This window comes from Triturus cristatus, chromosome 4_2 (genome assembly GCF_964204655.1).
Source record: "Triturus cristatus chromosome 4_2, aTriCri1.1, whole genome shotgun sequence".
NCBI classification, from domain to species: Eukaryota; Metazoa; Chordata; class Amphibia; order Caudata; family Salamandridae; genus Triturus; species Triturus cristatus.
Window position 1 is genome coordinate 161,323,930 of NC_140586.1, and position 72,089 is coordinate 161,396,018.

Sequence of the window (72,089 nt, forward strand, 5' to 3'; positions counted from 1 at the left end):
CGAGAGTGTAAAGATGGTAACACTGTCGGGAAAGGAAACTAACAATAAAAATAACAATAAAAAAAGATCTGATTGTGGCAGTGCCGGATTTGTTATAGCTGCTGCCGTCAACGACCCGAAACCGGAGAAGTCCGGACGTGAGTCACGTGAGGGCGCCATAATGGTCAAGGCATATATAAGGAAGTATAGGTGCACTACTCTGCGGTTGTCGTACCAAACACCACCTGTAGTGTTAGTAGTTATATCGGAAGTCTTCCGATATCTAGAAAAGACTGCCAATAAAAATAAAATTAAATATAAAAGTAGAGAAGAAGGGGACAGGTTGTCCCACAAATTGGGGGCAGGCGGGGAGTGAAAAAATAGTGCCTTCAAAAGAAATGTTTTGTCCTCGATATATAAATCATATCCATATTCAAATATTCACTGCTCAGTGCTCCAGTTACACTCATGGAGGGGGGAGCCATGTAGTTTGTGCCATATTTGTATACATATCTTATTGTCTGTATACCCATATCGATACAAATGTTCATGGTGGTATGGCCCATCGATGGCTGTGTCGAATCTGGGTCTGAATGGACAGTACATTTATTACCTAAATAGGGACACATGGTGTGGTCTGTGAATAAGGCAGTATTGAGGGGGTCCATCGGAGTGTGTGAACTCGTATCAACACCATCCGAACCATAGGTCAACCATCCATACAACATAGATAGCAGTCGGAATGGAGTAGTATCTTTCTAGTGTCACAGGTTCATTTCTGATTCATAGGTGGAACTGACTCCATGGGATCTCATCATTAAGTCCCTGGATGTGTGTTCCCAGACGGAACACCCACCGTTGTTCTTTTTCAAAAAGACCATTTCCTCCTTCCAGTCCCTCGATTACTGTCCACTGCAGGTCTTCCACTCCATGTGTTGTGGTTAAGTAAAGGTTGGACATCTTCGTTGTGCTCCTCCCACATCTGATATTACTTCTGTGTTCCCCAATACGTAGTTTCACTGGTCTCGTAGTCATACCTACATATTCCAAACCACAGGGGCAAGTGATTAGATACACAACATTCTTGCTGTTACAGTTGGTAAGGCTTCTCTAGTCCCATTCACTGCCATTTCTGAACTTGATATGGGTACTTCTACTTGTAAGATGACAAGTACTACAACTACCGCATGGGTAATGTCCCTGAACAGGGGGTAGTATACCTTCTGGTATACTTCTTGGTATCTTCCTTGGTCTTGTGCGGACGAGCATGTCTTTCAAATTTCTACCCCTTCTGTGCGCGAACATTGGTTTCGCGATGTTGAGGTTGCAACTGTTTAAGAGGCGCCAGTGTTTGTTCACAATTTTCGTGATTTGATTTGAATGTGTGTTGTATGTAGTAACACATATGGGCCTCTCTTCAATTTGTGTGTCCACTCTATCCTCCAATAGGGCTTCCCTGTTGTTATTTCTTGCCCTCTTCAAGGCTTTGTCAATTATCTTCTCTGGGTAGTTTCGTTTAACTAGTTTGGTACGTAAATCAGTAGCTTGTTTCTTGAAATCTCGCAGTTCGGTACAGTTCCTCCGGAGGCGGAGGAACTGTCCGTAAGGTAGGTTCTCTCTCAAATGGCGTGGATGAAAACTATTAAATAGGAGGAGGCAGTTTTTTGCAGTTGCCTTGAAATGTGTTGTGGTCTTCAGTGTACCTGCCTCCGGAAAGATATTGAGATCCAAAAAAAACAAATTCTCACGTGATGTTGTATGTGTAAATTTGAGAAATGCATTCTGTTGGTTAAGCCATGACATGAAGGATTCGGTTGAATCAGTATCACCTTCCCATACTACCAGGACATCGTCGATGTACCTTTTGCAGACCTTGATATGCTGAAGGTAAGGGTTCATGTCATTCAGAATGTTGTTTTCTTCCACATGGTGGACATAGAGGCCCGCCAGACTAGGAGCGAAGGTACTTCCCATGCTGGTCCCGTGTCTTTGTTCATAAAATTTATCGGCGTACATGAAGAAGTTCTTAGTAAGTGCCAATGAGATGCATTCCATCACTACACTGCGAGGTGTTTAATACCCCCAACTCATAGTGAACAATACTTCTTCAATAATAGCCATGGTTTCATCATGGGGAAGGCTGGTGTACAGACTCTCCACATCGAGTCCCATAAGGAGGTTCTTTGTGGGGTCAAAATCGATATCCTTCAGTAGTTGCAAAACTGCCTTGGTGTCTCGTAAATAGGTACTCGTAGCCTGCACCAACGGACGGAGGAATGCGTCCGCGAATTTGGATAGAGGTTCCAGGATAGAGTTTATCCCAGAAACTATTGGTCGTCCAGGGGGATGGTCAAGGTTTTTATGGATCTTTGGTATGGTATAAAAATTGGGGACCCTCGGACATTTATTAATAAGGAATTCGGCCTCTTTTTTAGAGACCCAATCGTGGGCTACTGCCTCTTCCACCATTGAGGTGATCCTCACCTTATGACAGCATAAAGCATGGTAGAGTGGCTGAGCCCACTTCATAGCCGTCTGAAGTACTGTGGTTTTCTTAATTACATGTGGACATCCTCCAAATGAGTGCACTTCAGTGCCAGGGTGGTTGGATTTGTAATGTAGTATTCTATTTAACATTATATGTTCAATTTTGTTGCAAATCAGCCGCTCACATTTTTAATGTAAGAATGCTCTTACTTCTTCTAAGCAACTTGTTTTCTCTTTTTTACGTTTAATATTTTATTTGATGTTGCATTTGCTTGTTGAATGTATGTGTGTTTTTTTAAGGATGAATAAGTGGGTTAATACAAAAATGAGTCAATAGGAGGATGAATGGCTACAGCAATGCAAGGTTTAGTGATAGAGTGCATGTGTGATGCTCGCGGAATACCCGCACTTTCATGTATAAGTCAGACCTATTGACATTGCCAATACTTGTTTAGATGTCTGCCCTTTTTTTTGCAGACAGTGTTTGTTTGCACGTAAAAACCTGGGAACCTTGGCTGGGGCAGATATATTGGATTTGTGAATGCTTTCTTAAATCTCTAGTTGTTGCATGTTATGCACAAATGGTCAGCAGACTTTCTGCCGCCAACCTTCATCATTGTGCTCTGCAGGGATTTACATTTACAGCTAGTTTTACAAATGGCTCTTTAGTGCCACCTTTTGGTACAGTCTGTATTTAACAGCAATTGCCATATATGTGTAATTCAAAGTTTACAGCAAAAAAACAGGAATGGTAATCGGACAGCATTTAAAAACACAGATCACGCTCATGGAGCAAGGTGTACAAACATTAGGAATACTGATTTCCTAATTGTGGTTTTCTCCAAATTGTAATTAGGAAATCTGTATTCTTGAATTCATTAGCGATTCCTGGTGGGTTGCAAATAGACCCACCTCATGCATATTAATGAGGTAGGTCGCAATTTGCGACCCATTAGGAGTTACAGCCATCACAGGGATTGTGGCCTGCTGAGGTCAGCAGACCACCATGTCTGTGATTGCTTTTAATAAGGCAATCTTTTTTTTAATTGCAGACCATTTTCCTTAAAGGAAAACTGGATGTGTTTAAGAAGTAAAAAATGAAACTTTGTTTCATTTTTTAAGAGCAGCAGTGGTCCGTGGGACTACTGCCTGCTCTTATAAATATTTGTTTTCCATTCTCAATGGGGACAGGACCTCTTCCCATTTTCGAATTGGTTACCACATCCTTCAAGGAGTCGGTAAAATAGGAATGTATTTGATACAGACATCTAGCTGCAGATTCCTTACCTTTGAACTTTCAGGCGTCAGACTGGATCCAGAAGATTTTTCTTAGCAGTACCCCTGTGCCCCGGTAGATGGCATTGGTTGACTCCGCGTGACATCGTCATTATGTTCTTTGTCATCATGACATCCACATCGCCAATAAAATCGCCACTCTAGCGTGCTGATGTCAGTTCCTTTCGTTCCACGCCAGCCAGCGCAGATCTGTGGAAGAGAGCTTACCCCTTGTAATTTTTGACAGACTTTTTTTGACTTTTTGTCTACTCCTTTTGTTGTGCTAGGGATGTATAGCAAGAAGACCTCGGAGTTCAAGCCGTGCGGCGCCTGTCCATGCCATGTCAGTCATGGACCTCCCTCTGGCATGTCTCTGGTGCCTGGAGCGTAACCACAACACAAAGTCGTGCTCTGATTGGCGGGCAATGGCGCCGAAAGCTTTGCGGGAGCAGTCCCTAAAGCTAATCATGACCCGGTGCCTCAGAGATCACTCGTTGATCTCGGTCCCGGTTTTGGTCGAGAGGAAGGTCCAAGCACCGCTCCGGAGGATCAAATTCTTCTTCCTCCAAGTCGTTGCAGTCAGTTAAGAAGCATTACAAACAGCACAAGAAGCTGAAGCATGCTTCGACTTCGCCCCATCCGTTGTGCGACGAGAAGGTAGAACCTCAACGTTTGAGGCCCTGCTCCGCGGAGCGGGTGCCTGGGTCGGCTCCGAGTTTCCCTCCCTTTCCGGGGCCAGGATTGACCCCTGCCCAACTTAAAGAGTTCTATGACACCATGTGCGTGACCCTACCGATGCGCCCTCAGGCCCCGCAGGCTCAGATGAAGGAGTCCCTGTGGGTCCCACGCCTTTGGCTCTGGCCCCTGTGCACGGCCTGCTACTGGACCTGCTTTCCGGGTCCAGACCAGTGCTGGTCGCACCTCTACAGTGCCCTTCCCCAGCACTGTGTCCGAAACCGAGGTCCTCGGCGTCGCCAGCATCCACTGGCGGCACCTCCCCAATCGTCATTCTGGATAACACAGATCTGGTCGGGAGTCCACCTACGCTGAGACTGGCACCGACGGAGCCATACGACTCCATGCAGTTTAACCCTTTACTATTCTGAAGGATTAGGGATGGATGAGGAGGATGGGGAGGGGGAGCAGGATCCCTTAGACATGGACGCAAGACATTGACTGGTATGAGGAATTGGGTAATACCAGTGACCTGGACACCTCCGCGATTCTGACATGCTGTCTCCCCCTAACCTGGCTATGGAGGAGGGGGCTTCATTTGCGATGGCGGTGCATAGGGCTGCGATGGTCTTGGACCTGCAGCTTCCTATGATGGCAGTCTGGACTAACGTCTTGACAGAGGTTCTGCAGCCTGGTGTCTCCACCTTGGAACCCTTGCTACCTTTCAGTGAGGCCTTGACGGACGTTCTTTTGGGCACCTGGTCCAAGCCCATGTTCTTCTGGGCACCTGGTCCAAGCCCAGCACAAGCCTCCTGTGAACAGAATGATTACCTGCCACAGTCGCCCTGTACCAGGGGACATAGCTTTCCTCACCACCCACCCCACAAAGCTTGGTGGTTCAATATTCCACTTTCCGTGGCGCGTTCCCTTTTACATCCCTGGACAGGGTATCAAAAAGACTGTAAAGCTTTGGGAAGAAAATGTTCTCTTCTGCCAGTCTAGTATTGCGGTTGGTGAACATTGCATGCCTGTTGGGCCGTTATACCCATTGGATATGGGACACGGTTGCGCAGGTGCTGCCCAGAGTTTCGGAGGAGGACTGAGATCTGCTCTCCCAAGCTATTTCAGATGGGAGAGATGCAGCGAAGTTTACCATCCGCTGTGGCTTGGACACGACAGACTCGCTAGGCAGAGTGATTTCTACGATAGTGGACGGTCGTCGCCATGCCTGGCTGAGGACGTCCGTTTGTTTCAGGGGATGTCCAGGCTAATCTTATTGACATGCCCTTTGATGGCTCCCATCTCTTCGGAGACAAAGCAGATGCAGCGCTTGAGCGTTTTAAGGACTGGCAGGCTACGGCCAGGTCCTTGGGCCTCACCACAACATCCCGACCTCGGACAGGTGGGTGGCTATTCCCTCCCTTTCGAGACTACCCCTCCATTCATGCCTCCAGTTTACGATCGGCTGACGGATGATCACCTTGCCCTACTTCATGAGAAAGTCAAAACTCTCTTGGCCAAGGGAGCTATACAGAGGGTTACTGGACCAGAAATAGGATGTGGTTGTTATTCCCACTATTTTCTGGTTCTAAGGAATGACATAGGCCTTTGTCCTATCCTCGACCTCAGAGCCCTCAACTACTTCCTCAAAAAGGAGAAGTTCAGTATGTGCACTCAGGTTCTGTCTGCCCTGGACCTGGGAGACTGGATGATAGCACTGGACTTACAGGTCGCTTATTTTCATATGCCCGTCCTGCATACCTATCATCCCTTCCTGCGGTTTACAGTGGGCCACAAGCACTTTCAGTTTGCCGTGCTCCCCTTCGGCCTCACCAGTGCCCCTCGGTTGTTCATCAAGGTGATGGCGGTAGTCACAGCCCATCTGCGGAGATCAGGGTTACCCTATCTCGATGACTGGTTGTTGAAGGCGGGCTCATCCCTAGCAGTCATCTCCCACCTCCAGAACATGGTGAACCTACTGCACTTGTTGGGTTTCACTATCAATATGCGAAGTTTCACCTGATCCTCTCAGCCGCTCCCTTTCATAGGAGCGGTTCTGGACACAGTACAATTTCAGGCCCATATTCCCAAACAGCGAGTCCAGGATATTCAGGCTATGATACCGATATTTCAGCTTGTATCCTGGATTTCGGTGAGAATGATTCTGAGGCTGTTGGGCCTCCTGCATTCTGCTAGTGGACCATGCCAGATGGCACAAGTGTGCTCTGCAGTGGGACCTGAAGTTCCAATGAGCACAGCATCAGGGATATCTCACCAACCTGGTTAAGATATCAGAGGGCACTGTAAAAGGCCTGCAGTGGTGGATAACAAACTACGAATGGGTCAGAGGCAGACCCCTCTCCCTTCCCCACCCAGATCTCACAGTAGTGACGGATGCATCTCTTCTGGGATGGGGTGGCATTCTGAGGGAGGTGGGGATCAGGGGACTCTGGTCTCCGGTGGAAGCCAGGCTCCATATCAACCTGTTGGAGTTTCGGGTGACCCGATTGGCACTGAAAGCCTTTTTACCATCCATCAAGTGAAGGCTAGTTTAGGTGTTCACGGACAACATTACCACCATGTGGTACTGCATCAAACAGGTTGGTGTGGGATCGTGGACCCTCTGTTAAGAGGTCCTGTGTCGCTGGACTTGGCTGGAACAACAGGGCATTTCCTTGGTGGTTTAACATCGGTCATACCATGAGCATTGACTCAGGCTGTTTTGCGCCAGGAATTCAACTATTGGATTGGAAACTTTTCGATATCTATCGGTGATACATACATCTGCCATCTCAAGTTATTACCGCGACTCGATTGACTGGATTCCCATTTTGGAACCCTTGATTCTAAATCATCCCGGCGCCCTCCATCGTCTCCCCTTGACCCTTTCGGCATATTCAAACCCGGGGCACAAGCACCTATTTGGTTCCCCCATGACAACAACGGATCGTCGTTTGTTGCCCTTCCATCGCTCTTCAAGCACATTTTTTCACTGTTTATACACTGGCGATATTATCTAACCTTAAGCCCAATGTAAGCAGGCATGTATAAATATAACGTCCTGAAGATGGTCCCAATAATTTTTGCGAGGGATCGAAACACCGTCGACAGTCTTTACATCATATGCAATTAATATATTGTAAAGCTGAATGTGCAATGGTGTTTTCACGTTACATGAGTCTGCTATAATTTATACTACGAAGACACGTTCTGTTTTGCCTGAACCTTTTCTTCATTTTATTTTTGTCTCTTTGTTTCCTTGTATTAGTAGGACGTTGGATATGTCCCACTTGAACCTTTTGTATATATCTTTTGTCATGTATTTATCTTGAGATTAAAACCTTGTCTGGCTGGACAGAGAATATAGCTTCTATTTAGACTATATTTATTCTTCATATAATCCTAAATTGTCCAGGGACCCCTGTTCTCAAAAATATACTTACCCAAGGTCCCTGACCTATTGCTAATTGGGTTCCCTTGTCCTTTAAAACGGTTCTCTAAATGCCAGAGCGGACAAACTCAGCCGACGGTACCTTGCAGATCACGAGTGGTGTCCCCATCCATAGGTGGTGCTAGGACTCTTTTAGCCATGGGGAGAGCCATGGTTGGATCTGTTCGCCTCCGGAGAAAAAGCGCAATGTCACCTGTTTTGCCCATTGGAATTTCCAAGGCGGCTCTCACTCAGCAACGCTTTTCATCTTGAGTGGCGCTCAGGCCTCCTATATGCCTTTCCGCCCATACCACTCCTGCCCAGAGTGCTCAAGAAGATCAGGAGCGACAGAACACAACTCATACTTGTGGCTCCGGACTGGGCACGGAGAGTCTGGTATCCCGAGCTTCTGGAAATGAGCATCAATCCTCCGATCAGACTGCCCCTTCAGGAAGATCTTCTGTCTCAGCAGCAGGGGAGAGTCCTCCACCCGAATCTGTCCACTCTCCACATCCTTGCATGGAGATTGAGCGATGATAGTTGACAGCTTTTGACCTTCCTCCAGAAGTGTGCGAAGTTATTCTCGCAGCCAGGCGTCCCTCCACAAAATTGGTATACACCTGCCAAAGCAACACATTTTATAAATATTGTACTGAAAGGTTTATTGACCCCTTATCTGCCCCTCTTTCAGATGTTCTCCTGTTTATATTTTCTTTGACCCAGCCGGGCTCTGCTCTAGGCACCTTGAAGGGCTACCTTTCGGCCAACTCAGCTCTTCTTCGGCTGCCAGATCAGCCATCACTTTTTAAATCCCCTATTGTGCAGAGATTTTTAAAGGGGTTAACCCACTCGTTTCCCCCTTTTCCTTTTATTATGCCATAGTGGGACCTTAATTTGGACCTTACCTTCTTGATGTGTGCACCGTTTGAGCTGCTGCACAACTGCCCTCTACTGTTGAATACTATCAAAACATCCTTTTTGGTAAGAATCACCTTTGCCAACCAAAAGGGTGAGTGAACTGAAGCACTGTCATCACAGCCTCCTTAACTGATAGTCTTTCCGGACAAAATGGTACTGCGGACTAGATCATCTTTTCTGCCTACGGTGGTAACACCCTTCTATCTGGGACAGTCTGTTACTCTGCCCACTTTCTATGCACCTCCGCACCCATCTAAAGAAGAGGAGTGTCTCTACAGTCTGGACCCCAAAAAGAGCATTATCGTTATACCTTGATTCCACCGAAGAGTTCCGGGTGGATGACCAACTCTTTATAGGATACGTGGGGGCAAAAAAGGGGCGTACTGTTCAAAAGAGGACCATTTCATGCTGAGTTATCCGCTGTATCAAAATATGTTATGCCTTGGCAAAGAAACAGCCTCCTGAAGGCCTAAGGGCCCATTCGACTAGGGCGAAGGCAGCCACCACGGCATTCCAGCGTGGTGTCCCTATTGCTGATATCTGCCAGGTGGCCACGTGAGCATCTCTACAACGTTTGCCAGACACTATTGCCTGGATTCTCAAGTTCGCAGGGAGGGCCTGTTTGGCCCCTCTTTCTTGTAGGATTTCTCAGTTTGAGACCTTTCCGCAAACCCACCTCGGGAGAAGGTATTGCTTGGGTATCTGTTCAACGGTACACAATCTGTGGCTAGATGTCTATATCAGATGGACAAGTTACTTACCTTTGCTAACGCCTTATCTGGTAGAGACATGATCTATCTGCAGATTCACTACCGACCCACCCATCCTCCCTGCACACCTGAATTGTTTTTAACATCAGGGATGTTCCCTTTTAGGGCCCTAGTTATCTTTTTAACATACCATGGTCAATCACTTCATGGCTCCGCGCTTCTGGTGTGGAAAGTCGTGAAAAGTACTGACGTCAGCATGCCAGAGTCGCAATTATATTGACAACACTGACATCTCGACGACGATGAACACAACGCTGACTACGTCATGCGGAGTCGACTGACGCCATCTACTGGCGCGCAGGGGTACAGCTAAGAAAAATCTTTTGGATCCAGTCTGACTCGTGGAAGTTCAAAGGTAAGGAATTTGTGGCTAGATCATGTCTTTACAAGATAAGGCGTTACTGTAATACGGTTGCATAACATTCATACATTCCATTCAGATTCAGTATTTGGAAGGGACGCCCTAGACACGCCCTTTCCAAATACCAAATCGCAAACACAAATTGCGATTCAGTACCATGTTACCAAACCACAATTTGTGTTTTGTACATATGCAAAAGCATTTTTGTGGTTTAAAACGGCCCGATCAGACGTTTTAAACCACTGCAAAAATGCTCAGTACATGTGGCCCATAGTTCCTTTCGTGGAGAAGCCAGGAGTAGACTTCATGGCCACAGCCCCTCCACTTCTGCAGGCCTACAGATGTGGACACCCCAACCAAATAGGTCATCAGAACACAATAGCTCCAGTCAAGGCATACCCCAGCACCATCAGGCGTGTAACGCCCACTGGGCTCACAGGGCTTCAGCCCCCCGTTGTGTGTGGAAGCCCGGGCTGAGACAGCTTCCCGGGCACACACACAGCCGCACCCGAGTACTTCACAGGTCTTAACCCCTTCGCTGCCGTGGACATTCCGCTGCAGCGCTGGGGGGGGCAGGAGGGCAGCGCGGTGGGCCTGTGCTCATGACGGAGCCGCTCCGTCATGAGCCACAGTTGAGCTGTGCTCATGACGGAACGGTTCCGTCATGACTCCGCCCAATTGCGTTGTCGCCCCGCACAGGCGGGGAAACAGCGCCGCGCAGGCGGAGCGGCCGCCAACAGGATTGTCATGACGGAACGGTTCCGTCATGAGCGGGGAAGGGGTTAAAAAGACCATTTATTTGTTAATGAGGCTTTGTTGTTCTTTCACCCCTTCTTAGAGCCCCTGCATCTCCACTCTGCCTATTGCTGGAACAATTACCCCCCCCCCCGCACAATGACGAGCAGAGGCGCCATCTGGCTTTCCTCTCTCGTCATGGTGCGCGCACAACGCACACCACTCACCAGACGTAACGCTGCAGCTGCTGCGTTCACTTTCCACTTGCGTGCTTTTTAAATTTCATTTTAGCGCGCTCGTGCGCGCGCACACAACTCCCGGGCTTCTTTTAAATGGCTTTGCTCCCGACGTTGCTTCTGTCCATTTTCTGGACAATTAGTACAAGATCTCACTTCTCCCTGTAAACTCTAAATCAACGTCTTAAGTGTATTTCGATATAAGCTACTTAAATATATAATACTAAAAAAGGCTACATGAAACCCACATAAAAAACATGTTTAGTTTGTTGTCTATCTTGGGAATGAAGCGTCATCTAGAGCCAACAGCGCTGTCAGCTGGCAACTGCAGTTTTACTCCATTTCATTGCTAATTACCAGGCACGCGCATTCCGAGCTGAAGCCCTCGTCCTGAGCGTGAGGCTCATTCAGCAGAAGAACTCACCCGGCCTTCCACACAGCAGCGCATTTCCTGTTGACCTTTTCCACCGGGGTTAAAGTTGAATAGCAGGCCTTCCAGCTTATGTTTCTGCCCAGAGCTGCAGGGATTGGTGGGCTTTTAGTTAGCGGTAACAGATTTGTCCTTCCACACGCATCTTGAAAAATATCTGTCATATATTTCTTTGAGGTGACAGCAAATCATGTAGAACCGATTATGGGTAGTCTGCGTTCAGAAAAAAACAAATTTTTCTTACTATTGTTGCATGAGCTGACAGCATTCTGCTACATTTTACCAAGATGTCACATTACAGTGAGATGTCAGTCCAGATGTCATTTGATGTATGTTAGAACTTTGCTTTTCTTGTGTGGAAGCTTACCTGATCTAATCAGAGAGTACTATGCTTGTTTTCTGTCTTTGGAAATATAACCTATAATGTTCCTTTGTTAGGCCATTCACAAGATCACATTGACTGCAAGGATGGGAAGAACCAGGTGGTCCTGAAGTGAAGCACCATTAACTGCCATTTTCCAGGGTTTCCACCAATCTGAGAGCGCCTGTCACATTAGCATCACTCAGCGCCACCACAGCATCAATCTGCACACCACAACATCGCTCAGCGCCACCACAGCATCACTCAGCACCACCACATCACTCAGCGCCACCACAGCATCACTCAGCAACACCACAGCATCACTCAGCACCACCACAGCCTCACTCAGCACCACCACAGAATCACTCAGGGGCACCACAACATCACTCAGCGGCACCACAACATCACTAAGCGCAACTACAGCAACACTCAGCACCACCACAGCGTCACTCAAGCCCACAACAATATCGCTCAGGGCCACAATAGCAACACTCAGCGCCACCACAGCATCGCTCTACGCCACGGCAGCATCACTCAGCACCACCACAGCATCACTCAGGTCCACCACAGCATCACTCAGCGACACCACATCATCACACAGGGCCAACACTGCATCACTCAGGGCCACCACAGCAACACTCAGCGCCACCACAGCATCGCTCTACGCCACCACAGCATCACTCAGCACCACCACAGCATCACTCAGCACCACCACAGCATCACTCAGGTCCACCACAGCATCACTCAGCGACACCACATCATCACTCAGGGCCAACACTGCATCACTCAGGGCCACCACAGCATCACTCAGGGCCACCACAGCATCACTCAGGAACACCACAGCATCACTCAGTACTACCACAGCATCACTATGCGCTACCACAGCATCACTCAGCACCACCACTCAGGAACACCACCACATCACTCAGTACCACCACAGCATCACTACACGCTACCACAGCATCACTCAGCGCCACCACAGCATTACTCAGCACCACCACAGCCTCCCTCAGCACCACCACAGCATCACTCAGGGGCACCACATCACTCAGCACCACCACGACATCACTCAGCGCAACTACAGCACCACCACAGTGCCACTCAAGCCCACGACAATATCGCTCAGGGCCACAACAGCATCACTCAGCGCCACCACAGCATCACTCTCCGCCCCCACAACAACACTCAGCACCACCACAGCATCACCCAGCACCACCACAGCATAACTCAGCGACACCACATCATCACTCAGGAACAACACTGCACTCAACAACACCACAGGATCACTCGGCACCACCACAGCATCACTCAGCACCACCACAGCATCACTCGGGGACACAACAATATCACTCAGCGCCGCGACAGCATCAGTCAACCCCACCACAGCGTCACTCAGCACCACCACAGCATCACTCAGGACCAGCACAGCATCGCTCAGCACCACCACAGCATCGCTCAGCACCACCACATCACCACTTTGCGTTACCACTGCATCACTCTGTAGCGCCACAGCAACAATCAGCATCATCACAGCATCAGTCTGCACCACCACAACATCACTCAGGGCCAGCACAGCATCACTCAACGCCAATACTGCATAACTCAGGGCCAGCACAGCATCACACAACGACACCACAGCATCACACAACGACACCACAGCATCACTCAGTGCTTCTTACACTTTTTACAACTTCTCAGCATGCTGCACAGCAGCCACACTTCTCTACAGCACAGCTTAGAAACATTGACAAAGTCAATAGCTCTACCTAAACACTTATTAGGCCCCACAATGCATAGCCAATAGGTCTCACCTTTGGGACATTATAAGTGTTTACTTATCCAGCACAAAATCCTTCATTTAACAACATCAAGTGTTGCATGGCTAATCACTTATAATGTCCCAAAAGCGAGACCTATTGGCTATGCCAATGCTTGTTTTCTTAGCTACCCCCTCTGAAAATTGGCTCTAGTTGCGCCTTGGAGCACCATAATGAGTGCTCACATTCTGAAACAAGCATTGGCACTGCCTGTAGGCCTCGCAAATGCAAAAGCCTATTGGCTTTGCAATGTCTTTCACCCATGTCACGCTACTGTAAAACATGGCTAAAAGACATTGTCACAGCCAATAACTTTCGCACCTATTGGCTTTACCAATGCCTGTTTAAAATTACTCTGGAGTGGAGTAGATTCGCTGTGGGAGTGGAGAGTCCACGTGGAGTGTGCACCAGCCGTGCCCTGTGCGTTCCCTGCTCAGAACCTTTAGTCCCAGGGCAACGCCTACATTTCACACGCTGTACCCAGCCGCTTGGCGGGAGCGCGTGTCGCAGCTCTCCTGCACCGAGGATACTTGAATGCACGTGCCACTTTGTGTTCTTAGCAGCTGTCAGACGCCAAAAACAGGAACTAGGGGTGAACAAACAGAACGCTAACCAAACATCGTTTTCAATCTGTGCGTTTTCTTGTTAACACTGCTTTACTGTAAATAGTTTTGATTTCATAGAGTTAAAAAGTTACGTACGCCTCCTGGAAACAGTATACGATAACTGTGTGGCTGACTAGACTAAGCAAAACGAACTGATTGTGAAACGTTTTCGATTGACATGCTATGCCATTAAACTGCAATGCTTCGTGATTAAACTGTGTAAAACAAGGAGAGAGTAAGAAGAACGCCGGTTTTTACAGGTCTTGCAGCTTGAACAGTTCGTTATTGTGCGTTTGCAAGAGAGAGAAAAAACAGGAATAAACAGAGAGTGGAAGATAGAGCAATCGTGGTCTGATTGGAATAGCGAGGTGGAATTAGGAATGAGAAAAAGGCGGGCATGAATGAAGTAGAGGTGCATCGTGCAGGTGAAGGAGGAGCGCGAGGTGAGCGGTAATTATGAAGACCGGTGATTTAAGAGAGGGGTAAAAACTGTTTCAGAGGGGGTGTCTGAGGTCTCAAAAGTTCCCGATTCTTGTGTGTGTAGCTTATCCAGGCCCTTCTCTGCATTATTTATGGCTCATGTTATAATCCTAAATTGAAACAAGACTACAAGTACAGGAATGCCAAGCGAAGATGCAGTGTGTTTTTTTTTTTTTTTTTTTTTTTCTTTTTTATTCCTCATATACCAAGAAATAAGGGCGATCTTGATGGGCGGCCATAACCTCTCCTCCATGGTCAACCTATCCCGACCCTGGTGTTTAAGGCCGATATGGAGAAAAAGGAAAGGCTCAATCCCTCAAGCCATCACTACTTCTACAGTCCACTTCTCTTCGCGACGTGATATAAACCAACATCGAATTGAAGGGACCAGCCATGTAGTGCCCAGGTGAAATCATTGGAATATTCCCTATCTGTTCCGCCATGCAACCAAGGGTGCCCAAACATTACCATAACTATTACAGTCACATGCCATATCAGATTCACAAGTATAAATTATATGTTTCAAACAATCTGAAAAAGTAGGGGCATTTATGTTTTTCCATGCTCTACATATCTCACGTCTTGCCAGAATAATAACATAAAAAATAAGTTTAGATCCCGGATCGTTAAGATGGTAATCAATATGTAATCCGAACATAATCAAACCTGTGGTAATTTCGATCTGTTTATCAAGTACCTCAGCTAGAAAGGTTTGTACCTTTGCCCAAAAAGCTACTATTTCAGGGCAACTCATGAACATATGATAGTCATCTGCCGATGGTAATTTACATCTTGGACACTGATAATGTAGACCTGTAATCTTAGTTAACTTTTTTGGGGATAAATATACTCTATAAGTAGTGTATAAATGGTTTCTTTTAAGAAGAGCCGATTTTACCACAGCATGTAACATAACGTGAGAATCTCCCCATAATTTCATCAAGTTGTTTAAATCAATACTAATAACATTACCCCAGAGAGTATGAAGTTCCGATTCTGATATCGCTTCTGGCTCAAGAATAGCCGAATACCAGAAAGACACCTCCTGATTCAATACACCTCTTCTGGATACAAAATCAAACTTAGAATTCAGTGCCTCAAAGTCCCAAGATTTAGTTGCCCACCACCCTGCCAGCTGATAGTACTTATATCTAGATAGGGTACCGTTTGTCAGGCCAGAAAGCTTCTCCCAATTCAACAATTGGGAATCTTTCTCTAAATCCTGCCAATAGAACAAGCCAGCCATTTTAAGAGGGCGAGACAATTGATCATTAAGGCATTCTGGGGTGAAGATGCAGTGTGTGTGAGAATTGCAGAATCTTTCGAGGAAGTAAGGGTGCTGCTATACTCAGCGTCCCCATGCATTTTTATGGCCCATCCAGGTTGAGAATCCTGGAGTCGGGCATGCCCAAGATTGGCCCTATTTCAGAAAAAAAACAGGTAAAGTTGTTAAAATAGGCCAGCTTGCACCAGCCTGTGGTTTATTCTGGGATATCTGTGTTAATATAGGCTTATTACGCCCGAATATCGGTGATTTAAAATTGACAAATGGCTCCAATCAGAGTGAAGTCACTGAAACAAATAACGGACTACAACACCATTGTGGCGTAAGCCCAATAACCATGACAACCATCCTTTAGGGGGCTGCTTCGCCGGACGTGTTTTCTTTGCGTTTGTCGCGTAGGGTGTTCTGGAGTGTTCCATCGTTCGGTCTTCCCTCCCCAGTCTTGCGCGTCCGGCTCGTTCTCCGGACCCCTTGGCATGTCCTCCTGGAGGCTCGCCTGTATACACCCGGCCTCTCAGTGGTGAAGCACCATTCAGATATGTCGGCTGAGTTACTTAGTGCTTCACGCCCCTCCTCCTTTAGCCCTCTTTTCCGGCGAGCTGAAGCAGTGGCCGGATGTGGATGGGATTCCAAGATGGCGAATACCCCGTATGTTACTGATGAAAACGGTGAGTTAGTTTCCCATCCCTTTTTAGAGCCTGCTCTATTAACCCTTGAGTCTGACTTTTCCTGTCCAGTGCCCGACCCAGCTTGCAGCTCACATCTGGATCCCATCTATTCACCTCCTAGTACCAACCTTATATATTGAGTTTCTCTCTCCCTCAATACAGCTCCTGGTATGAATGTCCACCCTTTCCTCATGCCTTGGTATCTGTCCGTTCTATTTCCTGCCCATTGTTGAGGTTTCCGCATTATTCCCTGCTATCTGGCAGAGGTTCAGTTTTACTTTGAGCACATTTATGTTAATCAGCATTAGCTCAATGGAGTTGAGGCAAGTGCTACGCCTTGAAGAACTTGATGGCAAATAAGTTAGTATGAGCAGGCCTATTGGATTTTTCTGGACTTATGTTTTACGTCCTTTCTAGTCAATTTATGTTACATTTAACAATTGTCCCTGTGTTCAGTTAGGGTTGACCGAACACACAGAGACGTACATTTCACGTGTACCTGTGCAGTATTTAATGTGTTCCTGTGACTTTTCATGTGTTCCTGTGCAGTATTAAGCAATTTAGTTAATCTGGCGTGATGCTGTGTGTCAACATTGCATGTAATTCCCCTTCGTGCCTCATTGTCTGTTTTCTATGTTGGTGAGCAGTGTCAAATAAGTCATTCTGCGCCCCTTGCCCGATGCACAATTATAATCCTACTACTATGTATGTGGAATGACCCTGATTTTTGCTTTCAAACACTATTCAACCGAAATAAACGCTAAGGACTTGACCTCGGCGTTCCTGCTCACACGGAGTCCTCTTTGTGCTGATCAGCAATTAACACCTATGTGTCTTCTGTGTGACTTATAACACCTGTATTGAAAGCTTGCCCACTCTTTTAATGACTGCAGATACGTCTACATGCCTACTTTTCACTCAATCCCTCACCCACAACTGTTACTAACACTCCACTACGCCCGGCATTGACCTTTTCTCCTACATCAAATATGATTCCAGGTGAAATCGTAACCTTTGAGAAATTGGTACTCCAGGATCTATCATCACTCCAGAATACCAAACGTTTCATTCCTTATATTCTCTCATTTGAGGAGAAAAAAGCCATTGAAACACTGAAGACCAATGACTCCCTGGTCATTAAATCTGCAGATAAGGGCGGAGGGATAGTAGTACAAGAAAGGGAATTATACAAACTGGATCATTACTGTAGGCTACCTACCAATCCGACTAAGGAACTCCAGCAATTGATTCTACAAATCACTACTGATGCCAAATCCCAAGGGTATCTTAGCCAGAAAGAATTTTTGTTTCTAAATGTGAAATCACCACGTACCCGGTGATGTACACTCTTCCCAAAATCCACAAAAATCCAACTGCACCGCCAGGACGTCCCATTGTGTCAGGATGTGGTTGCATTCTAGAGCCATTGGGCCAGTATGTGGACTACTTTATAAAAGATTTTGTCCCTAAAACAGAATACTATGTACGGGACAGCATGGCGATGATTAACTTAGTCGAACATCACTCCTTTAACATTGACTCTGATATGTTGTGTACAATGGATGTTGAATCCCTGTACAACAACATACCATAAGTCCAGGCACTATTGGTTATCGAACGCATACTCAACCTAAGACCTCGCCCCCATGCTGTACCTACCATTTTCATACTTCAATTACTGGAACTTTGCCTCACAAGGAACTTTTTCACATTTGATAATGAATTCTTTCAGCAAGTGAAGGGCACTTCTATGGGTGCAGTTTTCGCACCAAGCCTGGCCATACTATTTATGGACCACCTTGAAATGTCCATAATCCTCACCCCAGACAACCCGTTCCACTCCGTAATAACCTTATGGAAGAGATACATTGACGATATCTTCATCATTTGGCATGCTCATGAAGATTATCTCCATCAGTTCCTACACTGGCTAAACAACAACTGCCAAGGCCTTTCATTTACCCTCACACACAGTAGAACTTCTATTCCTTTTCTAGACTTCCTTATCCACCATTCTAATGGAGAATTATTTACCAGCCTATATAGAAAGCCAACGGAACAAAACACTCTGCTAAAATACGACAGCATTCACCCACAGGCGTTACGTGATTGCCTCCCGTACTCCCAATTTTTGAGAATCAGACGCAACTGTTACCGCAAGGAAGATTATTTCCATGAAGCCTCAGTTCTGTCCACACAGCTTGAAGATATCCTCGGAGACTGGTACGTACCGCACTAAAGAGAACGTGGTACTGTCCCATAGACGTACTTCTATCCCCAAAACCGACAAAAAACGCATTGTATGCGTCACAACATTCTCGCCAGTTTCACATGCCATTCGTAAATGTATCTTGAAACATTGGACTGTACTCAATGCAGGCAACCTAGAAATAGAACGTCCCCTTTTCGCATTCCGTAAAAGTCAGAACATAAAAGATCATCTTGTTAGAGCAGCCCTTCCAAACACCAGACCTGCGCCCACACTGACCGAACTATGGGGACCGATTGGACATGCAAAATGTGGGAACTGTAGTGTCTGCGAGTTCACCATTGAAGGTAAGGATTTCACATTCAACAATGTTGAGATTAGATCCAAATGGATCACCAATTGCAACACATGTAATGTAATTTATGTAATTGTATGCCTATGTCAAAAAAATCTACATTGGACAGAACTCAGAAAGCACGACTCCGGATCTGCCAGCGTCGCAGCAGGATCAAATGTAAGACACCGAATGCCCCTCTCGTTGAACATTTTCCCAATTTGTGCCATAATGAAGACGATTTTAAATGGACAATAATCAGTGTGGTTAAACCTGCTGAACAAGGAAGAACTAAAATGGATTCTATGTACAGAAAGTATTAAAAATGGACTCAACAGGAATGAGGACTGGACGACCCTAATTTGACTGTTTCCAGACCTGTAAAGTTCTACTCTGCACTTATGTACATATATATCTAAACAATAGTTTGTGTCACGCATAGTTCGCTTTTTTAATCACGAGAGTCTCCTGTACAAACAATGCATTCCTCTGTGAAAAATCTTCCTGTCTCTTAAACACATCTATCACACTGTTTTTCCTGCCATCTGCAGTCACATGTTAAAATATATTCCGTGTCACGCCTTTCTAATCACGGAGTTGCCTTGTAAAGCCAATCTTGCTTCTCTGCCTACTGTTTATGGTCGCCAAGGTTTCCACGCAGAGAACACAACGCACGTACACCTACTCTACCTATACACTACTTAGCAATATCCAGCCCTCCTCACCCAAGATGGCCACCGCAACTGGCGCGCGTAGTCCAGGTATTTAACTGCTACCCGAATGCGCACCCCGTACTCAAGCCACTGCGCTTTGCTCAGACGGTCATTGAGCCGTCTTGGATCCCCAGCTTCGAGCACCGCGTAGTATTCACTGCTTATAGGTAAGCACTGCGGCCATTCATGGAGCGTTTTTACAGTGATTACTTCACTCCAAAATAATTAATCCCACCCCCTTGTTGTTTCCCAGACGGACTAGCTGCATGATGGCACGCATTGCCTAAAGTTCACCCCCCGAACTTGCTGAAACGTACTCCTTGCTAATTAGCACCGTCCATATTATTTACATCAAGGTAAGCCCTCGCGCGCTCGCTGCCGCTTGGCTTTCAAAGCTTTACCCACTAAGGTGGCCCTAATTACCTCTCTTCACCCCCCCAGAGCAACATGCCCATCCCTGTGGATCCCTAACTCTCTTGGACCCCTTGCTCCTGAGCACCGCCCTACCATTGCCTATATAAGGTAAGCTCCTGCTGCCATAGCGTGAGCGCGACCCACCATGAGCGAAACTGTTTCCTTAGAAAAACGCCACCTAAATTACACTATTTATTTGCCTCAGAAACCCAAACTGAACCTGTCTTATAGCACTGCACGCCCGAGAAGCTCCCTTAACTCTCCTTTGAGGTAAGCCTTCACGCGTTGGCCACCCCATTCACCAATTATTCCCACACCGGTCCACACCCCCTTATTTTTTTAACTCCCGCGCCGCTCAGCCCCAATAATCCCGGAACCAATTCTTCGCGCATTGTCAGGTTAATGACTTCCCTGGTAAAGTTTCTCACGTGATTATCAAGCTCCCGCACAGCCTGTTTTAAAACGGAGTGCCGCATGCATGAGCTTTATTACCATGAGCTCTATTACCAGACGGTCCCTTCAAGTCCCCCGTACAGCTAAAAAGCGCATCTGACTCCCCTACACTTATAGCTTCCTCTATAAACTTGTGCTGGTCACACACTCTGCATAACATGGTTTCCCCTTCCTTTTAACCTATTTTCATGTCTGTATTTCCTTTTTTCCCCTTTTTATTTCAAATTTGGATGTGACTTTGTAGATGTATATCTTTCAGACATTTATCTAATGTTGTCCTGATGATGATCCCATAATTTGTGTAGAAGGGATCGAAACATTGTCGACTTTTTAAAACCGTTCACACACACTTATTCAAATGTAATGTGTAGCGGTTGTTGTTAATTACCACGCTTGTTTAACCCTTAATATTCACAAACAAGCTCTTTGTTTTGCCTGATTGTTTGTCCCTTTTTGTTAACTGTTCTCATCTTATGTGTTGGATATAGGACTGTGTCCCACTTTATTCATGTGTCGTTTGCAATCTTTAGAATTGTTTGCTGATTAAATCTTACTATCCGGCTGGATAGTGGTTATATAGAATTGATTTAATTCTATATTTATTATCGCCATTAATACTGAGCCTCATCAAGGACAATTGTTTTTATAAAATCCCAGTTAAGGCCAGGCTTCACCCATCCCTTTATCTAAACCACCGGTACAAATCTCCCCTTCTTAGTGCTTGACTTTTCTCTTCTTAGTAGCTCACTTTCCTCAGATATACCTATGTCAGTTATCACTGTCCTGGATATGTCCTGCCCCCTTTTTAGGTCGGGCCTGAGCAGCAATGCACTGCTCTGCAAGGCATGCTGTATTAGAGTATGGACTTTTTAACGTCCGCCCACATTTTTCATTGGTTGGTGTCATTGTCCTTTATTAATGCTGGCTCCTGATTCGTTAATAGGCTTGTTAGTTCCTCCTTAGTACCGCCTTGTCTTAATGTGTAACCTCCCATGAGGACTGGCCCTTTTACTTTTGTTATACGGAATGTCTTATTTTAGTCTGTAAGCACTATTTTCTTTAATGAGTTTCTCCTACTGCAGGCATGACATGCTTTCCTGCAACACTCGGCGTGCCATGCATGCTTTCACTTTCCAAGCAGCTCGGGACAATGGCGGCCGCTTGTTTGAAATGCAAAGGTCTCGCATTTACAAGAGTTTGAGCTATTGGCATTGTAAATGACAATGCCTTTTATTTATGTGTTAATTATCAAAACAGATAAATAAAAGACACTGTCATTTACAATGCCAGTAGCTTAAACTCTCCCAAATGCGAGACCTATTGCATTGCAAATGCTTGTTGTTTCTCTGCTCCTCATCACTTATTTTGGGCCTTTCTGCGGTCAAAGAGCATAGTATTTCTGGTTCTTTAATAGTGACTGAGTCTGGAACAGAGGTTCTCTTGTAGTGTACTCTTCCAATAATTACAGTATACATGAGTTTAAAAAATGTTTTAAATATATCCTATCTGCTTGTTTGCACTGACTGACACAAACCAAGGATTCGGCCTGGAGCCCTCTGGCATGTAATATCAAGTTATAACATGGCAATATTCCACCAAAGCAACATAATACACATCCTCCTTTATACAAACCAAATGAGGAAAAGTTCAATTATACCTATTTTCAAAATGAGAGAATGCCAACTAAAAATGACAATGTAGGAAGGAGGGAGAAGGGACCAACATGGTAATAAACAAGGAAGTTGAGGAAAATAATGAATGGTAAATAATTTGAAAGTAAGTCAAATGTACATGCAAAGGAGGTTGATCCACATCTGTAATTGCATTTATATAGCGCTTACTACCCTTGGTCAGTGTGAAAGCTCTTTTTAGGCAAGTAGCACGCTACTCCGGTACCCAAAAAGGATTAGTGGTGAATTAGTATAGGAGATATGAAATTATTTAGAGAGGTAGACGTGAGTTTATTTGGATTGAAAAAGGATAGTGGAGGGATAGAAAAGGGAAGGGTCTAGAAAGTGTTTTTTTTTTTTTTTAATGCTTATAGGTGGAGGTTTGGGTTGAGTAAAGTTGGAGATCTGGGGGGGGGGGGGGGGGGGGGGGGGTTGGAGTCAGAGGGAAGGGTTCCGAAAGGCTTGTTTGGGAAAACTGAATAATAAAAGAGGTATGAGATGATGCCAGGAGGGGTAGAGGAGGAAAGAGTCTAGGAAGGGTAATTTGGGGGATCATAGTAGTAGAATGGGGTTTGGGATGAGTGCGAGAGTGGAGGTATGGGATACATTGAGTGAGGTATAGTGTGAGATACACAGTAGTGCACAAGAGATGCTGAATAAGAAGTAAAGTAATAAATATAAAGATACATGAGTACATGGAAGGTATATATTTATAAAAATGTTATGTATGTAGATTTACATTGTATTTAATAAACTCCCTTTCAATAATTGCTGTACTTTAAATTATTTGTTTTGTAATTAAATAGTGACGCAATTGTGGATAAATAGTTATGATAAAAGATTTACTTAATTATGCAATCCCCTATGTACAAGTTAAACATAGAATAATATAACCATTAGTAAGATGTCCATTTGTTAAGCAGGACTAACTAATATCTATATTTATAAATATAATTACTATACACGTTTATGCAAAGCAATACACATATGTAAGTACACATCTGTAGTCCAAATAAATGATTATATACAGTTAGATATTCTGTGTATTTATGTTTGAGTCTTGTGGTTATGTGGGGAAGAGCCAACTCTTGAGTAGTCTTCTGAAGATACAGTAGTTAGCCGTGGATCTTATGTTTGCGGGCCAAGAGTTCCATGGTTTGGCTGCTTGAACAGAGAAAGATGTGCCACCAATGAGTTTTTTCATGTATGGTGCGATTTTGAGGTGAGGTGCCAATCTAGAGAGGAGGTTCCTTTGTTGAATGTATGCGCTGATTTTATACCTGATGAAGAAAGGTCCTGTTCCATGTATCGCTTTGCGTGTGTGATACAAAGTAGCTTGAATGTAGATCTTCTGGCAACCAGTAACCAATGTAGGGCCTTCAAGGCAGAGGAGATTTGGGCTTGTGGCTTTATCTATGAGTAGTCTGGAAGCAGAGTTCTGAATCCGTTGTAGTCTTTTTATAGTTGTTAAAGAAGACCAGTGGTAGAGGCTATTAGCGTAATCGAGTTTAGACAGACGAAGAGAGATAGCAGCCTGGACCTTGTGTGGAAATCCCAGGTGGGGGAAGATGTGTCACAGAGTTTTTATAGTAACAAAGCTTGATCTTGCTAGTTTTTCCACTTGGGCATTCATTGATAGCTTGGAGTCCATGGTAATTCCGAGGTTTCTTAATTCCTTTCATATTTTGGGCGCTGTTCCTAAATTGTCAGGCCAGGCAGCGAGTGGATCGTAATTTTTCTAATCTCCACATGTGAGTATTTCTGTTTTGGAAGCCTTCAGTTTGAGATGGCTCCATTCCATCCACTGATCCACGGCTCTGAGGCATCCGAACATTTGTGAGTTTCCAATGTCTTTGGGGCTTTCCAGTTTGAGGAGTATTTGTATGCCATCTGCATAGTTGTTGCATGTGAGGTGAAATTGATTGATCAGTGCTGGTAATGACTTCATGTAGATGTTCAAGCGCATGGGTGAGATGATAGAGCTTTGAGGGACCCTTGCTTTTGTGAAGGGGGGTATGGGTGACATTAATTCTCTTTTGAGGGTAGGATGTGATCAAGTCGAGAGCAGTCCCTTCTATGCTGGTTTCGTAGAGTCTTTGTATTAGCATGTCATGGTCCACCGTGTTAAAGGCAGCTAAGAGGTCCAAGAGAAGTAGTGCAGCAACCCTGTTCTGGTCAACTGTGTTCTTCAGGTCATCCCAGATGTCAATAAGGACAGATTCTTTGTATAATATCTGAACGTTGGAAAACATAAAAGATAGTCCTCCTTCCAATTGCGAGGATTCCTCCTTTTAGGACTACCATTTGGGTCCACAAAATCTCCAGACTCCAATCCTGTGGGACTTCCGTCTTTAACACAAACGCATACTTATCCTCTGATCCATGTCCCAAGTCTCTCAGTTTTCTTACGTTTCTCATTCCCCCTTCATGCTTTGAATCCTCCCCACAACCTTGAGTTGTTCCACTTAAATCCATGGGACCCCCAGAATGTTTCACCTGACACCCAGCCTTCGCAATCTCATCCCTAGAATAAAGTTGTCCATGTGTGGTAAGTCAAAAGGCAAATGAGAATCATCGTCAAAATGCAACTTCCTGCCATGCAGATTCCAAACTATGGAATTATTAATAACTTTGGGCAATAAAACTAACTTTCCCTCTTAGAAACCTTTTCAGATTTTTTTTGCTTACCCACTGATCAACTTTTACTGGTACAGTATTGTGTTTCTAATCATAGTAATGTTTAGGTTTTCTATGAGTCTGCCTAAAGCTGTTCCTGAAAACCTCCACTGGCCATTGCTTAAACTCTGCGTTTCGCACCCTTCCTGGATTCCATTTTGTATTTGGAGTGCGTCCCTTCGTAATATCAAAAAGAGAGGAAATTCATTTTATTTTTGTTATCTCTGTACATTCACACAGTTTTAGCTAAATGGACCTCGTAAAATATATTACTCTGGATCGCTATTTGAATGGGATTTTCCAAGACCCGGTTACCATTTGGATTGTACAACAAAGTTGTCCTACATACTATGCCTAACCTCTCCAAATAACTTCTTGCGTTATTGGACAAAAACTGTCACGGAATAACACCACAGGTAATATTTCATACATAAATAACTCATCCAGTACACCAGGAAGAACTCGGCATCTGCTTTCTTCACTACTTGAGCCACTGGCTAACATGAACATTGCCTTTCCTGACTTTGACGTAGCTTTTGAGACACACCCATGTGGCAGCAATTCACATGGATTTTTGTGAATCACTTTCTCATACGTGAAATGGCCTCTGCGATCTCAAAACTTTATCAAGTGACATTGCTTACATTCCCTTCCTTACCACTCTCTTAATTCCAATATCCACTCTATCATGTACAAGTTGTATTTTTTCAGCATATCTAGGTACTGCTATACCTAAAAATGACCATACGTCATTCTATGATTCTGGGATGGTAGCATTCTTGATTTCCTCAATCAAGTGTGGTTTGGGTCATACCTCTTCCTCACTGATGACTCCTTTCCCCATGCTGCTTCCCTCTCCCCACTATACCCCCCTGTCTTCGTTGCTTGTCCGTAATCCCTTCCCTAGTCTTTGCTTGCTGGTCTTGCCTGGCTGAAAATGAAAAGTGCTATGACACGGCACCAGCGCTTTATTCGTCACTTCACTTTTAGCGATGCTGTTGTTAAAAATGGCTAAAAGACATTGGCAAAGCCAATAGCTTTCACATTGGTGATACCTATTGGCTTTGCCAATGCTTGTTCTATTCTGCAGCCATAGTTACGCGCATCAAAAGTTAAAAAGTAGTTTGAAAAATATTCCGCTCTGGCGCCATTTCATCCTCAGTGGACCAAAATGCTGCTGTGGGGCTTATTGTGAAATTGCCTTTGCCCGTGTTCGCAGACATCTCTGGAATTGTCCGGTTCCCAGAGTTCACCCGGGACCCTGGAGTAGTCCAATGTCCATGCTTCACTACTGGTGAATGCACAGCTGAATTCAAGAGCAGAAGGAAAAAAAAGCAGTTGCCAAAGTGAAGTCGTGTGGAGGGTTTTGCCTGGCAAGGAATAGTGCAGTATTGGAATTTTAAATGTAATCGCTCGAGAAGTAAAAAGATAATGGTGTTATATGCCCACCTCAGTTAAATACAGATTTTTGGAACCTGTAAAGTCCACCATCAATGTAGAGAACCTGCAGAAGTGGTGTGCCTCTCTTAGAAAACCAAAGTGAGCCGCTGTTTTCTACTGGTCGGAATAAAACTCGTTATCAGCCCTTCCCTGCTTCTTATTACGGGCATTGTGTAAATTCTCATTGCCACCTCAAAAGAACTTTGAAAACGCCCTACACATCCAGTTGTGCTCTTCTGTCGGAGATTATCACTGCCTTGTACTTTCACTGCGTTGCAAGCCACAAGATGGTGACAAACCTAATAATGTTATAGGACCACTCTTGTGGGCACACCTTGCATTACTAAATGATGCGTGCCTCCTGTCAGCGCTTTGCAATCCTTGAGCCGCACCATTGATAAAGTGGAGGGATAAGAAGGGGTCACATGCCACAGACTGCGTGTACTAGGTAGGTTCTCAGCTCCCAAAATAGGTAGAATATTAATTCAGTTACCTTTTAAAATGTACCCACCTTGGTCCTCATAGCGACTTAGAAGCTTGTTATGAACCTGCTACTGCATTACTTCATGGCAGGCAGAAGGACTGTCCTTGGCACAAACACAATTACTGCACATGCGGTTCTAAACCAGCTTATGATTACCTGTTGTCTAATTTGCTGTGTATCCTTCCAGTAATAAGAGTACACAGGAACTTTTAAAGGACATTTTTTGTTTGTGGTTTTATATAGTGCAAACTCGACCCAAAGCTTTGGGGCGCTTTACAAGAGCACCAGTTACATTACACAAGGACACATTCATTTTTGGTTGGCATGGGGAGATTAAGTGGTTTGCCCAGAATCACAGGATGTTGAGCCGAGGCTTGAACCTGGTTCCCCAGCTCCAAAGTCGGCAGTAATGGCCGTTGGGCAACCTCCATCCACAGTGGTGGCTCCTCTGGTAAGTCGGAGGAGCATCACACCACTGCTCAAAATAAAATGATAATAAAGGAACGTTATTTTATCTTTCCTATTGCGGTCAGTGGTGGGGCTGGCCAGAGCAAGGGGAGGAGTGGTTTGCCTCCCCTAAGTGCTCATGGCTGTATAGCCAGGCCAGTCATGCACACTTTGCGTGTTGCCCACCAGGCTGCATTACCCAGCCTAGTGAGGAACATGCACAGGTTCCCTGTTCCTGTCTGAGTGCCCAACCACGGCGCTCAGACCAATCACAACACTGCATTTTTAGGTCTCGGGACCATCCGGTCGGCAGACCGGAAGTCCGGAGATTTAATGACTTGGGAGAAGAGGGGCTTGAACCCGCCCCTCTTCTGCCCTGTTCTCCATTGGCTGGCCTCGTAAATGCTGGCCAGCCATTGGAGAAGAGGTCCCGTCACTCCAATCATGCCCCGTCCTTTTCGGATCGGGGGGCGTGTTTTTTGCGAAAAGTCTCAAGGAGGAGACAACAGCAAAACACGCCCCCGAATCCGAAAAGGAGGCTGCCTTTCTCCGAGGCATCTGCTCTGCCTCGGAGAATGGCGGTGGTGTCCAGCATCGTGCAGCTCGCAGCTTCCTCCTTGTTTATAGCTTATTCATAGCTGTCAGGTCCATGTGCTTTCGGAATCCACCGGAAAGCCGGGCAGAGCTGCCCATGGCGCTGTGGCTCACGAAATATTTTATCTGTTACTGGCAATAAACGGAAACATCTGGGTTCACTAAAGAGCGACTTTAAAATGCGGAGAATGAATTGGCTTGCCTTGGAATGAGGGCTACTTTAGAATTGTGGAATTAAAAAGTTGATAGATATAATGCTTAAAATTAACACTTGGGAAATGTTTCTCATAAATTGTACAAGCTGCCAACAAGTGCTATTAATGCCTGTCATTTAAAACTCTTACAATATATGTGCGCTGTACAGCGCTGAATACAAATTATTTTTTCTGTAGTTGTAAAGAGAGAGGTTGTAGCTAACATGAATGACATAGCAGTATTTTGCACGGTAATCTGTGCGTAGCCCAGTTCGCGAGCCAGGCAGCTGAGCACTGAGTCCCAGGCCCCTTTCGACCCCCTCCTTCCCTCACTTCCACTTTGCAGTAGTGGGAGTTTCCAGCCTGCGGCAGGAGGGGACCTTCCCGACTTGGCTGGTGAGAGAAGAGCCCTTACCTCAGCCAGCGCCGCGCGGGTATCAGCCGCTCTGAACCCCCTCCCGCAGAGCGGCGTCCCCTCCTACTGCAGCCCGCTGCTTCCCACGCCTGCCCGGGCCTCACGCCCTCCCTGCTCCAGCCAGCGGCAGAAGGGATCCCGGCGGGAGAATGGGTTCTCACACCGAAGCCATGGAGCTGAACGGCAGACACGGGGGCCGAGAGGACTTGGACACGCCGGAGGAGGAAGAGGTACGGGGATGGAGGGAGCGGGAGCCGGGGGGTGGTGGTGGACGGGATCCAGTGCATGGTGGGACAGGAGCCAGGGCGTGGGAAGAAGCATGCATTTATACGGCTAATCTCTTTAAAGACACCTGATCGCATTCCCAAAGTAGCTTCGTTGTTTACAAAATCTGCCCCTTTGCCAGTGAGAGGCGAGCTCCGGCGCGAGACACACTTGTGGGTGGATATTGGCACACCGGCTGCGAGAAAGAAAAGCTGGCTTGAAGCTATGATGACATTCGCAGGTGAAGCGCCCCCTCGCAGACACATTCCGGGTGGAGGATGATGGTCTGTGTGATGATGAGCGCGCTAGACAGTCTGTACACACAGCCGGAGCTCCGTGCACTTGTCACCGCGCTGCCAGTAAACTGCACCCTCTCCGGGACGCCTGCCTGCACGAGCGCCGGCACACAAGTGGCAGCGGGTCCTCTGCCCGCAGGACCATCTCTGTCTCGCTTTACAATGACTGTTATTTTCTCAGCCTCGCGGTGTTTTATTTTCCGCGGCTGTGCATGGCAGAAGTCTGCACCTGACGACACCGGTGTTTTGCCACAGGATGTCTGGTGTCCGCACAGCGTGCTCTGCCTGCCGGGCATGCATTTTCTTATTTTCTCATAAGTTAGAGCATGAGGCGCCCACCATGGCACGTTCCCGGCGTTGGATTTGCGCACGCACCTATCTTCCCTCACCTTCACCCCACTCCTTTAAACTTGTTTGGTTTCTCCGCTGCGGCCGTGAGTGCATACAATAAGAGAATCCTGCCTGCTCAGCTGCTATTATTCATCCGGATCCGGGATTCAGTCCGGTCACAGGGAAATGTGCAAACGTGGTCCCGGTGTAACTGGAAGACACTGGAACAGATTCAGCAGCGACCGCACAAAGTATGGGCACACCAGCAACCCACAGTGGATGAGAGAGGTTTCTTATTTCATTTTGAACTGGTTGCAACGCAAATGTCTCACTTACATGGCCACCTGTACTCCTCTTGGTCCTTTAGGCTAGGAGCTAGCTGGTGCCTTGTGTCTTGATGCCAGTGTCTAGGAGGAAAGCACAGACACTCAACCTGCTGTCTCTTCACAAGGGCTTAAGAGACAAACTATGATTGAGTGAGAGTCCGGGTTTTAACTTTTCCAACCCTCCGTGTACATGTAAGAGGTATACCTGCACTGTAAGACAACGAGGGTCACGGTGTAGGAGTCTCGTCTCATGCATGTTAGGAGGCAATGCGTAGGAGAAACACAAAGTTAGGATTTAGAACGTCTGTGGGTTCGACAGACTATAGAGATTGCGAGTGCCTATACTAAAATCTATATTAATACTCAGAGCCGCCCTTTTTTGCCATTCGGAGTAATGAAAGATTTCGAAAAAAGTACAGTTCTTGCTTGCAGTTTCCTTTTAGCTCACTGATGTCTGTTCATAGCTCAGTGTGCTAAATATAATACAAGGATAGCACATTTAAAAATCTAGTTAACACAAGGGACTCTGTGACAAAAGGTGTAACCCCGTAGCTATCTACATAAAATACAAATCACTGTCCTGCATGTTGCACATTGTCCTTATACTGTTTTGGGGTGAGTCAAACCTGCACTACAACCACACAGATCTCTCCAGCTAGTGAGTTATCCACCAAAGATATACTGTTTCTATACCCTGGAAATAGCAGGGTACACTAACCTTTCTTCAGCAGGTTCCTTAACCCGATACGCTATTTTAAAATGCAGCCTGTTTGTAAGCAATTAAGTAAACCAGAACAGATTTACTGTCACATTTGTTGTCTTCCTTACCAATTTTTGTGTTGCAGTTTTTTTATTAGATAAATGTATATTGACTAGACTATCAGACTGCGCCCCTCGTGACTCCCCCCCCCCCCCCCCCCCCTTAATGCTGACACACCTTGAACCTCAATGTATACGATACCAGAGTACTTTTTATGTCTCGGCTGCGAAGGCTATGCTTGCGCAGTCTAGCTCCGAGATTTAACAAGCATTTACAATGCAATGCTCTCGGCATTGGTAAAGTTAGAGCTATTGGCATTGCTCATGACATTATTTTTGTTTGTTTTTGTTTTTAAAACATTTAAAGAAACGGCATTGTCATGAGCAATGCCAATAGCTCTAACTTTAACAATGCCGAGACCGTTGCATTGTAAATGCTTGTTAGCATTGCGATTTGCTCCGGGTCGCCTGTGTGCCGGGTGCTCCCTGCTGCCAGCCGGTACTGACAGAGGATAAGGTCAGGGATGGAGGAGATGCTGCGGCCAGACTCTCCATGTAAGTTTTTTTTTTTTTTTTTGTTTTGTTTTTCATTCCCTCCGCCCCATTACCCTCGTCCGGTAGCAGTTGCTACTGAACATCCACATAACCTGGTGCTCCATCCACTCCTCCCATCTGTACCGATTGACACTAATCTACGATTCTACCCAGAACTCTCAGGCAATGAATATGAATGTTAGGACATGGCGAGATTCCACTTAACTAAAGCAGCACATTACTCCTCAGTAGTACACTCCATGTAGTGTTGACGTGCTTTACTTGGAGTACTGGAATGACCCATTGGGCTTCGTCAGTCCCCAAAAACATTGTTTGAGTTTGTGTGTTGTGCAGCCGCATTATTTAATTTTGAGCACAATTTTTATTACACAACTAATGTTTTGAATGGTTTCGGATGATTGATCTTTGAGTAGTTTCCTGCTTTTCCTTCATCAGAGTGGATTTCTGAAACTGATTGCCTTTTAATAGCAATTTATTTGTATTGTGCTGATATCCCACAAATGTTTTTTACTGAAGTGCTTATCTTGCATAGTTTTTAGGTCGAGGACTACCGGTCTGCCGAAGGCAGAACCGGAAGTCGGAGATTTAATGTTTCCTAGAGTGGCTATTTAGCCCGCCTCTCTTTTTGCCTCTCCTCCATTGGCTGGCTTCCTAAACGGAGGCCAGCCATTGGAGGAGAGAGCCGTCCCTCCAAATAGGCTCCGTCTTTTTCAGATTCGGGGACGTGTTCCTTGCTGTTCTTTCCACTTTTTAGCCACGCCCTTTTTCGAACAGCAGGAACACGCCCCCGAATCCGAAAAAGTTTCGGAGCTTCCATCCGCCATTTTTTTGCTGTTGTCTCGTCTGGCCGTGAGGATCTTCTTGCTGTTGTGCAGGAGTAAGGTAAGCCATCTTGTTTGTAATCGTATTCTATATTGTTAACACTCGTTTATCCTGCTTGAGAACGAATTACAATGATTTTGTGCTCGGGTTTGTACTTCCCCCAGCCCTAACCCGCGAGAGTCCGAGACACGCCTGTCCTTACCGCCAGCAGCAAACAGGAAGCACGGACCGTGGGTCTGGCAGGAGGAGGGACAAGGCCCCGTCGGTGACTTTAACTCTCCCCTCCCCGCACGCCTCCTAATCTGTTCAGGGTGCTCCAATTCCTTCAGCCCCTGGGGGTGACTCTTTCGAACCGAAGGTGAAGTGCTGCGTGCTGGGAGCGGGAACTGTCCACTGCGAATCTACCCTGACCCAGAACGATGCAAGCCATTCAATGAACCCGCCCGTCCGGGCTGATATTCAAGATGTAGACGCTGTTTTTGTGACACATTTTCTGTGATTTTCTTAGCAGTTTTAACATGGGCTTTCTCGGCCAATACGTGAGCAATACAAGCTACCGACACTTGTAGATTGGGTGGATAAAATGGAGAGGAAACGAAACCATCTTGTACACGTTTCCTTTTATCTCCCCCACATTTTGGATATTCGAGATGTGACAATTTTCGCCAAACGTTTCCCCTTTTCAAAACTACGACGACTCCGGAAAACGCTGTGGAGAGCTGTTGCCACCGTCGCTTAAGACGTTGGTTTAGAAGGGTCGCTTTCCAATTCCCCAATGAGTTTTGCATCGTTGCGCGCACACTACTTGGCAGTGAGATGCCATTACATGTTTCACCAGCCGGAGAGGAAGTCTCCCTCAAAAAAGTTGGGGTGTCGCTGGATGTGCTGCGCACGTCCCATGATGTACTTAACCGGTTCCGTGTTTAAAAACATTTGTAGACAGACCAGTGCAGTTCTTAGTAGTTCGCAGAACGTTTTAATAATTTATCGGCACCCTTCGTGCTTTGCGTGGTTTCTGTGTTATGTTATGCATTTCTGTGTGTGTGTGTGTGTGTAGTAGGAGTAGTAGTCTTGCAAACACGTAGAACCCAGACTTGTGGGATTCAGGGATCCACATATACAGGGAAATCCGCAAAAAACGCTGTCTAAATTGTATACATTTATTTATGAATTCAATAACTCGGAGCTCAAATACAAATATCCAGGTCACGAGACTCGAAAATGCAGCCAGGTTCACTACATATTGTGGGTGGAGAAACAAATTGTATACATTTATTTATGAATTCAATAACTCAGAGCTCAAATACAAATATCCAGGTCACGAGACTCGAAAATGCAGCCAGGTTCACTACATATTGTGGGTGGAGAAACAAAATGCCAGTTTCACGCAGGGTATATGTAAATGAATAACGCAGGGTATATATCTTACATGAATTAGAGTATTACAACTGAATTATAAACCCATGATCTCAAACAGATACGCTTTCTGGGACTCTCCTATGCGCAAACATCTCTACCAAGGGCACGCGCTGCAGCCGTTTTGTAAAAATCGCAGAAACTTCGCCCACTTTCCTAACCTCGGGACTGGAGCCTGAGTATAATGCAGTTTTACCATAACTATGCTGACTGTTTAAAAAGGCCCGGTTGCATAGACTCCACTCTGCTGCGCCTACGCCTTTTCTGACGAGGGTAGGCGCAGCACATTCAGGCGGCGTCGGAGGAAGCGATAGTCTCTCTGCCTTACCTGAAGACCAGAGGTGCTCAGAAAATAAAAAGGGACACTTTTAATCAAACAGTGTTGCAGAAACATGCAAAGAATGCATCGACAAGGCGAAAGAAACCGAATAAAAAAGACTCCATTCACATAATACTTTTAATATACAAAAAACTCCAAACAAAAAGAATGATGTTGTTTATTGCTCCTTGTTATTTTGGCTTGTGATTCTTCTGATGCGAATGCAGTGCGTGTGTCTTCTATCAATCTCGCTAAATTGTCGATAACAAGTACTACATCTTGAGACCATTGGATGTGCGTAAATGTGTGTTTCTATGTTTTTGTATGTGTAAGTGATATGTGGTGTTTGTATGGTGTATAAGTGGTGTCATTGTGCGTCACTGCTTTGCGAGTAAGGTGTATTGTGTGTGTTATGTGTGCATGTGTGTTTTGTGTGTTGTACATACATATGGCTTTGTATTATTTGTGTGCAACTTTGGGTGTGGGGAATATGTGTTATGTTATGCATTTCTGTGTGTGTGTGTGTGTGTGTAGTAGGAGTAGTAGTCTTGCAAACACGTAGAACACAGACGTGTGGGATTCAGGGATCCACATATACAGGGAAATCCGCAAAAAACGCTGTCTAAATTGTATACATTTATTTATGAATTCAATAACTCGGAGCTCAAATACAAATATCCAGGTCACGAGACTCGAAAATGCAGCCAGGTTCACTACATATTGTGGGTGGAGAAACAAAATGAATGGACTCCGGCACAGCCTGCCTCTGTCTCTGTGAGTGACCCGTGCCATGCCTCTATCTCTAGGAGGCTCCATCCCTCTGACCGGTCCAACAGAGAACTGACTACACAGAGGCCCCTTTCCCTACCCTGGCTCCACAGATGCCCCTTTCCCTACCCTGGCCCCCCAGAGCCCCCGTTCCTGGTTCCACTGATGCCCCTTTCCATACCCTGACTCCACAGATGCTCCTTAGCTCCACAAATGCCCCTTTCCCTACCCTAGCTCCACAAATGCCCCTTTTCCTACCCCCACAAATGCCCCTTTCCCTACCCTGGCTCCACAGATGCCCCTTTCCCTACCCTGTCTTCACAGATACTACTTTTTCCCTGTCCTGGCTCCACAGATGCTGCTTCGTTCCTGCATGGACCGCTTTGCCCGTCCCTCACTCTCTATCTACCTCACTCTCTATCTCACTAACTCACTCTCGATCTACCTCACTCACTCTCTATCTACCTCACTCACTCTCTATCTACCTCACTCTCTCTCACTACCCCACTCTCTATTTCAGTACCTCACTCTCTCCATCTCACTACCTCACTCTCTCTCTGCTAATGCAATAGGTATCACATATGCAAAAAAAGCTAATGCCAATAGAAATGACAATGCCATTTATTTAGGATACAAAAATGAAAAAAAAAATGAGCAATACCAATAGCTCTACCTATAATATTGCCGAGACCATTGCATTGTAAATGCTTGTTTTTTTTTGTAGTGAGTGTATGATTTCATAACACTGATGGTAAGTACATAAAGTTACTCCAGCATCCAAAAGCATCGAGAGTGCTGTAACAGTGTGTTGGATTGCTAACGTGTGAGTGAGTTTTCTGTACACTAGAGTATTCCTTGCATAGTTTTTTCCTGTGAATGTCTCAAAAATTGCTAGATTAATGCATCTCACATTACACTTTCATATGAAAGCATCACTAAAATTACATATGAATGCAAAAAGCCCTGCTTAAAAGTTGGCATATTTCTCAGTTTCATACAAAAAAACACACAGTTCGCCGGATTAAATCTTAACTTCTCACACCCCCTACGCAGAATGAAAAATCTTGAGCCGCACTTCATCCTTGTGGACAGCCAGAAATGCACCAGTGGAACTCTCCTTTCTTATGTTGGCCCATCGAAGTCCCATATTGGTTGGTTCATCATCACACACAACTGCTGCCTTTGTCGATATACATTTGAAGTACCAGGAGAAGAAATCTCATTTTTAGCATCTCTACAGGTTTCTCTAGCCCTTCCTAAGGGATTGATCACCATCTCGGAAACAGTGTATTGATGTCATGCCTCCATTGCAGGCAGTTGCCTAAGTGGACAGAAGCCCGTGCAGCGCACTCAATAACTGGGTTCAGACCACTGTACTGATGGATCCTGTCCACATGTTCAGTGCTGTGGAGTGCCGTCTGCCTCACTCCACTAATACTGCCCTTACAGTGTATGTAAAGAAATTGATAATAGTTCTCTTGGCTGTAGAGGACATGCTACATGTTTGGTAAATACAGGTTGGTCTCTTCGGTTCTAAAGCCCATGAAACAAGCTTTGTCGATAAGCAGGACTGTCAGAAGTTGTAATTTGTTGAAGAGCACTTATGTGGTGCTTTGGGTATGCTGTGGTAGTATGTGGCAAAGATAGATTTTGAGCTCTTGCCGTGGCTGTTTAAATGATGATCAGGGCTGCTCAGAATCCTGCATAGCGTGCCCTAAGTCTTTTCTCCATCAGTAACCACTGCAAAATGTAATAGAGTAAAAAATAATTTGATGATTAAAAATGTATCAATGTTGGGAATTCGAAAATGAATTGTGACCAGCACTAGATGAAAGAACACCACTACTTGCAATGTGTCAATAACACATATATGTAAAAGAACCTGGTCTTGGTGGTGTGCGAAAAGATAAGTTCTTTTGATTCTTAAAATGAGTGAATCTGTACTTGTTTCCTTTCCTTTAGCCAAATAAAATTCCATATAAGATTGTTTGGCCCAACTTGCACTCTCGACGAGTTAACCCTAAGGTTAATGTATATTTAAAGGATAAATGGCTGCAGTTATGTTGGAATGATGTACTAAACCAGCGGACAATCCATGGTTTCTTTTTAAATTATGCTAATTAGCACAATAGCACGTTTCAAAACTAAAATACACATGAGAACATATTTTTAAAAGCCGAATAATATTATCTGTAAAGGGTTAGAACCTATTATGGGTATTTTTTTTAATTTGCACACCCTTTGTAACACTTTGTGCTATTTTAACAACATTCTTTGGTTGCACATTTCAGAATAGCACACAATCTTAGAGGAAAATGTGTAATTCTCTAGCCTAATTAGAACTATTGGTTGCTGTAGTAGATTGTTTGAACCTAAAAAGCTACAAGTATATATGTGTATATATATAATATAGCTTTTGATCCAAATTCTTGCCTCTCTGAAAGGATTGCACACAATGTATGTGTTGTGATCTAATCTTTTCCACATGAAAAAGTATTTCAAGCGTTTTTGCCTTTGGAAATTTGTTGTCTAAGTTATGGTTGAATCTGTTTTGCTCTTTCAGAGCGCAAATAGTTGAACTCCACACCCTTCACATTGTTTATGGTAAACATTAAAAGAAACTATGTTTAAGTTAATAAAAAGATGATTTTGTTTTTTAAACCATTTTCGGCATTCATGAATTTTGTATCTACAGAATATTGGCAACGGATGTATCCACCCAATTTATAATTTTTTTTGTTTGACAGTTCCAATGTTGTTTTTCTTTATTATTTAATATGTTATAGCTACACTTAAGCTGAGGTAGTTCATGAGGGTGTTTTGTATTTCTCTGTAATAGGTTTCTTGTTAACGTTGTCTGTAAGTAAATTATACCTTTCTAAATGTGCCACTTTTCTAATTGTGGTATTGCTGATCGCTCTGCATGTACTAGTTCCTCATAGTCATTTGTCCATGTGCAAACACATCAGGCTGGTTCCAAAATCTTCATGCCCTAAGCAGTACGCTACACGATATACAAAGTATGTTGGTTCTTGGAGTGACTCGAGCGTACATTTACTGATGTTTTCCTATTTAATTTGCTGTTTAATATGTTTTACTTGATAGATAGATTGTCGAGCTCTTTTTCTCAGTAAAGTACGTAGTTTGTGAGGTATTTGTGTCCTTAATATTTAACAATTTGTGATATTTATTTCTTCATGAGACCCTTGCTAAAACACATGACTTAAGCGATGTAACCGCTCCAAGCACTGCTTCTCATACTACATATTAAACTTATTACAGGCTTGGTATGTCCCATTTATCTCCTGAAGAGGTTGACATAAAATGGAGCAAACCTGGAGCTTACTGAAGTTCCCTTTTTTTTGTGTTTGTAAAGGGTCTCTTTTTATGTAACATAGAATGTTCCATTCCCAAATGGCTTAGGCCTGTTGAGGTATGCATCCATGGCTTTTCATGTGTATGAAGGTGCATACAATTCTCGCATCCGTATTGACCAACAAATATTACTCATTCCTGAAATATATTTCCATTTAAAAAAAAAAAAAAAAAAGTATTTTATCGTGTGTATGTATCTGTATACTTGCACAGATATAGGATGCTGAAGGTAAATCAACATGTACAGAACTATATTGAAAAGCAAAGATTTTTTTTATTTTTGCACGGCAAATGGTACAGAACAATTAATTTTGCATGGCTGGTTAAATACATTTTTTTATATGGTAGGGGCTATTAAAAGGTTTAATTATGAAAACACATTTATGCCCTCTCAAAACTCACCCTTCAGTAATGACAATGTTATACTTCTTAAGAAATTGTTCTATGCTGAAGTTAAAATACTTTTGTACTAAGACCTTGTCGGGCGCACTCTTTGATAACTAAGTGCGGTTTCCTTCGAAACATTTCTGCCTTCAAGTTCACAGAATATACAGGCACCAGTTTCAGCTCTTGAAGGATGTGGACATGCGATTCACTTAGCAGTGGTTTTAGTGTGGCTTTTCTTCATGGCATGCTCCTTCACGCCTGTAGATGACCGTGAGCTCTCAGATCCAATAATATTCGATTAAATTAATTTGTGTCTTTTTGATTTATTTGTTGTGGCCATTTCTGAAAGGACGAATGAAACTTCCTGGGACTGGTAGTGTATTTTGACAACCCTCTTTGCAGAAGGTAAATATTCCTGAACCCGAATTCTGATACTCAACGCAGAGACAGTTCAATCTTGCATCAGACTTTGGTTTGGCCAGCAGGTTGCCAGATCCACCTGCCCTGCTGAGCATTTCCAAAGGGAAAAGTTCACATTCTATACCACTTAACTTTGACTTACTCATTCCAGGGCTGGTCAGGACTCTCATTTCCTAGAAAAATCCTATGAGATGAGAGATATTTGGCTATGTGCAGTAAGTTTAAGAAAAAATAAGACCTGGCCAGATTGCCAGTGTGCCTTCATGTGGTACATAAAGACTCAGCAGTTTGTTGTTGTCAGGGTCTCTTTGAGATTGGAGAGAAGTCCTGTGTGCAGAAGTTAGTGGGTGCTTCACCGTTTGGAGTAGGCTAGAGTTTGCTTGTGGGTTATCGAAAGATCTTTTGGTATTAAGACTTTACATATTCTGCCATGATGAATGGCTCTGCCCAAATGCATTGGGGTATCTGGGCAATACTCAGTATAACTTTATCATTGGAGGATAAGGCGAGATTCCAGTCCTATATACGCTCTCCCGTCGTGTAGCAAATTCAATAGTGTATTCCATTCTGATATTGGTTCAAGATAATATATTAAATTCGCAGAACACACTCAGTCGCTAGGAACAAGCCTTCCCCCACCCAAGGGTGGCATGCTTCATAATGGGCCTTGCTCCTAGTTGGGCTGGTGCTGCAGTGGCTGCAGTGCCCAACGGGCCCCTTGAGGGGGCTCTCTGTCGGAGAGCATTTTTGGTCGCCTAATGAGGCTTTTGTATGTTAACGCGCACCAGACACTGAGTTGGAGGATTGGTGTGGGGTGATCAAAGTTGACTATGGATACCTCACTGTTTCCTTATAATGTAGATAGAGGATATATATCGAGGTTAAAAGCACAAGTGAGAAACCACAGGAAATAGCGTTATAGTGTTCTCTTCTAAATTGCCATTCTTTGGTACATGATACGTGAAAGATACATTAAATGAATAGTCAACATGTTTCATGCCTCTTCTGTTCCTAAGGATCCATGGCATTTCATCAGGAACTAGTATAATGTACCTATTCTTCTCTGGCAATGGAGATCCCTATCTAATGCTGTGAAATCAATGATCCCCACCTTTGTGAAGAACACCAATGAATTGGTCGTTTCTCAAACTTACACAACCTATGTGTGGGTTGTAGTTAGTTCTAGTGACCCTCCTGCTCTTAGGAATGGGCCCCTTGAAGTATGTGGGCATCTATGTGTGACAGCCACCCGAGTTTGACATCAAGCGCCTAAGAAGCAGACAAAGGAGAAGCAACAAATATGAAGAAGGGATTTTAAGACCTCGTAAGGACACCGATGTCAGGGTTGAGTGCTGTCTTCAAGTGGTGAAACAATATGCAGAGGGGAGAAGCAGATTTGCACAAGGTGAACTGTATCCAGCAAAACAGTTATTTGGAAAATCCTCTCTGAAAGAAGCTTCGTCTTCCTGAGTGTCACAGTTCTGGTGGCCTCATCTGTATTAGGATAGTGTTCACTTCAGGAGGCCACATCTGCATTATTATATCAAAGTCTAAGATTCAATTGTTATCGTATGTGGAGACTTCCTCTGTGGGATTGTCCAGATCTCTGAATTTGTGCAGGGTATTGCGTTAAGTACTGGGAGGCACACCTGGAGTATTGCACTTGCTGATGGATCTCATCTAGAGTATTTTCTTGAGGGTATGTAGACCTAGTAAAGGATATTTTCCATTACGCTAAACAACATCAGTATTATAGTAGCCGGTTTTGAAGGACATATGCACCTATTCCTTATTTGTGGAAGTCTCTCTTTATTTGGTGTATTTTCTAGAGGTTTCGTTGGCCCGGCTCGTAAAGACACGTTCTGCTGTGTTTTGTGTAGACCTCGAGGTTTCCCATGCCGAAGAATAAAGGCTGATTGAAGATACTACAGAGAGTGATTTTATTGATAAGCAAAGTCTTACATCATCTGGAAATTCCTCGCCGCATATGAGATTTAGACACAGTGTAAAGAAAAAGTTACTCGTTTTTCAATGATTAAATCAAATCTCGGGCTCAGTGTTCGATGGAGTGGCATGAGGTCCAGTCATTACCAGCACTTTCATTTTCACACATGGTAAATTTCCATTCACAAAGGTCAGAATCTCGCACGAGGTAAAATCCCATATCACGCGAAGCCATAGGCTGTCTGCTTTCCCTGTACATACTTTTGATGAACATACTCTTATATTTTCTGCCCGGAGTGGCAGGCGCTGTACTCCAAATATGTGTGTTCTCACTGAAAATGCTCTGCTTAGGAGAAATAAATCAACTTCGGTGCTGTGTTCGTTGGAGTGAGAAGGTTTCACAGAATTTCTGTAAAATAGCTGTTCCTAGTTGCATGCAGTGAGTGCATTCCTAACAGTTCACGTTTACTCGTATGTTGGTAGCTATTGAGTGCATACACATTTTGTGAACTTTTTTTACCGTAGCATATCACAGCATGTAAAATATATGGTAGTACAATACTGCCCAAATGTGCTCTTTAAATACACTCCAGGCTCTGTCGCGGATTTGATTTATTAAAAGAGCATTTCACACCCACTTCTGTAGAGCGAGTTCCGTACAGAAAAGTAAACTGGGTGAAAAAAGAAAACCGCCAGTAAGGGAGTGGTTAGTTCTCCGCACCACCCTGCACCCGGAGAGGGCGCCATCTTAATACAGGTCTGATTCACGGGGTGCAGCCCGAGTCCCCCAGTGCGGACCGGTGACACAGGGTTGTATCCTCCACAGGAACTCTCTAAAGGCACCCTCAGTAGGAACTCTCCTTTAGTTTCTGGTAGGATTTCATGGAGGCTGCACTAGAGAGGTAACTTGTCTTCTGCCAGCAAGTCTAGAGCACCGAAAGATGCCGCCTTCTTAGAATCGCATCAACTATGACAAATAGTTCTGTTTTCCATCTGTAAACCCAAGGGAATGCACTCGTTTATTTTGAGTTTAACATGCAGTTAGCTTGTATGCACTTCAGTTTTAATAGTGTTTTAGTTGGCAAAGTGGTCCAGCGTTCGCCTTGATTTCGAGGTGTTCTTTTGCCTGTGTGTTTAATGTATTTTTCCCTCTTCTGATGCAGGTTTGCGATGGCATGTGCGTGATTTCTAACTCTGAAACCGAATCTTTCGTAAAACTGTGGCTTTGCTGATTTCAATACCTAAGTGACGCACGACCAGCTCTAATCACATCCTCAAATTGTGTGACCTGGGATTTTGCCGTGGTTACTTATTTTAGTCATTTATGATGGGTTTGTTTTTTCCTTCGTAATGCAATCGAATATTTCTTGGATTCTATTGTCTGCTGTGTTTCTTTTTCTTTTTTGGCTTTGTCTTGCTGATTCTGCTATAGCACTAAAAATCGATTCTTGGGTATGCAGCTTTCGGAGACTGGCAGATCTATCAATAAATCTAGACCTATAAATCTAGAACATGAGATCTCATTCTACTGAATCTTGGACCTTCTCTCACCACATGTCCCTAGAGTACGAGAAGATTGAGTTCTACACATTTTGTAGGGCGTTATAGCTTCTGTTTACAGGACCCTGTATACAGATCTACTGCAGAATCTGACTCCTTGAGGACACACTATAGTATCGAACATGACTACACAGTGGAGGGTTGTTCACTTATGTAATAGTTATAGGATATTCTTTTATTCATTGCCCCCTTCTCCCCTAGTATTCACAGAATATCCAAAGCACACTGGTGACCTGAAGTTGCCCGTCTCCGATGAACCTGCTTCACTGCTTACTAATGCCTTCACTAATCCGCTTCTGTGATCTGCAAAACCTGTGATTTTTGATGCAACACACTGGTGGTGATGGGCCTGCCGTCTCTTAAAATTGAAGTGCATGTATCTGAAAAACATTCATTTCTGTATAAATGACCAAAGTCCATGTTTTACCCCTAAGATTGTCACATTTCAGGGAAGTACATCGCCGCAACGCAGCGTCCAGATGGGACCTGGAGGAAGCCGCGGAAGGTGAAGGATGGCTACGTCCCACAGGAGGAGGTGCCGGTGTACGTACATTGCACTTTATTCCAAATTGTTTTGTGAGATGGAGAAAGCCGATATTATAGTACAGTTTCTCGCCTTATCTTTAGAATGTCTGTGTAATGAATTGTTTTAATTGAAAATATTAGTGCTGATGGAACTAGTAATTGACATAACTGAATATTATAAGTATTTGCCTTCTTCCATCAGGAAAATCACTAGTACTAACTATATAGAGAACGCATTAAGTCACTTGTATGTGAAATACATTTTTCTCCTTTTCCAAGACTGTTGTAGTCTTGGTGTTTTAACATATTAATGCAGCAGTGGTGTCTCTTTCTCAGCGACAGACTGTGCATTCAAGAGTGATACCTGCACAGTTGATGGTGCTGAATATAGAAAGACTTGCATGATGGAATGGGTTTGGGTGGGGTACTTGAATCATAAATTCTAAATTTACATTCACCATAGTATAAAACCTTTCTCTGAATTTCACTCACCAGCTCCACCGCTGGATCACCTAAAGCTTCACTCAAATATGTACAATTTAAAATAATGTATGATAATTTGTAGGTATAGTGGTTTTTAGGATATGAGCTGCAAAATTGCATTTCTGTACGTGCATCTCAAAGCATCTTTCTTAGCTTAGTGGATGTCAGTTAAGAGGTTCAGCGTGGTTTGAGCTCTTATGGAAAGGGCCTAGAAGGAGGAACACTTTTTGTGGGTCACTTTTTGGATGCTGGTCTGACCAGCCTCCAGAAGTCTGCTCTTTGGGGATGCCTCAAGTGTCCATATGAGGTGATACCCTCACCCAGTGCCTCTTTGTTTTTGTGCGGGGTTGGGAACGTCAGTCAAGGTTTGGTTTTCTTTTCTCTTTAACTGAACATTGTATGGCAACAGCATTCTGTTCCTTCAGATGGATGTACATCTTCTGCTCCCTGAGGACCTCAGAGTGCACGGCATGCATAGCCTATACTTCCTTTCATATGTGTTGGCCACTGCAGAGAAAGTATGAGTTACCCATACACAATTAGAGCAATGTATGAGTGCTGTCCAGTGGAATCTCTTTGTGAAGAAGCACTTTTGGACTCTAACCTGGGTGCTCACCTTAAAGTTGCTGCAAGCCCGGGTTGTTTTTTACATAAGCCCTGAGATGCTTTGAGAAGGTGGGTTTTTGGGAATGGGTGAATTGATTTAGTAGTTCTCCCTCATAATCCTTGGCCGTACCTGTGACTATCTGAAATTCCACATATCATTGACAGTAAGGTTATATACTTAGTGTTGTCTGTTTTTTTTTTTCTATCCCACTTAATTAAACCTGGCTTTTTGATATCCATCATATTCTGCTTTTCTTTTGACGTACTAAGAAACCTCTGGATCTTGACGTGATGGACATGTCTTTTTAGCATCACAACAGGATGGCTACTTCAGTCTCTATTGGGTTCCGGTTTGATGCATTGCAGTTCATTGTGAGATTTCCGTTATACGTGGCTCTCCCATGAAACAGCATACGACAAATGGTATTCAAGGGTACCCCAAAACACAAATAAGTGGTAGCAGGGAGAGTTTAATATCGAATATAAACAACAACAAAAACACTGGTATCCCTGACATTCATTTATAACACATTATGGCTTCCAGCACGCTCTGTTAAACTATTCTCAGGGAGCAGTATTTTTGTTAAATCCTAGTAGTAAATTTCATTCATTGTTTCACAATCTTATAGTTGCGTTTATTTCAAATGGATCCATCAGTTAAAAACCTATACATAGTCAATATAGGACAAACCACTCTGTAGGCAACCGCAGTAAATCTTATTCTGTCATTTTACTCTTGGGTAAGAAACCCATGAACTCTCTCCCCTAGCTCACTCTCTTTCTCTCAGTCCATCTCTCTCTGTCGATCTCTGGTTGCACAAAAACCCAAAACAGTGGAATTTACATTTTCTTATGCATTCTAGGCACTGGTGGTTCTAACCAATGATCTATGTTAAAATGGTTTCCCATGAAATGGGACTCTTCTTATTGAACAACCTTTGGCACAATAGTAGAATTCCATTTAACGTTGTATAAAGTGCTTAACACAAGCCATAAGACTGCTAACCGTGACGTGAGGGAGCGGAGTCGTTCTCATTAATCACACCAAAGGAGATGGGAGAAATGCTTGCAAAATGTCTACCTCTGGCAATTGCTCAAGGTAGTACTCCAACCCATTGTTTTTCGCCCATTGTGCTACTCCAGACAAAGGCTCACCTTATGCAAATCAGTACTTACCCTGCTCCTTATGGGAACAGTCCATCCCCCCCAACTGCCAGATGAGACCTTCTCCAAAAGGGAACCCAAGCAACCCCAGACAGATTACGGCCTTGTTAGGCCTCGTTAGGTGAGGTGTGACTTGGATCCTATGGCACAGCAAGCAAGGACCCACGTCTGGGCATACCCATGGGCACTTATGATATAACATGGATCATACAAAAGGATATGGAAGGAATGCTTACAAAAGTCTAACTGCTGGCAATCGCTCAGAGTAGCATTCCAGCCCATCGTTTTTCATTAATTGTATAGGCGAAGAAGAGTGTTTGGAAGGATTGGTGCTTTTTCATAGAGCCGTTTGTCAGTTTGCTTACCCCCCCAGCTACATGAAAATACTCATGCACAGCCTAGTTCCTACCAAGTTTAGCACTGTAGGAAAATAATAGTGACAGGACAGTTAAACATGGAATAAATGAAGTGCTGTGCTTCAGAGGGTCACTTGAACTTGGACACAATTACGTCGGACCTACATTAAAGAAATTATAAATTGTTTTCTCTAGTAAGCCAACCTCATCATATATTTATTTTAGCAACAGCACCTTCTAATGTAATTGTTATTGATATAAAAAAAATGCAAAGGAATAACTCTTGTATGTTATGGCCGATAGTCAGCACTACCATGTTGGTACCAAACAATAAGGTTAGTTGACTACCTCAGCTGGTCTGAAAGTAACATGTTGGAATCTTATGTAGAGGAAACTCAAGTTGGTTACGTTAATTGAAAATAAAATATAGGAATTTCTGCTATTTCCCAATAAGGAAATTGAAGGAAATCAAAGCAATAAAACCAACTTAAGATCCTAGATCTTACTCCAGTTGGTGCCCTACTAGATATTTAAACCGTGTCGTATACCAACGCCAACCGGGAACAGGTGGTGATTATACCTATATTGAAAAGGGGTGAGCAAACAGCCCCTGAAATTTTTATCCTTTCAGTGATGATATGCCCAAGCATTAAAATGCTCTCAACAATTATATCTGGTGCACTATCAGTCTGGGTTGAGGAGAATGCAGTCATATAACAATCAATAAAAAATTGTTCTTTGAAAGGAATATAGAACCACTGTTGAAAGGGTTTCATACAAATATGTACCGATTGAGAGCACTCCACCTGTCAATATTGGGTAAAGCAGGAATCTTTGAAATGATTACTCTCTCAAAGTTTCTCTATGTGATGAAAAATAAACCATTTCCAATACCTGAATCCTTCTTTCTTAAACAAAAATGGAAGTTGCATATCTTTTTACGGGATGGGGTACCCCCAGGATAGGTTTGAAAATGCTGTGCAGAAAGGTGTACAACGGAGGAATAGCACTACCAGACGTAAGGGCTTACTATGGGGCTACCGAACCTCAAGTTATAGATGGTTGGATTTACATCCGAAAGATGACCCAGCAATGACTTTAGATAGACACTTCATGGTCATGCCTGCACACTGACACAGTGAACTTAACAGGCTGGGATGGGCCAAGCAAATAGCTGGGGTTAAAAGATAAGATCAGAGTGGAAAAAATATTATGGACACGGAGTGGGCTAAAAGAGGTGCAGAGATTAGATGAGTTCCAGCATTTGGACCTCATGGATTTGCAAATAAGACTTTATAGAGGGGGAGAACTTTAAACCTTTCTGAAACTGCAAGAAGAATACTGACGTGCACAAACACTGATAAATAAATATACCCAACTCGGACACGCCATACATGCATAGGGGATTAACTGGTCAGATGATGTTGAATCCACACTGATACAAAGTGGACCACTACAAGGGGACTTCGGCAGAGTAGTAGTAGTATCTGTATACAAAACCTTTATATATAATAAGCCAGACCGTTTGAAGTAACCTGGGAAGATGGTACTCTCGAAGACATGAACTGGGAGGTAGCATCAGCATTTAGGCTTACAAGGGAAGTGGTGATTAAATCTAGGTTTCAGTTGATCCAACTAAGAAACCTACACAGGGCATACTATTAAATAAACAAGCATTTACAATGCAATGGTCTCGGCATTGTTAAAGTTAGAGCTATTGGCATTGCTCATGACATTATTTTTGTGTGTGTTTTTAAAACATTTAAAGAAATGGCATTGTTATTTACAATGTCAACAGCTTAATCACTCTCAAATGCGAGACCTATGGCATTTGCACCCACACAGAGCCACACACACACACACAGCCACCCACACACACAGCCACCCACACACACAGCCACCCACAGAGCCACCTACACACACACACAGAGTTACCCGCACACAGACAGAGCCATCACGCATAGAGCCACCTATAACAAAAGCCAGCCACACACACATAGAGCGACCCACACACAGAGCTACCCACACACAGCCACCCACACACACACAGCCACCCACACACACAGAGCCACCCACCCACCCACATGCACACATAGAGCCACCCACCCACACACACACAGCGCCACCCACCCACACACACAGCCGCCACCCACCCACACACACACAGCCACCCCCCACCCACACACACACAGCCACCCCCCACCCACACACACACAGCCACACACACACAGAGCCACCCACCCACCCACTCAGAGCCACCCACCCACTCAGAGCCACCCACCCACACAGAGCCACCCACCCACACAGAGCCACCCACCCACACAGAGCCACCCACCCACACAGAGCCACCCACCCACACAGAGCCACCCACCCACACAGAGCCACCCACCCACACAGAGCCACCCACACACACAGAGCCACCCACACACACAGAATAACCATTTACACACGCACACAGCCACACACAAACACACAGCCACACACAAACACACAGCCACACACACACAGCCACACACACAGCCACACACACAGCCACACACACAGCCACACACACACACACAGCCACACACACACACACAGCCACACACACACACACACACAGCCACACACACACACACACACAGCCACACACACACACACAGCCACACACACACACACAGCCACACACACACACATAGACACACACACACACATAGACACACACACACACACATAGACACACACACACACACATAGACACACACACACACACAGACACACACACACACACATAGACACACACACACACACATAGACACACACACACACACACACATAGACACACACACACACACACACATAGACACACACACACACACACACAGCCACACACACACACAGCCACACACACACACACACACACAGCCACACACACACACAGACCTAAAAAGGAGGGGTGACTTCAAGGGCCAAGACAGATGTGAGGAGCGGAGCAAAGTCAGGGTGGAGCGGGGCATGTAGGGCCAAAGAATAGCGAAGGGCTGGAAGCCAAGGCGAGAACTTGGGACAAAAGACGAGGGTAGGGGGGCGAAGGACAGAAAGGCAGGTAGATATTAGGGGAAAGGGAGAAGAGCGGAACTCAGCCTATGATTGGCGCATGGCCAAAAGACAGCAGTCCAGGACTCAAAGAGAGGAAAGCGTGCGGCTGTAATACGAAGAGAAGAGGCGTGGGCGAAAAATGGGAGAGGGCAGAAGCAAGAATGTGTATTGTATTGTAATTCGTGGAACATATCGAGTGAAAGAAGAAAAACTCGAGAAGGTACAAAGGAGGACCCACTGGGAGTGGGGGGGGTAAAGGACTTGGATGGGTCATGGAGCTGTAATTCGGAAGGTGTGGGGCGGTTAGAAATGGTGTTTAAAAGCTAGGCGCTTTGAATGCTGTTGGCGTTCATTGTTTCCACTGCCTCTGTACAGCACACACACACTCATTCGCTTTCTGCCTTCAGAGGAAGGGCCTCCGAGCTCAGAACATCCTGTTCTAACCAGTTGTTTATCGGTCTGTGAGAACAGAGCGACTCCCTGCAGCGTGTGCCAGGCGCAGACAAAAGAGCCGACTCGACACAGACAACACATGTGCACTGCCCCCACGGGGCCCTGCGCTTTACACATGTGTGGGGGGACTGAGCTACCAGTGCCACTTTCCACACAGCGACTGACTTAACCAAGGAAGAAATCGCCCTTTCACCGCAGAGACTATTGGCACTGAACTACCCTATGAAGAACGTATTTAGGTTTCACGAATACATTGAACCTAGTGCATTGCCTGCCAGGCTGACTTACCATACCCATGACAGATGAACGCACCAACAGTCATTTTAGATATCCAATTACCACAGCATCATGCCTCCCGTGACGCACTCCTCGGGGAAATGCATCTGTGTGCTCTTGGACTGGTAGCTTCTGCTCGGTCCGGCTCGGCCTGACACCCACGCCGAGTAGCCTTCTTTTTTAGCCTAACTGCTGCCAGAATGACATATGGACCCTGAGCGCCAGGGGGTGGAGAGCGAACAGCGCCAGCCGGGCGCAGGAGCACCGAGGGAGCCGAGAGCAGGGGGAGGGGGGTTGACGCCGTGAACACCACCATCTTTCTCCGAGGTCTAGCAGAAATGCCTCGGAGAAACGCAGCGTCATTTTCGGATTCGGTGGCGTGTTTTTCTTTCTCGCCTCTTCCCATTGGCTGGAATGTTTACATTCCAGAGGAGAGAAAAAAAATTAAAAACACGCCCCCGAAACCGAAAAAGACGGGGCTTAAATGGACAGACACCTCTCTCCTCCAATGGCTGGCCTCCGTTTAGGAAGCTAGCCAATGGAGAAGAGGGGCGGGTTCAATCCCCATACTAGAAAACATTAAATCTCGCCAAGCGAGACTGCACAAGCGCAGCCTTCGCTAGCCGAGACCTAAAAAGCAGGCTGTGTAAAATGGGACGAGCCCAGACAACCAACTGTACAAAATGCAAGGTTGAAGAATGCACCTTTCTGCACACTCTTTTGGGGATCTGATAGCATACAGATATTTTGGAAAGAAATAAGTGCACTGGAAATTTTATATTGGACTGTCAAATACCCCCACATACCCCAGTTTGGGATACTAGGCATCCTTAGTGATGTTACCTTGCTGAGGAAGAAGCACATGTTTTGTTGGCTTGGTTTGATCATAGCTATGCAAGAATGAGTAAGCCGAAGAACACCTGCAAAAGCAAAATGGCGAGCAGGAATGGGCGTGCGTAGACACCAAAACAGTAGTCTACAAAGGGAGGGGTCCCCAAGGAAGCTTGAAAAGATGCGGGTGGATGGAGAATCCTTATTGTTGGAGGAGGAAGGACAACAAACGACGACAAGTAACATCGAAGATGAAATACCAAGGCATGACTAGAAGAAATATGGAAGATAATGAGGGTTGGGAGACCTACAGGAAATTGAATGTTTGTTAGAATGTATGTAGCCTTTGAGAGATGTTCTTGGGAGGCAGAGTAGTCTTGAAATGCTTATGTAACTGCGCACTCAGCCAACATAGATGGTTAGTGCGGAATGATATAATTGTTGAAAACAAAATGATTAAAAAGAAGTGTGAAAGGACATCACAAGGTGAAGTCGGACGAACAGGTAGAAGCTATGCCAGTCTTCCATGCCGACTGTCCTCAACAATGTAATTGATCACAGGCTTAAAGAGATGTCACCAAATGCCTGCTCATCCACACTCACTAAAAAGACCTATGTGTAACCAAACCTGAAAAAAAGATGGGCATAAAACTGGAATCAGCAGAGATCTAGCTGAATTAAAGTTTGAGGTTTCAGAGCTGGCAAACATATGACGGTCAGAATACAAATTGAAGCTGAAAATGGCGGCCAAATTTAATTATCTCCAGAATAGATCAGTGGAATAATGTCCAAAGCTGTAACATCAGAATACTTGTCCAGTTTGGTTCTGTTAACTATAGGCATAGCTGCAGGGAACTTGCTCCATAGCATACCCATGTTAACAAACCTTGCTGAAGGAAGCTCAACGTTTGTTGTTCCATCATCTGTGTCGCATAGATTAGTAATGTCAGGCCTTATTTCACCACTTGTACATGATGCTCCAATCATTGTGTATTTTTTAATAGGAAAATGATACTAACTAGGCCAGCATCTCCTATGTCACCTATTTTCCTACATGTATTTCTAGCTTGCTATTTAAGAGAGACCAGTAGTGCCCTGCTTGTTTTCCTAATGCAACAAATTGCTGTTCACAGGTGCCTGCTACTAGTAATTATTTGACCACATGTCCGAATGAGGTTTTTGATGGGTTCTCCTTTTCTTCCATCATTTTGTTTAGGTACGAGAACAAATATGTGAAGTTCTTCAAAAGCAAACCAGACCTTCCGCCAGGTCTCAGCCCCGATGAAGGTCCTGCTGGCAAGACAGTCCAGAAAGCAGAGAGCGAGTCTGGGCTGTCCAAGACAGCAAAGAGGAACCTGAAGCGGAAGGAAAAACGAAAGCAGCAACATGACAAGGGGGAACCAGATGATGCGGACGAGCTCTGCCAGGCAATGGGAAGGGTTTCTGTCAAGACAGATGTTGGTGTGCGGCAGTCTAGTGCTGACGGCGATGCTAAATCGCAACAGAATGCTGCAGAAGGGAATGCCAAACCTGCTGCAGCCCAGCACGTACCTACTACTGATCCTGCTGCCGTTGAGCGGGCAAAGAAGATTAAGAACCTTCGGAAAAAGCTCCGGCAAGTGGAGGACTTGCAGCAAAAAATTGACTCTGGAGAATTGAAGGAGCTGACCAAGGAGCAGAAAGACAAGCTAGGGAGGAGGCAGGCTCTGGAGGAGGAACTTGAAGACCTAGAGCTGGGTTTGTAGGGACCATGGGTCTTCCATTGCGGAATTTGAGAACAAAAGGTGCTTGTCCACAAGGTGTTTCTGGAACTTGTGTGTATTTGGGGACAGAACACTCATTTGGACTCGTCTACATAGAGCTAGAATTGTTTTTTGTTTTGACGAGTTCTGTCTGGGTATTTTTTATCAATTTCAGCTCTTGGCGGAGGTCGGACACTAAGGAATAATGTGGCCTCTCTGACTGTTCAGAGGTGCTGTGGCTCTCGAACTGTCTGGTGCTTGCCTCTGCAAGCTTCCCCACCTTCCTACACATAACCAGCCTTATCTAAACAGCTCATGAGTTTGTTTTGTTACCGTCGGATTTCCATCTGTCTTTTTTTATAATTCTTATTTAAGAGCAGACTGCCAGTAATAAATTGTGTAGTAGAAATTGACTTGGACTAGGTCTAGTCTTTGAATGCAACCCCACAAGGAGTGCCTGGTTTACTGTGAACTTCAACCTTTTTATTTTTTGAAAGCTTGTAGAAAGTTGAATTCGCAATGTTGGAGCAGTTTTGAGCAGCCACTTGGTGCACATATCACAAAACCTGTACATCGTATTGTGAAAAGTTAATAGCTTGAAAACCATTGTTTTTTTCCACAGGTTAAATCTGCACCTGTAGGTAGGGCACTTAAGAAAGGAAATAAACTACGTACATACAGGGAAGCTGATCTGACAGTGGTTTCCAAGATAAATGCAGTGCTAAAATAGGTATAGCCAGCTAGAAATTTCAAAAGGTAACAATGCGAGATTGTCTTGCGCTCCACCAAAACGTGGCTACCCTCGCCGCATTGGTACAATCTAGACTAGACGGGTCCATCAGCCTACAGCCTGGCTTTACACGGAAAGAGACTACAGTGACTCCAAGATACAGCAGCTACACTTGCAACGGGAACTAAATTCTATTAATTGATCCCAAATGTCAGCGGTCCATTTTTAATCCCTATTTTTGACACAATAAACACTGTACAGTGCCCTAGTATCTAAAAGCAATAGATTGGCTCCTAAATATGAACTACAACTTCAAAAAGTTACTGATATTAGTTCAACCCTCCTTCCACTATAGGAGAAGAAAGCATTCCGATTGTGCTTTCCGAGTGCATGCTGTAAAAATGTTGACTTCCTTCTCGACTCCCACCCTGCTTCCTGAAGATCTGCTCTAAATTCTCATTTTCAAAAGCCGTTTCATAGAATAGCTCCTTCACGTATACTGTTCTACAGTGCTAAGAGGTCTTGCCAGCCGTACATGATTCATTTTAGGATGACCTTTCACTAAGCTGGTCTATGACTTGAAGACTATTGGCCTATTTTACGACTGCCTCCCCTTAGGCAAATTTTTATTTTGTTGATTTATAAACTTAAGACCATTGGTCTCTGGTATTTCCATGATGGTCGTGCCATTCCATATTGTTTGTTAGGTTAGTACTTTTGCATTGCATGAATACCTGGAGGTGTCTTGGGGCTGCCATTGTCACAAAGATCTGAAAAGCCCTACTAATAATTAAAAAGCCAGGTATTTAAAGCTTTCCTGAAGGATAAAAGATCTGTCATGGACTTAATGTGCAGAAGGAGAGTGCTCCGCAATTTAGAAGCACCCACCACAAAGCTTCTTCTACCCCATGAGGAGCGTTTGAATTTAGAGACATTATTATTTTTGGCACCAATGGAACGTAGCTGCCTATTGGGACAGTACCATTTAAAACTAGCTATCAGATACTCCGGGCTTATGTCCTGAAGTGCCTCGTAGGTTGTGGACAAGGCTTTAAAGCTCATTCTCTGTCTGATAGGTAATGAATGAAGCTTTCGCAGGGTGTGTTTTACAGATTGAAAATTAGGAATCCACAGCAACATGTGTGCCACTGCATTTTGGAGAGTTTGAAGCTTGTTCACTAACTGCTGTTGCCTATTCAAGAGACCATTACAATAGTCTAATTTATGGTTTAAATCGTTTTATTCTTTTAACACCAAGAAGTACAGTGGAAAGCGACAGTGTAGATAACACCGACATTAGAATCTACCAGTCCTGGTTTAATGTAGCAACAAACAAGATCAAAACATAATACACCCTTGTCCCTCCCCCCAAAAGCGCTCAATTTGCTTCGATAACAGTGCAATGACAATGATGCTAACATTGGGTTCATGAGTTAGTCTCCGTGTCGGTGGTGGGGGCCAATTCAGACAGTCGTAGGACATGGAGGTATTTGGGGCAAGTCAGCTGTCAAAATTCGTGTGTAAGGAGGGATATGTAAGGGCGCCATAATATCCCAAAGGACGCCCCTTGATTGGTGAGAGAGAGGGAGGGTGATCCTCTCCATACCTAGAATAAGCCAAAGGCAGTCGAGCCAGCGCATATGCGTGGGTAAATGTGCTGTCCCCTAGTGTGACAAAATATTTTGAATTGCTGCGCCCAGGGCTAAGCCTATTTACCTTCCCTGTCTGGATTTCAGGGGGTAAGTGAGTGGATTGGGTAACCCCAAGATTGTATACAATGTAAATCTAGGGAGTTGTGTGTCTAGGTGTCAGTCGATGTTGTCCAGCATGCCTGAATACACAAGTAATCCCACAGAAGATGCACCAGTGTCCCCCCGCATCACACCCTCTCCAGCAAGCTGCGCATTTGTTTGGGTTGATCTAGTGCAGGGGGTCTGGGGTCCAGTTCCAGTACGTGGCTACTTTGGTAAGTGGTTCAGTAAGAGCTGTGTTGCAGGTGACATGGCGGGCCGGTGATGTATATATCTTCCCAATCCTTACTGGTCAAGTGTCTCCCCAACTCCTTTTCCCAGCAACATTGATTAGATTTGTAGACCAGTCTGGAGGGTTGGGTGAGGAAGGTGTAGAGAGCTGAGATTAATAGTTTGTCAGGTGTCTTAGAAACCAGCCATTTTTCATACGGGGTGAGGTGTGTCTGCACCACTGTCTTATTGTCAGGATGTAAAAGCCAGGGACGTATTTGCCCGTAGTGAAATCGCTCTGTCTCTGTAATAGCATAGTCCGCGTGCAGTTGTGTAAAGGGATCACCCTGTCCTAATCCATCATGTGTTCTGCTGAACGGCAGGGGGACTGACGCCATCTGGCAAATGCCACGGGGCTGTTGCCTAGCGGGAAGTCTAGGATATCAAGGAGAAGCGTTAAAGCAGAGGGGAAGGAGGATAGGCCCATATCTGGTACCACACCGATCCCAAGAATCCATTGTCTCTCTTGTGATTAGAGAGAGATCTAGATTCCGGGGCCTGTGCGCTTTCTTTAGAAAGGGGAACTTCCGGCCACCGTGCGATCCTTAAAGAGCCAGTGTCGCTCCGACTCACCCCTGTTCCATTCAACCATGTATCTTAGTTGAGTTGCCTGAAAGTACAGTTGGAGGTTCCGTATCCCAAGGCCCCCAGCACCGTGAGGTAGATAGCTAACCCCTCTCTTCATTCTGGGTCGTTCCCCAGCCAAGACAAATTGATGCAGTTCGGATTGTAATTTGGACATCATCCCTTTGGGGGAGCTAGGGGAAGCGTTTGCAAGAGATACAGGATTTTGTGTAAAATGGTCATCTTGATGGCTGCGACTCTACCCAACAATGAAATTGTGTGCGATCTCCATCGGCTAACTTAGACTTGAGGTGACGGTGTAGGGATTAATAATTAAGGAGTGAGGTTGCTTCAACAGTGGAGGCCAGCTTGATCCCCCGGTAAGGGACCACCGATTTTGCCCACTGTATAGGGTATTGTGCAATGAGGCAGACTTCGAGAGAAGGCGGCATATATCGATTCAAAGCTTGAGACTTGGCTACGTTAACTCCGAATCCCGAGGCGAGACCAAATGTCTCTAGCTCAGTCATGAATGCCGGGAGGGACATCGTCGGGCTGTCCAGTGTTGCTGGCATGTCTTCTGCGTATAAGCTAATCTTATGTTGTTCCCCCCCGAAGGTGGTCCCTATGATTTAAAAATTGTCACGGACTCATTGAGCCAGGGGCTCCATATAGAGGGCGAACAGCAGGGGGGACCAGAAACACCCCTGTCGAATCCCCCTGCCAATGGCAAAAGGAGCGTAGGTACAGTCATTCACCCTGACAGACGAAGTGGGAAGGTGATAGCAATTTAGTACCCAAGCCTGGAACCTCCCAGTGATGGCTAAGTAGGCAGGACTTGTTCTAGGAAAGGCCAGTGAACCCTGTCAGAGGCCTTCTCGGCATCGATAGCTAAAAGCTTATATTTTCCCGGGGCACTTGAAGCCTTCTCAATGAAATGCAGCACTCGTTTAGTGTTCTATCTAGTCTGGTGTTGGAGAATAAAACCCGCCTGATACGGGTCTACAATGGACAGCATGCTGGGGCCCAATTTGGATGCTAAAATGCAGGTGAACAGTTTGAGATCGACATTCAGTTGGGAAATCAGGTGGTATGAACTGCATAGTTTATCTTTACAGGGCTTCGGGATGACCGCCACCAGGGCTGTCAGTATGGAGGGAGAAATAGCTCCTGGAGCTGAAAAGGAGTTAAATAGCTGGGTTAGGAGCGGGGTTTGGACTTGACAGAATGTTTTATAGAATATGGATGGGAAGCCGTCTGGGCCAGGAGACTTCAGCAAGGCTTTTGGTCAGAAGAGAGGGGGGATGTGGGTGAATTTGCAAGGTAGGATGTACCATCTGCAAGGTCCAGACGTTGACCAGTGCATAGGTCTGCAAAAAAGTCTTTGAATACGTCCGCGATGGCGGCATCATCTGTGATCTGCATCCCCGTTGCATTAAGGAGTGAGTGGACGCCCATCTTCTGCTGCTGAGTGCATAGCCTGTTGGCTAGGAGGCGTCCACCCTTGTCACCTCCGACATAAAAGTTGTAACGCAAATGAAGAGCTGCATATTCTGCTCTGTCGAGGTCAATACTGGCCAGTAGCGCTCGAGCGGCAGTCAACTGTTGCCAAATTGTTGGGGCCCCGAAGCGCTTAGGTATGCCCTCTTGTTCTTTTGCCCGCCCAGATAGTTGATCCCTTGTCTCCCATAGCGCCTTATTATCTGCACCTGAAATAGCAATGAGCTCCCTGCGTACAAAAGCCTTGAGAGCTTCCCAAAGCGTTGCAACTGCGACATTGGGGGAATCGTTTAGATCCAATAGTCAGTGATGGCCTTGTGAACCTGCCGTTAACCTCGGGGCGCTGCAATAGTGTCACACATCTGCCAGGACCGGGCTGGGCAGCACATGGTGGGAAGCTTCAACTCTAGCGTTATAGCTGCATGGTCTGACAACATAGAGGGGATGATCTCCGATACGGAGGTAAGAGTAAGAATGTCTTTCGTGCATAGGGAATGATCTAATCTAGCAAAGGTCTTATGTGCGTGAAAGAAGTAAGAGTAGTCGCGGGTACGGGGGTGAAGTGTCCTCCAAATATCCAAAAGGCCTAGGTCCGTCAGCCACCCCTGTCCTCCTTTGGTTAATGCTCAAGTCTTGCCATGTCTCTGTGCCGACCTGTCTAGGTCATTGTCCAGGACTAGTTAAGGTCTCTTCCCCCCCCTCCCCCCCTTTTAAAATTCTCCGTTCCTGAGTGTGGAAAACGTCTGGCAAGGTTGGCCGTAGGAATGCCTCCTGGCCTTCGTTTGAGGCATAGTGATCTCCCCCCCCCCCCTGAAAGTATGAGCCACCCTGCTGATTTAGTGCGTCCCAAGGATAAGAATTGGTGAGGGAAGGCTCGTGAACGGATAATGTGATAATCCTGTGGAAGGAGGTGTGTCTCCTGAAGTAGGCAAAGGTCGACCTTCAAGTTCTCCTGGTAGGATTTGACTGTCCTAAGCTTAATTGGACTGTAAAGGCCCTTCACATTAAGGGAGAGAACCCTGAGGAGTGTGTCCCCATAGCATGGTAGGGAGGAGCGAACAGCTGTCCCCATTAGCGCCCTTTGCGTGGTGCAGGAGATAGTGCTGTGCCTCAATGAATTGGCCATTTCAGTGTTTGCCTCATTTCGTAGCGGCAATGAACATGAGCGTACCCCAGAAAACAAACAAGAACCCCCTAGAAACGAAGAAGCAAACGTACGTAAACATTGATGGTCCATCAAGGGAGGAACAGTTCCAAAGTTCCAAGTGTCAATAATAGGGGTCAAACCATGTCCTCACCCCGGCCCCCCTGAACCCACCGTCCAACTGCCACAGTATAGTCTGTAATCATACTTGCCCAGCTGTGTCACAGGGAATCTGCTTTTGCTAGTGCCTCAGCAATTGAGTCCAGTGCAGCTTGTTTGCCCTTGGCAATCATGGCCAGATCCGGACGGGCAGATTTTCTCCCGACCCACGGGAACGCCACCGAAGGCAACCACGAGGCGAGGGTAAGGGATGCTGAGCTGTCCGCTGACAGATCGATACCCAACACCTTGCAGGTCTCTTCCAGTGACCACACAAAAACAAAGCAAACCCAACGACGGACCAAGGTCAAGCACTTGTATTCCTACTGTTTTTTCTTATTACAAAGGTACACTATGTTTGTGTACGTGGTGCAACAACTTCCAACACCCGTCGTTGTTAGGTGCGGGACAAGACCAAAAGTTTATACATAATGGAAGGTGCACTCAAATAACCAGGTCCAAATTGATATGTATTCCAAAAAGATCTTCTCTTGATCTTCGTATTTATTAAGCAAACAAGGCAGCCAACGCGTTTCGTTCCTAACACACAGGAACTTCTTCAGGGCTGAAAACAATACATAAAGTAACGTATAAAAAACACACACACCGACATATAAAAGTACAATACACTTACATCACAACGTATAGAAAACATTATCAAACCATAATAACCATGATTACAAAACAAAAAAGCGACCCAACATAAGACATGTATATACATATATATATCAAATACATATAAAATCAGCGAACGTTTGGTATAAAAACAGTTAATCTAATCTGTATTCATCTGTATCAGAGAGTGATAGATACGCAGTATAAATAACATAGACATAACACAAAAGTTGCAAGCGGAGAAGGGAAAGGACAAAGAAAAAAGAAAGAAAAACCAAAAAATATATCACAAAAGGACTTCACAATAGTCAAAGTAATTATTAAAGATTAAAAGAATCTATATTCCTGTATATGTCCCAAGTGTAGGCTAATTTGGTAAGTTGCTAATACTAACAGTATGCTGAATAAGCAACGAGGGAAGAAGGTGGGTTGCGCGGAGGGGAAGGAAATGTGAATTGTAAAAGGGGGGGTTAAAAGCGATGGATTCGGCTCACCACAGAGTAGGTAACTTATGTATTTCTATTCCAAATTCATAGAGTAAGGGAAAACCCAGATCACAGCGTCGAACCGTACAGTAGGTGTGTAGTAGCACATCTGAAACATAAATATAAGAAAGCCCAACAGTGTCATGGGCAAAAACAAGCCAAATAGCATTATAAGTAGAAAAAACGTATATCCTACATAAGCAGCATATGAATAAAAAGCTAATTTCAATACGGGGTACACTTACCCACAGGTATAAAAACGAAGGCAAGATCTTATTATAACAGTCACGTGTAGACATAGGTCAGGTAGGTCATAAATTCATAGTTGTACCAAGTAATCTAAAAAAGAATCAAAAAACAAGAGGTCTCACCACCTGATATGTGTTCAACCAATGAAAACGTAAATAAAAACATCGTGTCATTCTCGACACTCAATTCAGAAATGTGCCCAATAACACATACAAATGAAAGGGCGTCAATGTGTTTAAAGCAATTGAAAATATAAAAACCCATAAGTAATAAAAACGGGCAATAATCATGTCGAAATCCATCACAAAGTAACCCATTAGGTTTGTGACCAATAAGCCAGTATACAAACCATTATATGTATATGTCAGAGGCCAAAGGGTTAGAGAAACGTAACATATAGAATAATAAAATGTATGTGCACCCCCATTGTCCTTAGTCTAAAAACCGACCCACAAATCTAATGTGGCGAACATATTACAGCGCCACAGTAAGCAAGTAGCACATTATAATCCTTTAGCAAGCAGCAACACGTGCATCGTTTGAAATATTGAGAAACGAAGAAAAACGGCATTAGCATGTTTGCTCCACCGAGCCTAAAGGAACCACCTTGCGGAGACACCCAAGTAAGCTACAGCTGTAACCAAAACGTAACATCCCAATATAAAGGGGATAATCTGATGAAAATTCACCCCCCTGGTGATCTATCCATATAAAGCGACCCGCGCACAAGTACTCACCTCCGTATTCGTAAAGCAACCAGCGGCATGATAACCAGCAGCGGAGCGGCGAAGCAAGCAGACCTGCACATCCCGGTCGGTTTAAATACACCGGCCAAGTATAACCACGCGTAATTGGCTGACGTGTAGAATGAACATAATAAAGGGACAAGACCAAGTGCCTAAATGCGCCGCCATCATGGAATGGCCTAATTTGGTATGCATACCCATTGCAGTCCATGGTCTGCCAAGACCAGTTTAGTAACGATATACAGTAGTGCAATGAATTAACCAAGATTAGAGCCTGAATTGATTATTAGTAAAGAAAGAAAAATAAAGGCAAAAAAAGGCAAAAGAAACCACCAATAGTGCAAAGAGAACTGCAAGGACTATATTTCAAAGTGAATACAGCAGCCATCTTGGAATGGTAAATTACACACAGTAAAGACCATAGAAAGACCATGTATATGGCAGAAAGGAAAGGCAAAGGAAAAAAGAATAACCAGATAAGAGAATATTTACAAGGAATAAATAAAGAATAATTATAATAAAATGAATAAGGTAGGCCAGAGTAGGGCATACAAGAAATTAATAAACAAGAAAAACGAGATCAAAAGTATATAAGCAGCGAACCAAATTTCATTACTTATTTGGTGTATATAAGCTGCATCCTTTTTTCTTTTTTTTCAGTAACGCAAGGCACATACGATCATAGGTAATAAACATCGTAAATAATAACAGATTATATGATGCATACAAAGCCTTACTAATTCCATTTAGACAGAGTGATTCACAAATGAAGCAGCCAGAGTATATAGTGCTAGCATAACCTGTTTGGGAAACAACACTACCCCAAAAAATAATGTAGTTCCTTATCCGTGTTATGTCCTGCCTCGGTTGCCCTAAGTCTGCATATCCACTTTGCCTCCTTTTGTCGCACCAGGAGTTCCCTATTCCCCCCTCTATTGGTAATAGGGACATGATCTATTCCATGGAACCAGAAATCATCACTGTTTACATGTGCAAGTCTATAGTGTTCACTCAAGGGATATCTCCGATCTTTATTTACAATGGCCCGACGATGTTCCTGTATTCGGACTTTTAATGGGCGGATTGTACTACCAACATAAATGATGTCACAATTACATCCTATTATGTAAACAACATGAGTAGTATTGCAATTAATAAAGTGCAATATATCATACTTAACGCAAGTGTTATAGCAGAAATTGGAAATTTTGTTCCTTCCATGTGGACACATGTTACATGTTCCACAGGTGAAAAAACCTTTTGGTTTAACTGGCAACCACGTTTCCCTCGGAGTGGTAACGTAACTGGGACATAAAAAGTTGCGCAGTGACCTGCCTCTTCTATATGTAACCGATGGAAAATCAGTGAGACAGCTCTTAAGTGATGGAACCTCTCCAAGTACACTCCAGTTCTTCTTTAGGATGTTAAAGACCTTCGGACTATTGGCATTATACTGTGTAATAAACCTAACTGGATTAGCATCAGGTTTCTTCTTTTTCTGGGATGGTCCTAGGGTGTCTTCTCTAGTCCGACATTTTACTTTTTCAATGGCTTTATCCACAACCTCCCTCGTGTACCCCCTCTGTAAGAATCTAGTACTGGACTCTGAGATGTTATTGAGGAAAGTGTCATCATCGCTGCAATTCCTACGGATTCTAATCATTTCCCCATAGGGGATGTTGTTAACAACAGAGCGAGCATGGGCACTGTTCGCATGAAGGATCCCATTACAGGCTGTGTCTTTCCTGTGAAGGGTGCTGTGTATTTTCCCTTCTTTTATAAAGAATTTAATATCCAAGAAGTTGATACTATCTTTACCAAAAGCCATTGTAAATTTGACATTATATTGATTGTTGTTCAGGTACATAAAGTACTCATTCAATTCTTCCACTGAACCAGACCAGAGACAGATAACATCGTCGATGTACCTCCCCCAAAAGACTATGTGATCAGTCCAGGGGGAGGCACCTCTGCCCCAGGCATGCTCCCTCTCAAACCACCCCATAAAAAGGCAGGCATAAGAGGGAGCAAACCTGGAACCCATCGCAGTACCAAGGGTTTGTTGGAACCAACATCTGTCAAAGAGGAAAAAGTTGTTACACAGAATAATGTCAATCATCTCCATGATCATCTCATTGAAGGAAAACTGGTCAGCATTCTCTTTGTCCAAAAAGGACTGGATGGCCGAAAGCCCAAGATCCTTGCGGATACACGTGTAGAGGCTTTCTACATCAAAAGTTACAAAAAGTAATTCTTCCGACCATTCAAAATCCTTAAATTTAACCAGTATATCCTTACTGTCCCTTATGTATGACGGGAGGTTTACAACATATTTTTGCAATCTCAGGTCAACAAATTCAGAAATCCTCTCAGTGGGTGAACCTACCCCCGAGATAATTGGACGCCCAGGTGGGAAGGCATTGGGTTTGTGTATTTTAGGAAGGATGTATATGCATGGAAAGCTGGGACAGTCAACTCTAAGGTATCGGAATTCGTCTTCTGTAAGTAGCATCACATCCTTCCATTCATTCAATTTGATGTTAATCATGATAGTTAACTTCTCAATCGGGTTACCAGAGACCCTCTTATAACAGGACTCATTGCTAACCTGGCGGTGGATCTCATTCATGTAGTCATCGTGGTTCATAATCACAACATTACCGCCCTTATCCGCCTCCCTAATAACAATGCTCTTATCTTGTTTTAAGCGATTGAGGGCTTTTCTCTCTTGTGCGGTAATGTTGTGAGTGCGCCACGGTGTGAATCTTTTGTTAGTCTCCATCTTATACAGATCTTCACTTACTTTATCATAAAAAACATCTATGTTGCGATGATAGTTCATGACCGGTGTAAATTTGGATTTGGGTTTTAAACCACTGTCTTGGGTATAGTTCTGTGGTATATCCAAATCACTAATTAAAGAAAGTATGTCACATTGTTCATCATCATCGAGTGTCATAAGACAATGAATGTCCCTTACGTCTGCGACCGTATGGGTCATAGGTAGTGAGGGCGCAGAGTGTTGAGGAGTCTGCGGAAAAATTTTGGAGAAATGATCTTTTAATTTAAGAATCCTCACAAATTTAAAAAGGTCTATATGTACGTTTGTAATATCCCCACCCTGTGTTGGACAGAAATTCAAACCCCGCCTTAAAACGGCAACTTCATCCTTGTCAAATGTTTTATTGGACAAATTAACAATTTCCAAACTTTCACCAGGCTGTACATCATTACATAAGAAATTTTGAACACGAGTGTCATTTACTTCTTGACCTGTCCCACCGTGTTCCCTTTTCCCTTTGTACCTGCCTTTGCCCCTACGACCTCCCCGCCGGGTTTTGGCATCTCTCTCTTTTGTTGTAATCTGCTGCTGATTCGCAACTTCGCCATTTCCTTTTGAAATGAGGAAGTTGCTTCTCCTAAAGGGACCTCACGAGATAAGTCTGACGTGGTACTCTCTAGAGAGGAAGACGAGACGCCGCTGATGGAACGGGTGTCATCACTCTCCTCCCTACTTTCTCTTGTTCTTTTTTTGTCCTCTGAACCCAGTATGTTATCAAATTTTCTGGCGAATGTATAAACCCGCCCGTCTTTATAGTCTCGATCGTCTCTTTTTATTTTCTTAAGTTTTTTATCCTTTAAATACAGTTGATGTTCCTCCATAACTTTTTTCAAGATAGCAAAATTTTTTTCAATTAGATCCTTTTGTTCAATTTCATTAATCTCCCTTTCCAAATTCTCTATCTCGGACTGAAGCTTCTCACCCTTCTCCTTAGCATGTTTAATTAGTATCTGCATCATCGTAACCGATGCACTTTCAAGGTTACCCTCCCAATCTTTTAAAAGCTCACTGCTGAGATCCTCAAACGTCGGGAAGATTAGGATTCTAAGACCTCTAGGTACTTTCTTGTTGTCTAAGTACTGTTGGAGCGTCACCCCATCCCACCAACGGGATAATTCTTGTTTTCTTAACCGCTCCAATCTAAGGAATAGTGTTTTGAGGCTAGTGCTAGTGGGAGCATCTGGTTGTGATGTAGATTTTGTATTATCAGTACCGAATAGGTTGAGGGCCATTTCCTCCCTCCCATCTTGAAATTTCTGCATTGTAATGATTAAATATGAAACAAGGAAACAGTGCAAAACAGTCCAAACAAATCATACAAAAACAAAGCAAACCCAACGACGGACCAAGGTCAAGCACTTGTATTCCTACTGTTTTTTCTTATTACAAAGGTACACTATGTTTGTGTACGTGGTGCAACAACTTCCAACACCCGTCGTTGTTAGGTGCGGGACAAGACCAAAAGTTTATACATAATGGAAGGTGCACTCAAATAACCAGGTCCAAATTGATATGTATTCCAAAAAGATCTTCTCTTGATCTTCGTATTTATTAAGCAAACAAGGCAGCCAACGCGTTTCGTTCCTAACACACAGGAACTTCTTCAGGGCTGAAAACAATACATAAAGTAACGTATAAAAAACACACACACCGACATATAAAAGTACAATACACTTACATCACAACGTATAGAAAACATTATCAAACCATAATAACCATGATTACAAAACAAAAAAGCGACCCAACATAAGACATGTATATACATATATATATCAAATACATATAAAATCAGCGAACGTTTGGTATAAAAACAGTTAATCTAATCTGTATTCATCTGTATCAGAGAGTGATAGATACGCAGTATAAATAACATAGACATAACACAAAAGTTGCAAGCGGAGAAGGGAAAGGACAAAGAAAAAAGAAAGAAAAACCAAAAAATATATCACAAAAGGACTTCACAATAGTCAAAGTAATTATTAAAGATTAAAAGAATCTATATTCCTGTATATGTCCCAAGTGTAGGCTAATTTGGTAAGTTGCTAATACTAACAGTATGCTGAATAAGCAACGAGGGAAGAAGGTGGGTTGCGCGGAGGGGAAGGAAATGTGAATTGTAAAAGGGGGGGTTAAAAGCGATGGATTCGGCTCACCACAGAGTAGGTAACTTATGTATTTCTATTCCAAATTCATAGAGTAAGGGAAAACCCAGATCACAGCGTCGAACCGTACAGTAGGTGTGTAGTAGCACATCTGAAACATAAATATAAGAAAGCCCAACAGTGTCATGGGCAAAAACAAGCCAAATAGCATTATAAGTAGAAAAAACGTATATCCTACATAAGCAGCATATGAATAAAAAGCTAATTTCAATACGGGGTACACTTACCCACAGGTATAAAAACGAAGGCAAGATCTTATTATAACAGTCACGTGTAGACATAGGTCAGGTAGGTCATAAATTCATAGTTGTACCAAGTAATCTAAAAAAGAATCAAAAAACAAGAGGTCTCACCACCTGATATGTGTTCAACCAATGAAAACGTAAATAAAAACATCGTGTCATTCTCGACACTCAATTCAGAAATGTGCCCAATAACACATACAAATGAAAGGGCGTCAATGTGTTTAAAGCAATTGAAAATATAAAAACCCATAAGTAATAAAAACGGGCAATAATCATGTCGAAATCCATCACAAAGTAACCCATTAGGTTTGTGACCAATAAGCCAGTATACAAACCATTATATGTATATGTCAGAGGCCAAAGGGTTAGAGAAACGTAACATATAGAATAATAAAATGTATGTGCACCCCCATTGTCCTTAGTCTAAAAACCGACCCACAAATCTAATGTGGCGAACATATTACAGCGCCACAGTAAGCAAGTAGCACATTATAATCCTTTAGCAAGCAGCAACACGTGCATCGTTTGAAATATTGAGAAACGAAGAAAAACGGCATTAGCATGTTTGCTCCACCGAGCCTAAAGGAACCACCTTGCGGAGACACCCAAGTAAGCTACAGCTGTAACCAAAACGTAACATCCCAATATAAAGGGGATAATCTGATGAAAATTCACCCCCCTAGTGATCTATCCATATAAAGCGACCCGCGCACAAGTACTCACCTCCGTATTCGTAAAGCAACCAGCGGCATGATAACCAGCAGCGGAGCGGCGAAGCAAGCAGACCTGCACATCCCGGTCGGTTTAAATACACCGGCCAAGTATAACCACGCGTAATTGGCTGACGTGTAGAATGAACATAATAAAGGGACAAGACCAAGTGCCTAAATGCGCCGCCATCATGGAATGGCCTAATTTGGTATGCATACCCATTGCAGTCCATGGTCTGCCAAGACCAGTTTAGTAACGATATACAGTAGTGCAATGAATTAACCAAGATTAGAGCCTGAATTGATTATTAGTAAAGAAAGAAAAATAAAGGCAAAAAAAGGCAAAAGAAACCACCAATAGTGCAAAGAGAACTGCAAGGACTATATTTCAAAGTGAATACAGCAGCCATCTTGGAATGGTAAATTACACACAGTAAAGACCATAGAAAGACCATGTATATGGCAGAAAGGAAAGGCAAAGGAAAAAAGAATAACCAGATAAGAGAATATTTACAAGGAATAAATAAAGAATAATTATAATAAAATGAATAAGGTAGGCCAGAGTAGGGCATACAAGAAATTAATAAACAAGAAAAACGAGATCAAAAGTATATAAGCAGCGAACCAAATTTCATTACTTATTTGGTGTATATAAGCTGCATCCTTTTTTCTTTTTTTTCAGTAACGCAAGGCACATACGATCATAGGTAATAAACATCGTAAATAATAACAGATTATATGATGCATACAAAGCCTTACTAATTCCATTTAGACAGAGTGATTCACAAATGAAGCAGCCAGAGTATATAGTGCTAGCATAACCTGTGTGGGAAACAACACTACCCCAAAAAATAATGTAGTTCCTTATCCGTGTTATGTCCTGCCTCGGTTGCCCTAAGTCTGCATATCCACTTTGCCTCCTTTTGTCGCACCAGGAGTTCCCTATTCCCCCCTCTATTGGTAATAGGGACATGATCTATTCCATGGAACCAGAAATCATCACTGTTTACATGTGCAAGTCTATAGTGTTCACTCAAGGGATATCTCCGATCTTTATTTACAATGGCCCGACGATGTTCCTGTATTCGGACTTTTAATGGGCGGATTGTACTACCAACATAAATGATGTCACAATTACATCCTATTATGTAAACAACATGAGTAGTATTGCAATTAATAAAGTGCAATATATCATACTTAACGCAAGTGTTATAGCAGAAATTGGAAATTTTGTTCCTTCCATGTGGACACATGTTACATGTTCCACAGGTGAAAAAACCTTTTGGTTTAACTGGCAACCACGTTTCCCTCGGAGTGGTAACGTAACTGGGACATAAAAAGTTGCGCAGTGACCTGCCTCTTCTATATGTAACCGATGGAAAATCAGTGAGACAGCTCTTAAGTGATGGAACCTCTCCAAGTACACTCCAGTTCTTCTTTAGGATGTTAAAGACCTTCGGACTATTGGCATTATACTGTATAATAAACCTAACTGGATTAGCATCAGGTTTCTTCTTTTTCTGGGATGGTCCTAGGGTGTCTTCTCTAGTCCGACATTTTACTTTTTCAATGGCTTTATCCACAACCTCCCTCGTGTACCCCCTCTGTAAGAATCTAGTACTGGACTCTGAGATGTTATTGAGGAAAGTGTCATCATCGCTGCAATTCCTACGGATTCTAATCATTTCCCCATAGGGGATGTTGTTAACAACAGAGCGAGCATGGGCACTGTTCGCATGAAGGATCCCATTACAGGCTGTGTCTTTCCTGTGAAGGGTGCTGTGTATTTTCCCTTCTTTTATAAAGAATTTAATATCCAAGAAGTTGATACTATCTTTACCAAAAGCCATTGTAAATTTGACATTATATTGATTGTTGTTCAGGTACATAAAGTACTCATTCAATTCTTCCACTGAACCAGACCAGAGACAGATAACATCGTCGATGTACCTCCCCCAAAAGACTATGTGATCAGTCCAGGGGGAGGCACCTCTGCCCCAGGCATGCTCCCTCTCAAACCACCCCATAAAAAGGCAGGCATAAGAGGGAGCAAACCTGGAACCCATCGCAGTACCAAGGGTTTGTTGGAACCAACATCTGTCAAAGAGGAAAAAGTTGTTACACAGAATAATGTCAATCATCTCCATGATCATCTCATTGAAGGAAAACTGGTCAGCATTCTCTTTGTCCAAAAAGGACTGGATGGCCGAAAGCCCAAGATCCTTGCGGATACACGTGTAGAGGCTTTCTACATCAAAAGTTACAAAAAGTAATTCTTCCGACCATTCAAAATCCTTAAATTTAACCAGTATATCCTTACTGTCCCTTATGTATGACGGGAGGTTTACAACATATTTTTGCAATCTCAGGTCAACAAATTCAGAAATCCTCTCAGTGGGTGAACCTACCCCCGAGATAATTGGACGCCCAGGTGGGAAGGCATTGGGTTTGTGTATTTTAGGAAGGATGTATATGCATGGAAAGCTGGGACAGTCAACTCTAAGGTATCGGAATTCGTCTTCTGTAAGTAGCATCACATCCTTCCATTCATTCAATTTGATGTTAATCATGATAGTTAACTTCTCAATCGGGTTACCAGAGACCCTCTTATAACAGGACTCATTGCTAACCTGGCGGTGGATCTCATTCATGTAGTCATCGTGGTTCATAATCACAACATTACCGCCCTTATCCGCCTCCCTAATAACAATGCTCTTATCTTGTTTTAAGCGATTGAGGGCTTTTCTCTCTTGTGCGGTAATGTTGTGAGTGCGCCACGGTGTGAATCTTTTGTTAGTCTCCATCTTATACAGATCTTCACTTACTTTATCATAAAAAACATCTATGTTGCGATGATAGTTCATGACCGGTGTAAATTTGGATTTGGGTTTTAAACCACTGTCTTGGGTATAGTTCTGTGGTATATCCAAATCACTAATTAAAGAAAGTATGTCACATTGTTCATCATCATCGAGTGTCATAAGACAATGAATGTCCCTTACGTCTGCGACCGTATGGGTCATAGGTAGTGAGGGCGCAGAGTGTTGAGGAGTCTGCGGAAAAATTTTGGAGAAATGATCTTTTAATTTAAGAATCCTCACAAATTTAAAAAGGTCTATATGTACGTTTGTAATATCCCCACCCTGTGTTGGACAGAAATTCAAACCCCGCCTTAAAACGGCAACTTCATCCTTGTCAAATGTTTTATTGGACAAATTAACAATTTCCAAACTTTCACCAGGCTGTACATCATTACATAAGAAATTTTGAACACGAGTGTCATTTACTTCTTGACCTGTCCCACCGTGTTCCCTTTTCCCTTTGTACCTGCCTTTGCCCCTACGACCTCCCCGCCGGGTTTTGGCATCTCTCTCTTTTGTTGTAATCTGCTGCTGATTCGCAACTTCGCCATTTCCTTTTGAAATGAGGAAGTTGCTTCTCCTAAAGGGACCTCACGAGATAAGTCTGACGTGGTACTCTCTAGAGAGGAAGACGAGACGCCGCTGATGGAACGGATGTCATCACTCTCCTCCCTACTTTCTCTTGTTCTTTTTTTGTCCTCTGAACCCAGTATGTTATCAAATTTTCTGGCGAATGTATAAACCCGCCCGTCTTTATAGTCTCGATCGTCTCTTTTTATTTTCTTAAGTTTTTTATCCTTTAAATACAGTTGATGTTCCTCCATAACTTTTTTCAAGATAGCAAAATTTTTTTCAATTAGATCCTTTTGTTCAATTTCATTAATCTCCCTTTCCAAATTCTCTATCTCGGACTGAAGCTTCTCACCCTTCTCCTTAGCATGTTTAATTAGTATCTGCATCATCGTAACCGATGCACTTTCAAGGTTACCCTCCCAATCTTTTAAAAGCTCACTGCTGAGATCCTCAAACGTCGGGAAGATTAGGATTCTAAGACCTCTAGGTACTTTCTTGTTGTCTAAGTACTGTTGGAGCGTCACCCCATCCCACCAACGGGATAATTCTTGTTTTCTTAACCGCTCCAATCTAAGGAATAGTGTTTTGAGGCTAGTGCTAGTGGGAGCATCTGGTTGTGATGTAGATTTTGTATTATCAGTACCGAATAGGTTGAGGGCCATTTCCTCCCTCCCATCTTGAAATTTCTGCATTGTAATGATTAAATATGAAACAAGGAAACAGTGCAAAACAGTCCAAACAAATCATACAAAAACAAAGCAAACCCAACGACGGACCAAGGTCAAGCACTTGTATTCCTACTGTTTTTTCTTATTACAAAGGTACACTATGTTTGTGTACGTGGTGCAACAACTTCCAACACCCGTCGTTGTTAGGTGCGGGACAAGACCAAAAGTTTATACATAATGGAAGGTGCACTCAAATAACCAGGTCCAAATTGATATGTATTCCAAAAAGATCTTCTCTTGATCTTCGTATTTATTAAGCAAACAAGGCAGCCAACGCGTTTCGTTCCTAACACACAGGAACTTCTTCAGGGCTGAAAACAATACATAAAGTAACGTATAAAAAACACACACACCGACATATAAAAGTACAATACACTTACATCACAACGTATAGAAAACATTATCAAACCATAATAACCATGATTACAAAACAAAAAAGCGACCCAACATAAGACATGTATATACATATATATATCAAATACATATAAAATCAGCGAACGTTTGGTATAAAAACAGTTAATCTAATCTGTATTCATCTGTATCAGAGAGTGATAGATACGCAGTATAAATAACATAGACATAACACAAAAGTTGCAAGCGGAGAAGGGAAAGGACAAAGAAAAAAGAAAGAAAAACCAAAAAATATATCACAAAAGGACTTCACAATAGTCAAAGTAATTATTAAAGATTAAAAGAATCTATATTCCTGTATATGTCCCAAGTGTAGGCTAATTTGGTAAGTTGCTAATACTAACAGTATGCTGAATAAGCAACGAGGGAAGAAGGTGGGTTGCGCGGAGGGGAAGGAAATGTGAATTGTAAAAGGGGGGGTTAAAAGCGATGGATTCGGCTCACCACAGAGTAGGTAACTTATGTATTTCTATTCCAAATTCATAGAGTAAGGGAAAACCCAGATCACAGCGTCGAACCGTACAGTAGGTGTGTAGTAGCACATCTGAAACATAAATATAAGAAAGCCCAACAGTGTCATGGGCAAAAACAAGCCAAATAGCATTATAAGTAGAAAAAACGTATATCCTACATAAGCAGCATATGAATAAAAAGCTAATTTCAATACGGGGTACACTTACCCACAGGTATAAAAACGAAGGCAAGATCTTATTATAACAGTCACGTGTAGACATAGGTCAGGTAGGTCATAAATTCATAGTTGTACCAAGTAATCTAAAAAAGAATCAAAAAACAAGAGGTCTCACCACCTGATATGTGTTCAACCAATGAAAACGTAAATAAAAACATCGTGTCATTCTCGACACTCAATTCAGAAATGTGCCCAATAACACATACAAATGAAAGGGCGTCAATGTGTTTAAAGCAATTGAAAATATAAAAACCCATAAGTAATAAAAACGGGCAATAATCATGTCGAAATCCATCACAAAGTAACCCATTAGGTTTGTGACCAATAAGCCAGTATACAAACCATTATATGTATATGTCAGAGGCCAAAGGGTTAGAGAAACGTAACATATAGAATAATAAAATGTATGTGCACCCCCATTGTCCTTAGTCTAAAAACCGACCCACAAATCTAATGTGGCGAACATATTACAGCGCCACAGTAAGCAAGTAGCACATTATAATCCTTTAGCAAGCAGCAACACGTGCATCGTTTGAAATATTGAGAAACGAAGAAAAACGGCATTAGCATGTTTGCTCCACCGAGCCTAAAGGAACCACCTTGCGGAGACACCCAAGTAAGCTACAGCTGTAACCAAAACGTAACATCCCAATATAAAGGGGATAATCTGATGAAAATTCACCCCCCTGGTGATCTATCCATATAAAGCGACCCGCGCACAAGTACTCACCTCCGTATTCGTAAAGCAACCAGCGGCATGATAACCAGCAGCGGAGCGGCGAAGCAAGCAGACCTGCACATCCCGGTCGGTTTAAATACACCGGCCAAGTATAACCACGCGTAATTGGCTGACGTGTAGAATGAACATAATAAAGGGACAAGACCAAGTGCCTAAATGCGCCGCCATCATGGAATGGCCTAATTTGGTATGCATACCCATTGCAGTCCATGGTCTGCCAAGACCAGTTTAGTAACGATATACAGTAGTGCAATGAATTAACCAAGATTAGAGCCTGAATTGATTATTAGTAAAGAAAGAAAAA

The 72,089-nt window shown here is 43.9% G+C and overlaps 1 protein-coding gene across 4 annotated transcripts; it reads left to right on the forward strand.

The window, feature by feature from the left end:
• The first annotated feature begins 16,268 nt into the window (after positions 1 to 16,268).
• Positions 16,269 to 52,023, forward strand: PYM1 (PYM1 exon junction complex associated factor). 4 transcript variants are annotated; one of them, XM_085600906.1, is made up of 4 exons: positions 16,374 to 16,512; positions 41,700 to 41,867; positions 42,531 to 42,639; positions 51,085 to 52,023. In XM_085600906.1, exons 2-4 carry the CDS (start codon positions 41,861 to 41,863, stop codon positions 51,611 to 51,613), a joined length of 645 nt encoding a protein of 214 aa, XP_085457032.1. In that variant the 5' UTR covers positions 16,374 to 16,512; positions 41,700 to 41,860; the 3' UTR covers positions 51,614 to 52,023. The 4 variants fall into 4 exon arrangements, with proteins under 4 accessions (XP_085457033.1, XP_085457030.1, XP_085457032.1 ...); XM_085600907.1 differs by lacking the exon at positions 41,700 to 41,867 and having other exon boundaries at positions 16,269 to 16,512; XM_085600904.1 differs by lacking the exon at positions 41,700 to 41,867 and having other exon boundaries at positions 16,299 to 16,512; positions 42,546 to 42,639.
• Positions 52,024 to 72,089: the final 20,066 nt, after the last annotated feature.

Excerpts from the sequence above, each read along its gene's own strand:
- PYM1 (XM_085600907.1), top strand. The coding sequence starts at position 16,383 with ATGTCGGCTGAGTTACTTAGTGCTTCACGCCCCTCCTCCTTTAGCCCT. Across the intron at positions 16,513-42,530 it reads GTATGTTACTGATGAAAACG|ATTGTCACATTTCAGGGAAG; the intron begins GTGAGTTAGTTT and ends TTTACCCCTAAG. Across the intron at positions 42,640-51,084 it reads CCACAGGAGGAGGTGCCGGT|GTACGAGAACAAATATGTGA; the intron begins GTACGTACATTG and ends CATTTTGTTTAG.